This window comes from Vombatus ursinus, unplaced genomic scaffold (assembly GCF_900497805.2).
Source record: "Vombatus ursinus unplaced genomic scaffold, bare-nosed wombat genome assembly UNPS02014448.1, whole genome shotgun sequence".
Classification (NCBI taxonomy): Eukaryota; Metazoa; Chordata; class Mammalia; order Diprotodontia; family Vombatidae; genus Vombatus; species Vombatus ursinus.
In genome coordinates this window covers 135,766-207,854 of record NW_020954226.1, presented here as the reverse complement: position 1 = coordinate 207,854, position 72,089 = coordinate 135,766, and the positions used below count along the sequence as shown (strand labels likewise).

Genomic DNA, 72,089 nt, shown 5'->3' with positions numbered 1-72,089 from the left:
CTATTAGGAAATTTACCTTATTCTTATATATTTGAATCAATTCCCTATATATCTTGGATGTCAGATTTGGATATCAGGAATATTTTCTGAATTTTTCCCCTTGTTTAATAGTTTTCTTTACAGTTTGTTTTTATTGATTTTCCTTGTACAAATACTTGGACAAGTTGGTCAAGTAGAAGGAAGCAGTGCAACCCAACTTCCCCCATGACTACTCAAACAAAGACTTCAGAAGTCCATCAGACTAAGTAGTTACCAGAAAAATCTTATTCCCCTATTTTCCACTCTATCTCTTCCCCTCTCTCTCTACTGTTGTTTGACTAGTTCAAATGAAAGTGAGATTCCAGTGATGTCTTTGTTTACTTTTCTGAAAAACTGTGTAATGAGTACTAAATATCATTTTCATAGCTACTCTGCTTTCTATGCTTCCTTCTAAATTTTCTTTTATTCTCTGCTATGCACTTTTTGTATTTTTTCCCTCTCACCCCATACTGCCCTAGAGATGGCTACAATTAGATACAAATGTGTGTATATTTATATATAATACATATACATATATGTATATGTATGTGGAGCTATACTATACATACTTCTACTTATCAGTTCTTTCTCTGGAGGCAGATAGCATCTTCATTCATAGGTCCTTTGTAGTTGATTTGAGTATTTATAAGGTTCAAAAAGGGTTAGTCACTCAAAGTTGTTCTTAAAACAATACTGCTGTTACTATTTACAATGTTCTTTTGGTTCTAATCATTTCGCTCCATCATTTCAAATAAGTCTTTCCATGTTTTTCTAAAATTAATGAGCTCATCATTTCTTATAGCATAGTAATGTTCCATCACAACCACATACCACAACTTGTTTAGTCATTCCTTAATTGATGGGCATTCCTGCGATTTCTTTGCTACCACAGAGAGAGATACTATAAATATTAAAGAACATATAGGTTCTTTTCTTTTTTCCTTAATTTTCTGGGGAAACAGACCTAATAGTGATATTGCTAGATCAAAGTGTATAGATGGTATAATAACTTGTTGAGCATAATTCCATATTGCTCTCTATGATGGTTTGATTAGTTCACAGTTCCACCAACAGTGAATTAGTGTCCCAATTTTTCTACATCCTCTCCAACATTTGTCAGTTTCCCCTTCAATCATTTTAGCCAATCTGATGGGTGTAAAATGATATTCAAGGTTGTTTTAATTTGCATTTCTCTAATCAATAATGATTTAGAGCATTTTTTCATATGACTATAAATTATTTTGATTTCTTCATTGAAAAACTGCCTATTCATATCCTTTGACCATTTATCAAATGGAAAAAGATTTGTATTTTTATAGATTTGACAAAGTTATTTATATATTTGAGATATCAGACATCTGAGAAATTGTCTATAAAATCCCCCTCCACCCCAATTTTCTGCTTTCCTTCTGATCTTGCCTACACTGGTTTTATTTGTACAAAACCTTTTTAGTTTAATGTCATCATAATTATCCATTTTACACCTCATGATACTCTCTGTTTCTTGTTTAATCATAAATTATTCACCTATCCATAAGTCTGACAAGTATGACGTACCATGTTCTCATTTTCTACCATACTACTTTCCATCCTTCTCAAGAATTTTTTCCCCAAATAATGAATTTTTATTCCAAAATTTCAGTCTTTACACTTGTCGAACCCAAGGTTACTGTAATCATTTGCTGCTGTGTATTGTATATCAACTCTGTCCCACTGATCTACTTTCTGTTTCTTAGCCAGTAACAGATAATTTTAATAATTATTGACTTATAATATAGTTTAAGATATGGCATTCCTAAACCTCCTTCCTTTATAGTTTTTTTTCATTAATTCCTTTGATATTCTTGACATTTTGTTCTTCCAAATGAATTTTGTTATTATTTTTTTCTAACTCAATAAAATCATTTTTGGTAATTTAATTGGGATAGCAACAAAAAAATGGATTGGTTTAGGTAAAATCACCATTTTCATCCTTTTGGAATATTGTGTCCTATATAGTTCTTTCATGGAGGTAGTAGTTGAATTTTGTGTGATCCTGACTGTGGTTCGTAGGAACATGAACACTTTTTTTCTGCTTGTTTGCAATATTTTTTCTTTGGCTGGATTTTGGCCATAGCATTCATGACAGTTTTCATTTTTTATTTTCTTTCAGGAGTTAATTGGTGGATTCTATTTTTACTTTCCCCATGTTTTCTTTTATGATTACTCAAAATATGATATCTAAGCACTTTTTTTGGTAGTGACTTTCAGATAGTCCAGACATTCTTAAGTTATGTCTCCTTAATCTGTTTTCCAGGTAAATTATTTTTGTGTGAGATACCTTATATTTTATTTTATCAAAAATATTTATTAAATATCTACTGTTTGCCAGGTATTGTGAAAGGTACTCAGGGTACAAGTTTAAAGAAAAAAACAATCTCTACTCATAATGAACTACTATGCTTACTCTGTTCATTTGCTTCTATGTCTTGTATTGCTAAATTGTGTCAATGAACAACTTACTTAAATCAAGGTTTTAGTGATTATTCCTTTGTAATTTGAGATCTGGTCCTGAAAAGCCTACTTCCCTTCATATTTACTTAAATCATCTGATCTTTTGTTCCTCCAGATACATTTTGTTATTGTCTTTTGTAGCCCTATGAAGTAACCCTTTGTTATATTCATTCATATGAAACTTATTGAGTAAATTAGTTTAAGTGATACTGTCATATTCATAATGTTGGCACAGCCTAAAAATGAACAATTAATGTCTTTCTAATTATCTAGACCTATTTTTATTTCTGTAATGAGTGTTTTGTAGTTATTTTTATATACTTCCTATGTATGTCTTGGTAGGTGTGTGCCCAAATGCTTTTGGATATTTCATAACAATTTTGAATGGCATTTCTCTTTCCATCTCTTCCTGTTAGGGTTTGTTGTTAATATACAGAAAAGCTGATGATTTTGTGGGTTTGTTTTATATCTTGCAACTTTGCTGAAGTTATTAACATTTTAACTTTAGTTCAATATCTAGAGCTCTCTAGGTCAACCATAGTACTATCTGCAAAAAGCAGTAATTTTATTTCCTCTTTGCCTTTCCTTATTGCCTTAATTTATTTTTTCTTATCTTATTGTAATAGCTAGCATTTCTAGAACTATAGAAAAATAGTGTTGATAATGGATACTGTTGCTTTTTCCTTGACCTTATTGGAAAAACCTCTAGATTTACTTCATTATAGATAATGCTAGTTCTAAGTTTCAGATAGGACTTGTTTATCATAGTATAATATTGCAGTTATTCTATACAGTATTGTACTGGTTCTGCTTATTTCACTTTCATCAGTTCATGTAAATCTTCCCCAGTTTTTCTGAAAGCATCTGGCTTGTCATTTCTCATACACAATAGTATCCCATCACAACCATACAGCACATTTTGTTCAGCCATTCCCCAATTAATAAGAATCTCTTCAATTTCCAATTTTTTTGCTACCACAAAAGAGCTACTATAAATATTTTTGTACATATAGGTCCTTTTCCCTTTTGTTTGATCTCTTGGAGATATAGACTTGGTAGTGATATTGCCAGATCAAATGGCATACACAGCTTGGGTATAGTTTCAAATTCCTCTCCAGAATTGTTGGATCAGGTCAGTACTCTATCAACAACGCATTTTTTGTTAAGTTGTTTCAGTGGTGTCTACCTATTTTGACTCATTTGTAGTTTTCTTGGCAAAGATACTGGAGTGGTTTGCCATTTTCTTCTCTGGCTCATTTTATAGATGAGGAAATGAGATAAACAGGGTTAAGTGACTTTCCCAAGGTCACACAGTAAATTTCTGAGGTAAGTTTTGAACTCAGGAAGGTAAGTCTTCCTGACTTCAGGCCTAGCATCTAGCTATTATGCCACCGAGTTGCCCAATATTGTATTAGTGTAACTATTTTTTCCATATCCCCTCCAACATTTGTCATTTTCCTTTTCTTTAATACTAGCCAGTCTGAAGGTGAGAGGTATCAGTTGCTGTAGTTTACATTTACCTAATCAATAGTGATTCAGAGCATTTTAAAGATGTGACTATAGATAGCTTTTGTTTTTTTCTGAGAACTATATTCATATCCTTTTAACATTTATTAATTGGGGTATGATTCATATTTTTATAAATTTGACTAAATTCTCTGTAGATTTGAGAAATGAGGCCTTTATCAGAGAAACTTGCTGTAAAATTTCCCCCTAATTTCTTGCTTTCCTTCTAATCTTGGCTGCATTGGTTTTGTTTGTGGAAAACCTTTTTAATTTGACGTAATAAAATTATCCATTTTATATCTTGTAATGCCCTTTATCTCTTGTTTGATCATAAATTCTCCCCTTATCCATAAATCTGACAGGCTAAATATTCTGTTTTCTCTTTATTTGTTTATGATCCTGCCTATTATGTTTAAATCATGTATCCATTTTGACCTTATCTCAGTATACAATGTAAGATATTGATCTATACCTAGTTTCTGCCAAACTGCTTCCCAGGTTTCCCAGTAATTTTTGTTAAATAATGAATTCTCTGAAAATCTTGAATCTTTGGGTTTGTTAAACATTAAATAATTAAGGTCATTTACTACTGTGCATTGTGTACCTAATCTATTCCACTGATCCACAACTCTTTCCTAGTCAATGCTAGATTGTTTTGATGATTATCATTTTGTAATACAGTTTGAGATTTGGTACTGCTAAGCCATGTTCCTTCAAATTTTTTATATTCGTTCCCTTGACATTCTTGACCTTTTTGTTCTTCCAGATGAATATTACTTTTATTATTTCTAGATCTATAAAATATTTTTGGGGTAATTTGATTGGTGTGGCACTGAATAAGTAAATTAATTTAGGTAGAATTGTCATTTTTATTATGTTGGTTTGACCTACCCATTAACAATTAATATTTTCCCAATTGTTTAGGTTAAATGTACTACTTTTAATAATAGTAAAATGCCAATTTATTCTAAAAAACAAAAGCAGTGTTATCAAGAAAGGGTTCTGTAATATACATTTTTTCCCAATATTTCTCTTGAGGTTCATGATCATTTGTTTCACTAAATTATTTTTTAAATTAATTTGTGTAGTTCTATGAAGTCATTAATTGATAGTTTGGTGTAGTATGAAATCTATAAATTAATTTATGTAATCTTGCTATTTTCAGTATATTGTCATGTATCAAGCATAATTCAAATAACTAATCATTTCTTTTTTTCTTTTGATTTTATTTTTATCGCTATAAATATTCTCTAGCAAAAACATTTGAATAAGAATGAGAACATGTGAAATCCTGAACTGCTGTTACATGGCTTTTTAAATTTTTAGTAAGTGCATACTGATTTTAACATATTAGTAACAAAATTGCCATTCCTGCCCTTTCTGAACTTTTTTCTGTTATACATTTTGCCATGTTTTATTGGTGATATTTTCTTTATTTCCTTTTTTTGAGCAATTCTTTTACTTCTCCTCAACTTCTTACAAACAAAAAAGAAACCCTCTATAACAAAAGTTAAGAAAAACATCAACAGATTGGTCATTTTTCATTTGCATCTCTAGAAGTAGTAGGCATGTTTTATGGTTTATCAGTTATAACCTTTATAAATTCTAAAAACAGACACATGCAAATTAGCTGAGGGTCCACAATTCACTGCAGCTATATTTACTACGGGTAATCTGCTTTCAAACAGGTCTCAGTACATTTGTTTCAAGGATAATTTTGTCTCAAGTCCTCATGGTAGTCCGTGTAGCTTCTCAGCACTGTATCTGACAGGTTATGTTTCTTCTTATGCTGATTTTAAAAATCAATTTTTGTTACAAAATTGTTCTTTTCCCCACTCTTTTAGCTGTTATTGTTGTTGTTTATCCTTTGTTTTCAAAGATTAGTGACATCACAGGTGATTTCTTGACTTGTGCATGTGAATTAGATTTAAGTGAGGCAGCATTGCACAGTCATCAGCCTCACTCTCTCTTCCTGGGCTGGACCATGCTCCTCTCTCACCCGGGTCCAGTAGACCTTTCCCACTGACTTTCTAGGTTGTCTTTGGCATTTGAGGGTTGAGAAGTCTGGAAACCACCACAGCTGTCTGTGATTCAATCTCTGAGGCCTGCTTCAGGTTTGCTGGGGCCCCTGTCTTTGCCTATGGGACCCACATTGAATTTCGCTCTGCTCCCAGCCCAATGCAACAGAACCTTTCCTTTCAACCATCCAGGTTGTCTTGGGCTGGAAATTTTTTTCACTCTGTCTTTTTGTGGGTTATGCTGCTCTAGAATTTGTTTTTTAGTAATTTTTTACAGGTATTTGGATGGGTTTGGGGGACAGTTCAAGCAAGTCACTACTTTTACTCTGCCATCTTGGCTCCACCTTCTAATTTCTTTTTCTAAGATGGGGTTATTTAAGCATTTTATTTCCTGATCTGTTAATCAAGGTAATTTATATTTTTATAAGTAGTCATAATTTTTGCTCAGATGGTCAGATTTATTGGCATATAATTGAGCAAAATATTTCCTAATAATTGATTTAATTTCTTCTTCATTGGTGGTGATTTCATCCTTTTCATTTTTGATATTGGATATCTGGTTTTCTTCTTTCTTTTTTTTAAATCAAATTAACCAATTATTTATTTATCTTTTTTTTGTTATAAAATCAACTCCTAGTTTTACTTATTAGCTCAACAGTTTTTTTTTCTTTCAATTTTATTAATCTCACCTTTGATATTTCAGGATTTCTAATTTGGTGCTCAATTGGCGATTTTCAATTTGTTCTTTTTCTAATTTTTTTAATTGCAAGCCCAATTCATTGATCTTTCTCTATTTTGTTGATGTAAGAATTTAGAGAAATAAAATTTCCCCTAAATACTTTTTCTACATCCCATAAATTTTGGGATGTTTTCTCATTGTTGTGGTTCTCTTTAATGAAATTATTGGTTGTTTGTACAGTTTGTTCTTTGATCCATTCATTCTTTAGGATTAGATTAATTAATTTCCAATTAACTTTTAGTCTATTTTCCCATGGCCCTTTATTGAATATAATTTTTATTGAATTATGATCCAAAAAGAATATATTTAATATTTCTACCATTCTACATTTGATTTTGAGGTTTATATGCCATAATACATGGTCAGTTTTTGTGTAGGTGCCATGTGCTGCTGAGAAAAAGGTATATTCCTTTCTGTTCACATTCAGATTTCTCCAAATGTCTGTCATATCTAACTTTTCTAATATTCTATTCACCTCCTTAGTTTCTTTCTTGTTTATTTTTTGGTTGAATTTATCAAGTTATGAGAGGGTACAGTTGAGGTCCCTCACTAGTATAATTTTGCTGTCTATTTCTTCCTTTAATTCATTTAACTTCTTTAAGAATTTGGATGTTAAAACCACTTGGTGCATATATGTTTAGGATTGGTATTACTTCATTGTCTATGGTACCTTTGAACAAGATGTAGCTTCCTTCCTTACCTATTTTAATTAGGGCTATTTATAATTTTACTGTGTCCAAGATCAGGATTACTACTTCTTTTTCTTTTTATTTCTTTTTTAATTCAGCTGAAGCATAAAATATTCTGCTCCAGCCCTTTACCTTTCATCTGTGTGCGTCTCTCTGCTTCAAGTGTGTTTCTTGTAAACAACATATTATAGAATTCTAGTTTTTGATCCACTATGTTATCTGCTTCCTTTTATGAGAAAGTTCATCCCATTCACATCCACAGTTATGATTACTAACTATGTATTTCCCTCCATTCTGTTTTTCCTCCTGTTCATCCTCTCTCTCTCCTTTCACCTTTTCCCTCCTCACCAGTGTTTTTCTTCTATCTACAGCCTTCCCTGGTCTGTGTACTCTTCTGTCAGTTCCCTCCTCCCCCCACACCCCCTGTCATACTACTTTCCTGTCAGGTAAGGTAGATTTTCTATTTAATTGATTATGTACAGTATGGCCTCTTTGGGCCAATTCTGATGAGAGTAAAGTTCAAACAATGCCCATCACCCACCCCACTGTCTTTCCCTCCACTGTAATAGATTTTTTGTGCCTCTTCATGTGAAATAATTTAATCTATTCTACCTCTCCCTTCCTCCTGCACCCAGTGTACTCCTCTTTCTCATCTCTCATTTTTTTATGTCATTCCCTCAAATTCAGCTTTTGCACATACCCTCTGTCTATGTGTATTCCTTCTAGCTATACTATCAGTGGTACATTTTTTTTAAGAATAACAAGTATCATCTTCTCATATAGGGATGTAAACAGTTCAGCTCCATTGAATCTCTTATGTTTTCTTTTCCCTTTTTAGGCTTCTCTTGGGTCTTGATATTGGAGGTCTTTTTTTTTTGTTCAATTTTGGTTTTCTTATGAAAGCTTAAAATCCTTCTATTTCATTGAATGACCATTTTTTCCCTTGAAGTATTATACTTAATTTCACTTGGTAGGTGACTCTTGGTTGTGGTTTTAGCTCCTTTGCTTTCTGGAATGTCATGTTACATGCCCTCTGATCCTTGTGGCTCCCTGATATCTGAATTGTTTCTTTCTGGCCACTTGTAGCATTTTTTCCTTGACCTAATAGTTCTGAAATTTGTCTATAATGTTCCTTGGGGTTTTTATTTTGGGATCTCTTTCCTGAAATGATTGGTGGATTCTTCTGATGCCTATTTGGCACTCTGGTTCCAGGCTATCAAGGCTGTTTTCCTTGATAATTTCTTGAAAGATGCTTTTCAGGTCCTCCTTTTGATTATAGCTTTTAGGTAGTCCAATGATTCTGACACTGTCTCTCCTGGATCTATGTTTCAGATCAGTTGTTTTTTGCATGAGGTAGTTTATACTTTCTTCTATTTTTTCATTCTTTTGAATTTGATTAATTCTTGATGTCTCCTAGAGTCATTAGCTCCCACTTGCCCAAACTTTTAAGGAATTGTTTTCCTCAGGTAGCTTTTGTACTTCCTTTTCCATTTGGCTAATCATACTCTTTAAGGAGTTTTCTTTTTCCAGGCTGTTGAGTTTTTTTGTTTTTTGTTTTGTAATTCTTTTGCATCATTTTCATTTCTTTTCACAACTTTTCTTATATGACTTTTAAGCTCCTTTTTGAGCTCTTCCATGAGTTTTTTTCTAGGCTACAGAACAGTTACCATTTTTCTTTGTAGTTTTGCCCATACTTGTTTTGACATTGTTGTCTTCTTCTGAGTTTGTGTCTTGATCTTCCTTGGCACTATAATAATGTTCTATGGTCAGATTCTTTTTTTTGTTTGTTTTTTTGCTCATCTTTTTTGGCCCTTTTCTTTTCTTTTAAATTTGATCTTTACTCCTGGGGTGGAAAGGGCACTGCCTCAAGCTTTTTGTGCTAGTGGCTACAGGCACTGGCTATTTACCTGGTGTTGCACTAGTGTTGGCCTGAGGCCCATAAGGGATCCTCATGTTTATGCTGTGCTGAGGGGGTGGGGTGGGAGGTAGCTGGAGCTGCTGGAGGCCACAGGGGTCTGGCAGCTTACCTGATGCTGAGTTTGTGTCCTAGTGCAGGTGTCTGGCATATGCTGAGGCCAGGGGGGTTTTTCCACATTTCCCTGGGGCTACACTGAAGCCCATAACAGTCTGTCCACTGGAGGCTGCCTGTTTGCCCAGGGCTGTGCTAAAGCATGTGGAGGGGCCTGGCACTGGTGGCTCCCTATTTGCTTAGGCATCCACAGGGTTGGCATCTACTTGTTTGCCTGGGCCTTTGCTGAAACACATAGAGGTATGACCCCTGGAGGTTGCTTGTTTGCCTAGGGTTATGCCGAAGCACATGGCAATACTAGGAGCTGGAGTCTGCCAGTTCCCCTGGCTTTGCTGAGGCATGTGGAGGGTCCTGGTGTTGGTTTTGGCCTGCTCCACCACACTGGGGTTCAGGATCTCTTACTGGTTTACTGAGGTGGAGCTTGCTGAGATACTTCTTGCCCTGGACTATGCTTCTTTTTTACCTGAGTGAGACAGACCTTTCCTGCTGATCTACCAAGTTGCTTGGGCTAAAAGATTGTTTCACCTCATCTTTTTGCTGGTTCTGCTGTTCCAGGATTTGTTTTGGGGTGCTATTTTATAGTTGTTTGTAGGTGAATATGGGAGAGTTATATCTATTTACTGCTTACTCCACCATCTTGGCTCCTTGAAGTTCCCCATTATGTTTAAATGGAACTACTAGACTCACATTTCTTTTTCCTGTTTTTGCTCTTCTTGGTTTAGGTATCACTATCATATTTGTGTCATAAAAGGAATTTGGTAGGACTCCTTCATCTATTTTTCCAAATAATTTATGTAACATTGGGATTAATTATTCTTTAAATGTTTGGTAGAATTCACTTGTAAATCCATCTGGCCTCTGGGATGTTTTCTTATGGAGTTCAATGATTATTTGTTCAATTTATTTTTCTAAGAGTGGGCTATTTAAGTATTCTTGTATGTTGTAAATTCTCATAAATTTTGTGAATATTAATCCATTTCACTTAGATTGTCAGCTTTATTTTTATATAACTGGGAAAAATAACTCCTAACAATTGCTTCTATTTCCTCTTCATTTGTTGTGAATTCACCCTTTTCATTTTTGATACTGGTAATTTGATTTTCTTCTTTCCTTGTAAAACTCAAATTAACCAGTAGTTTATCTATTTTATTGTTTTTTTTCTGTCAAACCAGCTTCTAGTTTTATTTATTAATTCAATGTTTAAATTTTTTTATTAATAGCTCTTAATTTTCAACTTGGTGTTATTTGGGAATTTTTAATGTGTTCTTTCTTTAAGTTCTCTTTTTAGTTACATGCCCAATTCATTGATCTCCTCTTTCTCCATTTTGTTGATATTAGCATTTAGAGCAATAAATTTGTCCCTAAGTACTGCTTTGGCTGCATGAATTTTGTATGTTGTCTCATTGTTGCCATTCTCTTTAATGAAATTATTGATTTTTTTCTATGATGTGTTCTTTGACTCACTTATTCTTTAGGATTAGATTAGATTATTTAGCTTCCAATTAATTTTGAATCTATCTTTCCACTGCCTTTTATTGAATGTAATTTTTATTGCATTATTATCTGAAAAGGAATCATTAAATGCTATTTCTGCTTTTCTGCATTTGAATGTGAGGATTTTATGCCCTAATACATGGTCAGCTTTTGTGTAGTTGTCATGTACTGCTGAGAAAAACGTATATTCCTTTCTATTCCCATTCAATCAATTTTCTCCAGATGTCTATAAACCTATCTTTTCCAAGATTCTATTTACTTCCTTAATATCTTTTTTGTTTATTTTTGGTTAGATTTATTTAGTTCATAGAAGGGAAAGTTGGGGTCCCCCACTAAAATAGTTTTAGTGTTTATTTACTCCTGTAACTCATTTAACTTCCCTTTAAAAATTTGGATGCTATACCAGTTGGTCCATATGCTTTGTATTGCTATTACATCATTGTTTGTGGTACCATTTAGTAAGGTGCAATTTCCAGCCTTATCTATTTTAATTAGAGCTATTTTTGCTTTTGCTTTTTCTGAGATCTGAATGCTACTCCTGCTTTTTTTTTAAACTTCAGCTGAAGGATAATATAGTCTGCTCTAGCTTCTTACTTTTACTCTGTGCGTGTCTCTCTGCTTCAATTATGTTTCTTGTAAACATATTGTAAGACTCTGGTTTTTAATCCACTCTGCTATACACTTCAGTTTTATGGGACAGTTCATCCCATTCACATTCACAGTTATCATTACTGTGTATTTCCCTCTATCCTATTTCTCCCCTGTTTCTCTCTGTCTCTCTCTCTGTTTCTCACTCTCTCTCTCCCACATGCATTTTGTATCTCCTCACCACTATTTTGCTTCTGACCACTGCCTCCTGAATTTCCCCTCACTTCTGTCTGTTTCCTGTCTCCCTTTTCTCTTGTTTCCTTCTTCTCCTACTTACCTATAGGCTAAGATAGATTTCTATCCCCAGCTGAATGTCTATGTTATTCCTTCTTTGAGCCAATTCCAATGAGAGTAAGGTTCAAGTGATGCAACCCCCCCATCTTTCCCTCCACAGTAATAGGTTTTTTGTGCCTCTTCATGTGAGATAATTTACTCCATTCTGCCTCTCCCTTCTCTCTTCTCCCAATGCAGTCCTCTTTCTGATTCCTTGTGTTTTTTAATATCCTCTCATCAAAGTCAACTTATATCCACACCCTCTATCTATGTATACTAATTCTAATTGTCTGATAGTGATAACATTCTTAAGAGTTACAAGTAATATCCTCCCCTCTAGGGGAACAGTTTAATCTTATTGAGTCCCTCATGTTTTCTCTTTCCTGTTTACCTTTTTATGCTTCTCTTGAATCTTGTATTTGAAAATGAAATTTTCTGTTCAGCTCTGGTCTTTTCATCAGGACTGTTTGAAAATACTCTATTTCATTGTGTATCCATTTTCCTCCCAATGGATAATAATAAATTTTGCTGAGTACATGATTTTTCTTTATTTTATGTTTAACTTAATTGCAAAGTAAGAAAAGAAAAAAAGTGTCATGTGCATCACATAACATAGGAGAGCATTCAAAATATGTAACATAAATTTTCATTTCAAGAAAGCCTGAATGACAAATACTACACATTGTGTTGAGAGCTGTCCATCTTTTCTTTGCTTCCTTGTAAGTTTTCTTTTGTTCATTGCTGTGCATTTTTTTTACTTTGTTCTTTTTGTCCCCTCTCCACCCCAGAAGGCTACAATTGAATGAGGATATATTTCTCTATAGCTATAGATATAAACATATACATATACAGGTATACACATATATACTTACATATATGAACATATACTTTCCCAAACAAATTCTATTCCTGATCTTTCTTTTTATGTTTGTGCACATCTTTTCTTTCCTATCCCTCCTGACTCTTCTACTTTACTTCTTTACTTTTACCCACTACCTTGCCCTTCTATTACTTAGTCTACCCTGCTCCAAGGATCCCTCCCCTATCCTCCCATACCCATAAATCTAAGCACTCTTCTATTGCCCCTTTTAACCTATTTCCTCACCCTCCCCTCTAGAGATCCCTCCCTTGTCATCTCCCCTCTCCCTATCCCCTTACTGTTTTATTTCTTCTAAATTTAGAAGACTTATACTCTTCTAAATATATCTGTATTGTTCCCTTTTAAACCCATTCCTGATGAAAGTAAGTTACCAAAACTAGCAATCTCCCTCCCCCATCTAATTCCCCTCCATCAATTCTTCCTCTTGCACCTCATTTGTATAAAATAATTACTCTTTTTAGCTATTTCTAAATGGTTTTACTTTTGAAAGTCATATCATAGTCAGATATACCCCAATCTTTCATATGAGCTACTCAATTATTAATAAGAATCTTAGATATACATTTTACATTTTACATATGTAAAAAGTAAATGATCTGTCCTTATTGAATCCCTTGTAATCAGTCTTTGGTATGTACCTTATGTTTCTTTTGGCTCTTATTTGTCAAATCTTCTATTAAGTTCAGGTTTTTTTTTTTAACAAAATCTTGAAAGTCTGACAGTTGATCAAATGTCCATTTTTTTTTCATTTAGGATTATGTTTAAATTTGCTGGATATGATATTTTCAGCCAGAGCCCCAGTTCTTTTGCTCTTCAATATAAAGTGTTCCAAGACCTGCAGTCCTTTAATGTCTCTGCTGTTAGGTCTTGTGTGATTCTAATTTTGGTACCATCATATTTAAATTGTTTTTTTTTTCTTGTTCCTTTTAACATTTTATCTTTGAGCTGGGGTTTTTGGAATTTGACTGTAATATTCCTGTAAGTTTTCCTCACAGGATCTCTTTTAAGTGGTGATCAATGGATTTTTTTCTATTTCTACTTTCCGCACTTGTTCTAATGCTTCAGAACAATTTTATTTAATTATTTCTTGGATTATTGTATAAAGATTCATTTTTTTAATCATAGCTTTCAGTTAATTTGATTATTTTTATGTTTTCTCTTCTTGATGTATTCTCTAGATCTGTTGTTTTTCTTATATTTCATTTTCTCTTTTATTTTTTCATTATTCATATTTTGTTCAATTATTTCTTGATCTCTGATAATTTTGCTGGCTTCACCTTGCCCAATTCCAATTTTCAAGGTGTTATTTTCTTCCTTAAGATTCTAGATCTTCTTTTCTAATTGGTTAACTTTCCTTTCATAGTTTTCTTGTTTTTCTTGGGTTCTTCTTATTTTTATTTATTTGTTTTTCTTCCATCTCTCTCATTTGATTTTTAAAGTCTTTTTTAAGTTCTTCTATGAATTCTTTTTGGTTAGGCGACCATTTGACATTCCTCTTTAGGGTAGAAGGGGGTTTCTTTGCTTCAATATCCTCTGAAGATGAACTCAGTCTTCTCTATTCCCATAATAGCTTTCTATGGTTGGATTCTTTCTCCTTTGCCTGTGCGTTTTTTGTAGTAATAGCTTAATTTTTGTAATCACTTCTAGCCCTGGGGTATGGTGGATGGTGCCTCTTGCCCCAGATCTTTAGTTCTTCTCTCTACCCTGGAACCAAAGCCAAACCTCCAGCCTCCTGTAGTTGCTCAGAGCCAGGGGTCTTCTGCTTCACTGCTTCTGCACTCACTGGGTGTGTGCTGGTTTTTTTCTTGCACCTGCTGCTCCCTGCAACACAGCTGGATCTGAAGTTCCTTATCAGCAAAGTCTCCTTACATCTTCCCGGGCTTAGACTCCCAACTCCCCTCACTATCCCCAGGGTAAAAGTTCCTGTAGATAGGCTGAGGCAGCCTCCCAAACCAGCTAACCCCAGGGCTTGCTGCTTGTTGTTAACTCCGGTCCCTAGCCTGGAGGCGTTTACTCTTCACAAGGACTAAACCTCTTCCTGGGATTTTTCTTCTGATCATCTTGAATTGTCCCAGTAAGACCCTTGTTGTGCCCCTATTCTTATTTATTTTTACACCCCCCCAAGTTTATTTGCCAAGGTGCTATTTTGTCTCTTTTGTGGGGGAAAATCTTGAGAGCTTGGAATTTTCTGACCTACTATGCCGTCTTTCCAGAATCCTCTCCCTTGGGTACATGATTCTTTGGTTGTAATTCTAGCTCCTTTGCTTTCTGTAATATCATATTCCAAGCCCTGTTATCCATTAATGTAGAAACTGGTAAATCCTGTGTAATCCTGACTATGGCTCCACAATATTTGAATTGTTTCTTTCTGGATGCATGCCTCTGAACTGTGCAAGGGTTCAGGGACTCTGGTTGGCTTGCTGGGTGTGGCCTACTGCTGACTTGCCCAGATGCTGCCTCTGGGCTGCACTCTCCTTTTATAAGAGTAAGGCAGACTTTTCCTGATTGTGTTTTAAGTTGTCTTGGGCTGGAAATTTGTTTTACCCCATCTTTTTGTTAGTTCTGCCACTTTAGAATTCATTTTGAGGCATTATTTTATAGTTATTCCAAAGCGAATTTGGGAGAGTTCAGATGAGTTCCTGCCTTATTCCACCATCTTGGCTTATCCCAATCTAAGGAGACACTTTTTAGCTAAATTTCCTTAATATTGTACAGCCACCCTAGACAGAGCTTTCCCTAAAGAAACAGACATTTTATGCCCACATTAATTGCCATTTTATGGGAAAATACTATGTAGAAATACATTTATCTTTTCTTCATATTCTTTCACTTTGAAATTAAAATTTTGCTCTCAGACCAGATACACAATGTGGATCATCTGTTCTGTAGATATAGCCAGAAGACAAGCTTGATAGTTACTTTATTAAAAACAGTGTTGCACTCATATAGTATCACTATTTGACAAGGAGAATGTGGTGTTCTCTGTGGAAACAATAACACCAATGATATTTAAAAAAAATCTTTATTTGAATACAAAGTGCCAAACAAAATGGTATGTCTCCTGGCAGAATTTAGTAATAGCTATTTAATGCCTAGTCAGTGTGTATATTGGGGGGTGGTAGACATATTGACACATTCTCAAAGTGTGCCAGCTCTTGGAGGATATAATATAAAAGACCTTGACCTTATCAATGCCTTCATTCCTATCAACCTTCCTTTCTACTCTCTTTCAGAGAAAAAAGCAAACTACCCTTATAAGAATGAAACTCCTACTGCAGGCCAATGGTCTCTGTCTGGTTAATGAAGAAGACTTAATCATCCACCTAATGATTAACTTCAGAGCTGACAAGGTACCATTTATGGGATAAAAAACTGTAATAATTGTATCTTCATTTTTTTCTTTATACTATAACTTTCTTTTTCTTTTATTTCTACTTCCTTTGTCCTTCTTTCTTCTATTCCCTCCATTTCATTCTTTTCTCTTTTTCTTTCTCTCCTCTCTGTATCTCTCTGTCTCTATCTCTTAATCTCTTTCTCTGTGTCTCTTTGTCAGTCTGACATCGGGCTTCATCAACAGATAACTCTGACATTATGAATATGAATCTGGGACTCAATCTATATTTGTTACTATAGAAACTCATTCTATTGTTATTCACAGAGTTGGGTCCCTGACTTCTTGCCTAGCCAATCAGAATGTTATTCACCACTGAAATCCTGAGGGTTTTTTTCTTTTGTCCCTGTTGTTAAAGCTGTCTTAAGCATTTTGTATTAGAAAAAAAGCATTTGTGATCATCATAAGCAAAATCCAGTTCCTATGTTATATGGAATAAGCATCAGGTATCCAAAGACCTAAGCAAATTTTTTTAATATTATACCACCAATGAAAGATGATATTCTATTGCAATAGCATCTGAAAAAGCAGAGAAGACAAATTCAGGTGGAATAAGTAGGTTTCAAATCTATTCTTTCACTCTTCAAGAGAATGGAGAGATTTCTACAATTACATACATAATGTGAGTACAGCATGTGGATTTTTCCAATGATATATATTGAGGAAGCATTGATATATTGTTATTTATCTCTGAAATAATTATTCCCCAAGTTTCAAAGGATTTACATCTAGAAGAGCTCTTAAATAGTTTAAGCCCCATAGAAATTGTCACTTACCAAAGTTAATACAAATATGTAGTAGGTTCTTCAACTCTAAACATATAGCTCTTTCATAATAGCTCTTAGTAGTATAGAGGGTTATAAATCAACCAATCAGTCAATAGACCTGCATATCTTTAGCAAAATCTATGTATCAAGTACTGTGCTAGGTGCCAGAGCTGCAAAGATAAACATTACATGGTTCTTCCTTTCAAGGACTTTACATTCTTTTTAAAAATTTTATTTAGTATTTTATTTTTCCCCAATTACATGTGAAAACAATTTTTGACATTTGTTTTTAAAACTTTGAGTTCCAAATTCTCTCCTTTCGTCCTTCCCCGTCCCCCTCATTGAGAAGGCAAACAATTTGATATAGGCTGTATATGTGTAGTCATGCAAAACATATTTCCATATTAGTAATGTTGTGAAAGTAACATAACCCCCAAAAAAATCTACTCAAGAAAAATGAAGTAAGGAAAGTATGTTTCAATTTTTATTCAGACATCATCAGTTCTTTGTCTGGGGATGGATAGCATTTTTCATCATCAGTCCTTCAGAGTTGTCTTGGATCATTGTATTGCTGAGAATAACTAAATCATTCACATCACGTCATCTTAAAATATTGCTGTTACTTTGTACATAATACATTTCACTTTGCGTCAGCTCATGTAAGTCTTTTCAGGTTTTTCTGAGATCATCCTGCCATCACTTCTTACAGCACAATAGTATTCTATCATAATCACCTGCCATAATTTGTTCAGCAATTCCCCAATTGATGGACATCTTCCCAATTTCCAGCTCTCTGCCTCTAGGAAAGAACTACTATAAATATTTCTGAACATATAGGTCCTTTTCCCTTTTGTTTTTTTATCTCTTTTTTGTATACAGACCTAGTGGTGGCACTCTTTGGTCAAAAGGTATGCATGGTTTTATAGCTCTTTCAGCATAGTTCCAAATTGCTCTACCAAATTGTTGATTCAGTTTACAACTCCACCAACACTGTATTAATGTTTCATTTCCCCCACATCCTCTCCAACATTTGTCATTCTCCTTTTCTGTCCTATTAGCCAATCTAATAGGTATGAGGTAGTACCTCAGAATTGTTTCAATTTGCATTCCTCCAATCAATAGTGATTTAGAGCACCTTCTTGTATGCCTATAGATAGTTTTGATTACTTTATCTGAAAATCATTCATATCTCTGGATCATTTATCAATTGGGGAATGGCTCCTATTTTTATAAATTTGTCTCAGTTTTCTATATGTTTGAGAAATGAAGCCTTTATCAGAGAAACTTGCTTAAAATTTTTTTTCTCAGTTATGATTGTGAAATATATTGCCACCCATTCTATTTCTCCCCATTTATTCTTTTCTCTCTCTCCTTTCACCCTGTCCCTCCTCAATGGTGTTTTGACTGACTACCACCTCCTTCCATCTGCCCTCCCTTCTATCACTCTGCCCTATTTTCTTGTCCCTTTCTCCTCCTACTTTCCTGTAGGGTAAGATAGATTTCTATACCCAATTGAGTGTGTATATTATTCCCTCTCTGAGCCAATTCTGATGAGAGTAAGGTTCCCTCATTCCCCCCCCACCTCCTCCATGTTCCCCTCCACCGTAAAAGCTTTATCTTACCTCTTTTATGTGAGATAATTTACTCCATTCTATCCCTCCCTTTCCCTTTCTCCCAATTCATTCCTCTTTCTCACCCCTTAATTTTATTTTTTAGATACCATCCCTTCATATTCAAATTACACCTGTGCTCTCTGTCTATGTATACTCCTAACTGCCCTAATAATGAGAAAATGTTTATGAGTTACAAGTGTCATCTTCCCATGTGGAATGTAAACAATTTAAACTTACTAAGTCCCTTATGATTTTCCTTTCCTGTTTACCTTTTTATGCTTCTCCTGAGTCTTGTCTTTAGAAGGCAAATTTTCTCTTCACCTCTGTTCTTTTCATCAAGAATGCTTGAGGCTTAGATTCTTAAAATCTAGCCACTGCTCAGATTCTTAAAATATAGCCAATAGCTTATTAATGTTCAGACTCCTTAAGAATCTGCCCAATATGACAGATGTTCTAATAAACCTTGTCTTTGGCTGAAAGAAGGCTTGGGTCGAATTCTTTTGGGCAGGACCTGCGCGTTGTGATTTTTTGGTTCTGGCACCCCTAAACCTCTTAACCTTATCATTTTGGAGGCCTGTATAGGGAAACTGCCTAACCCCAAGTTCTCCTCCAGCCAAAACTGGAAGATATGTAAGCCTTCCCTTCTCCTCCCCCTCCTTTCTTGCTCTGCACTTGGGGTTGCTCTCCAAGCACCAAGGCTTAGAGGTGCTTTTCAGGCAGATAGTTACAAGGCTGCCTTGCACTTGGCCTGACACTCTCAAGCTCTTGGTTCACTGGGTCAGTTTGTGGTCATGGACCTGGGTACACCTTCTGCAGCATAGAGAATAAGGACGGACACCATATCTGGAAGTGTATGCCCAATTCTGTCAGTTCTCTTGGTGCTATGGAATTGGGAAAAACTGAAGTTGCTTTTTAGTTCCCTGAGGCTTACTTACTCCCTTCTCTCTACACCCCTGAATTCTCCTTCATGGAGGTTACAGGAAAAAGTTAGAAGAGCTAAAAACACCTTGGCAGATTCTGGAGGTTTTGTGATTGATCATTAATGAGTTTTGAAACACCTCCTTACAATCCTGGTCATTCTCTTCCTTTGAGTCAAGAGGATATCTGTTAACCCCTCTCATAGGAGAAAAGAGTTTCACCCTTTACCCCTCACCTTTGATTTTGCCCTCCCCCACCTGGGAAAGGAAGGAATGGGGGGGCAGCAGCTACAATGTGGGTCCCAATGGCAATTGCCTTGGGCCCTGGGACAGCCTTTGTCTGAAAGCATCACCCAGGTTCAGCACATCTTGCTCAAGGTAAAGAAACTGGTCTCTGAACTTGGACTACAGGCCATTCACCTCCAGTTGGTAGGAAACAGCAGGTACCAGACAATGTACCCTCATTATTCCCTGGATGCAGCCTGTGCTTCATTCCAGTTAACCTCCTCTTGGGGACCCCTTTGAGGCAAGGAGAGCTCTACATTCCTTGCCAGCAGGAAGCAGACCTTCACCCCTTACCCTAAAAGAGTTTGGGCCCCATCTGTTTGAGGAGAGAATGATAAGGATGGGAGCTAAACCCCAAAAAGGAAAAACCCTGGACTTTCCCACATGACCAAATCTCTGGCTTTTGCCTGAGACTATAACCCCATAAACACCTATAAAAATTATGGCCCCTGGTCATTTCCCACCCTTAATCCTAGCTAGGTTCCATTCTCCCTTGGCCATATGGTCCAGGTCCCAGGAGTTCTTTTCACTCCACTTTACTGGCCACTCCCATCCAGATCCTCCTTAGACCCCTCCTCCAGTCACCCCAAACTACTTGGCCACTCCTAGATCCCTCCCATAGTCTTTCTGTATATAAGGTCCATCTTGTCTTCATTAAAGTGCTTAGATTCTTAAAATTTATCCACTGCTCAGATTCTTATAATCTAGCCACTGCTTAGATTCTTAAAATCTAGCCAATAGCTTATTAATGTTCAAACTCCTTAAGAATCTGCCCAATATGTCAGATGTTCTAATAAACCTTGTCTTTGGCTGAAAAAAAAAAGAATGCTTGAAAGTTCTCTATTTCATTGAATGCCCATTTTCCCCCTGGAGAGTTACATGTTTTTTTGCTGGGTTAGTGATTCTTCATTGTAATCCTAATTCCTTTGCCTTCTAGAATAGCATATTCCAAGACCTCTTATCCTTTAATGTAGAAGCTGCTAAATCTTGTATTATCCTGACTGTAGCTCCACAATACTTGAATTGTTTCTTTCTGACTGCTTACAATATTTTCTCCTCGACCTGGGAGCTCTGGAATTTGCCTATAATATTCCTGGGAGTTTTCATTTTGGGATCTCTTTCGGGAGGATTCTTTCAATTTTTATTTTACTCTCTGATTGTACCATATCAGGACAGTTTTTTTGGATAATTTCTTAAAAGATGGTATGTAGGCTCTTTTTTGATCATGACTTTCAAATAGTCTAATAATTTTTAAATGACCTCTCCTGGATCTTTTTTTTTTCCAAGTCGGTTGTTTTTTTAGTGAGATATTTCATGTTGTCTTCTATTTTTTTATTCTTTTGGTTTTGTTTTATTGTTTCTTGATTTCTCATTAAGGCATTAGCTTCCATTTGCCCAATTCTACTTTTTAAGGAGTTTTTTTTTCAGTGAGCTTTTGTGCCTCTTTTTCCATTTGTCCAATTCTGCTTTTCAAGGCATTCTTCACTTCATTGTCTATTTGTTCCTCTTTTACCATTTGGCCTATTCTGTTTTTATAGGTGTTATTTTCTTCCATAATTTTTTGTGCCTCCTTTACCAAACTGTTGACTCTTTCTCCTCTAATTTTATTTTATCATTCTTGTTTCTCTTCCCAATTTTTCTTCTACCTCTCTTACTTGATTTTCAAAATCCCTTTTGAGCTCTTCCATTACCTGAGACCAATTCATATTTTTCTTGGAGGCTTTGGATGTAGGAGCTTTGACTTTGTTTTCTTCTTGTGAGTTTGTGTTTTTATCTTCCTTGTCACCATATTAACTTTCTATGGTCAGAATTTTTTTCTGTTATTTGCTCATTTCTTTAGTCTATTTCTTGACTTTTAACTTTTTGTTGAAGTGGGGTTAAATGGTGGAGGGTATACTGTCCCATATCCCAGAGATTTTGTGCAGCTGTTTTCAGAGATAACCTGTATTCAGAGATAGAGACCTGTAAGTTTTCAATTCCTCCAAGGTGGTATGATCTTTTTTACTAATTGCTTGGCCTGTGCTTTGGTCTGTGAGTGACCACAAGTATTGTTTTTTTGCCCTACAACTGTGACAAACATCCCTGTTCCATTGTGGCTACAAGCTCTGGTGTGCTAGTGCTCCTCCTCAGCCTGGGACTGCCACCCAGGACTGTGACCCAGATCTGAGTATGGGAAAAGCAACAGAGTCCTGCCTTCAGTTCAAGATTCTTGTAATCTTTTTCTGATCAGGTGTTCATACCCCTTACCATCTGTGGACTGAGAGCTCTGGAAGCAACCACTGACATTGCAGTGGCTGACTCAATGTCTCCTGAGGCCTTCTGCTGGTTTGCTGAGGGAGCTGACTCAGCCTGAGTTGGACTGTGCTCCACTCTTATCCAACTGTTACAGATCTTTTCTGCTGAACTTCTAAGTTGTTTTTGGCTGGAAAATTATTTTACCCCCTCTTTTTGTAGGTTCTGCCTCTTTAGGAATTGTTTTATGGCATTATTTAAAGGTGTTCAGAGAGGTTTTGGGGAGAGCCCAAACTGTCCTTGTTGTCTTTTCTCTGCCATCTTGGTTCCACCTCCAGGACTTTACATTCTTTTGGAGGAAACAACATGGACAATATCTACTTAGATATGAAGTATTTACAAATTAAAACAATGTAAATAAAAGGTAATTGGGGGAGGGGGAAAGAAGATGCATTGATAGCTGAGTGTAATATGTGATAAGGCAGGGAAGGTTCATTGGTATTAGGTTGTGAAGAGCTTTAAATGTAAACTTGGGCAACTGAAAGGGTAGTTCTTCTTGTGGCAGAAGTAAGAAAGGTAGAAAAGGAATGAATTCTTTTTTTAATGGGGAAGATTTTGGTTTCGGACATATTGAAATTAAGAAGCACATGGGACATTCAGTTGAAAATGTTGAATAGGCAGTTGGTAATGAGGGACTGGAGCTTGAAATAAAGGCTTGAAATGACTATCTAGACATGGGAGACATCTTCATCATGAATCAGAGGTAGCAGTGAATAGATCAGAATATTGTATTTTCTAAGTCTTTATTCTTTAGGATCAGAGAGGGGTGTTAGCAGAGCTGTGAATAATTTTTAATCACCTGAAAGTGCACAGCTGATCATCTCTGGGACTCAGTTGCTCCAACTATAACTCATGAAATAGGACACATGACTTGCAAGTGCAGCCCTTTACTCCCTTTGAGGAAGTCTGTATGGGCAAATGAAGTCATGGATTCCAATCTAGATTCTAAACAGAGGATCCATAAAACTTCTTTATAATCTGTTACTTACAAAAAATGATCTGCTACTTAGTAGTTGTGTGACCATGGACAAATCACTTGAAATTTCTGGGCCTAAGTTTCCTTATCTGTGCAATGGAAAGTATAGGACAAGATGTCTGAAGGACCCTCTAGCTCTAAGTCATATAATTCTATAATCTTTCTTCTTTCTACATCATATGATGTTCAATATGCATGAAGCACAATCATTTCAAAGGAGTGACACAAAGGAACATCAGAAATTTTAATAAGTTACATTTTTACTTATTTTCCAGTTTGAGTTAGACATGTCAAGAAGTTGATTTCCTGCTAACTAAAATGAGTACCATATATCAACTGAATCTTAAGTGTGATGTAGAAAATTTTTTAAAAATCACAAATTAGGAAAAAACAGTGGGCATATTGAGTGGTACCTGACTGGAATAATTAGAAAAAAAAACCATATATCAATATATAATATTCTTAAAATTATCAAAGTCTAATTAACAAAATAAGGAATAAAATCATTACTAAAGCCATCAGCTCTAAACTGTTACTAGTTTGCTAAAATAAAAATGAACTACCATGAAATAATAACAATAATATTTTATTTGCCTCTAATCCATTTCTGATTTTTCTTTTTAAAAATTTTAGATCTCCTTGCTTAGGGGATATTTTTTTTAAATTACAAAGCTTAGTCAGTGTGTCAATGTATTTATATTTATACAGTCAAGTGTATGTGGTTACAATAGTTCATATGTCTTTACCTTGAATTATTTCATGTAAATCTTTCTGATATTTTTTTCCTACTCTCTACATTTCTTTTTTTGGGGACACAATAATATTCCATTAATGGGCTAGAGTTCAGATCCTGGTTCTACTACTTATTACTTGCGTGTCTTGTGCATCTCTCTGGGTCTTAGTATCTTTGTCTTTAAATGAGAGTTGAGCTAGTTGATTTCTCAGGTATTTTTCAGCTCTAAATTATATGTTCTTTCATTAACACCACAATTTGTTCATACATTGTCCAACTACTGGACCTGGAGGCTAATTTGTTTTTTTTTTCAACTTTAATTTTTAACATTCATTAAAAGTTTTTTTTGAGTTCTGAATTCTTTCCCTCCTTCCCTCACCCCTTCCCACTGAGAAGGCAAGAAATATGTTATCAAATGCGGGTAAAGGAATAAGGTGGAGTCGCTTTGTCCTTTCAGGATGGGCTGGAAACTGAAAAGTGAAGGGCTCTTGCTAGATGTGTGAACCAAGTAACCAAGGAGAGATCTCTCAGGCACATCAAAACTTTGGAGTGAATGGCCCCTCCCTGGAATAGTAACCAACATACCCAAGCAAAGGTTATGGTGTTATATCTGACCCCTGAGGCACAGCAACATAGAGTAGTGAAGGACCTTTCCCCCAGTTTGGTGTATCACCTGAGCAGAGCAATAAGGAAGGCATTATTTGAGTTTTGTCACCTCTTAAAATTCGCCTATGATTAGAATAATAAATAGCACTTATATAATGATGAAAGGTTTGCAAAGTACTTTAGAGATGCTATCTCACATGATGCAATAACCTTGCAAAGTAGGTGCTCTTACTCTTCTCATTTTGCTGAGAGGTTAAGCAACTTACTCAGAGTCCCATGTCTAGTAAGTATCTGAGGCAGGATTAGAACTCAGGTCTTCTTGATCCCGAATCTGGTGCTCTATTTTCTAGGTCACCTAGCTCTCTCACTATGAATAATTAGGAAACAGAAAATCATCAATTGCTTTTGACAAAAATATAAATATTGCACTTATGTAAATCACTGTAGAATTTCTCCTACTTTCCATATTAAATAAAATTTTCAGAAAAAAATAACTACTTGTGGGTGTTCACCTTGCAACCCTAAAGACTTTAAATTATCATCTCTTCCTTTCTGCAATCTCACTGATTCCACAGTCACTCTCTATATCCTTTTCCATTTTCACTAACTTCTAGTTTCATCAAATTTTCCCACTTATCAATCTACTCTAAATCTCTAATTATTGTACTTGCCTTTTTTTCATACTTTGCTTTGTCTTGTCAACAACCTTCTCTTTTTTTCTTCTGAAGTCTTCCTTTTCAGGTCTTGTTGCACAATCTTCTTTAGTTAAGAATCCTAGTTTCTACTTCTTTTTCAATGATAAATAGAATTTAAACCAGTGTCAGAGATTGGAGATTGTTCTTGAAATTTTCCTCAATTTCTCCCCAGATTACCTCAAATTTCTCATCACCAGATTCAACTTCTGGTCTATTTCAGTAATCCAAACCCCTCCAAATTCCCTACATTATTTCTTTCTCCTTATTAAATTCAAGTCCTTCTCTCTTTTCAACTTCTTCTTGTACAACTTTCTCCTACAGAGTCTAGAAGTGCATTTGTCCCTCTACTTAATGTCTCCACAAAATGTAATGATCACACTCTCTATTTTTCCAACCAGGAAATGGATTCATATAAGCATTATAGGACCCAAAACTAACCACCAGATATATATTTATTGCCTCTTTGTACCACCAGGGGGATCCAAACCCACTGATATCCATCTAACACCATTGTTCTGTTCACAGCAAAGGGTTTACACCCTCAGGTACTCCAACAAAGCATGGATTTAGAGTTAGAAGACATAGGTTTAAATATTTGATCTGTCATTACTTGTGCAACCTTGGGAAAATGATCTCTAACTATAACTTAACTCATCTGTAAAATAGTGGAGATGAAGAAAGTAGGTTCTTACTAGATAATCCATAATCTCTCTTACAGTTCTAATTCCTATAAATGAATAGCTAGAAATTCTAGTTCCATCTTCCTCCCAAGACAACAAACCACTCCCAGGGAGTGATAGAGTCTCAGAAGGTCCCACCCAGTTTATTATTTTGTGTTTTTTTGGGTCACAGAAAGAAGGCCATGTAAGGATAATTTCTATACATTGCTCTTTAAGAGGACAGCTATGAGAGATGGATTTTCAGAAATGGATTTCCCCTACTTGGTGGAATCTTATAACTCTCTAATTTTGTCTTTAGTCCAAGTTTCTTCTTTGTCAATACAGATGAAAGCTGAAACTCAATTGATTACCTTAAGTTGATGTAATTTGATAAATTCAATTTTCTATCTTTTATTTTGCAAATATTTTCTAATGGTCCCTTCCCTACCCGCCAATCGGGAATTATTTTTCTTGAAAAATGAAACAAAGAAATGTTTCTTATCCCCATCTTTGCTGCCAGAATCATTGAATTAACTTACACTTTTGTCTTCCCCTTTCCTAGAGAGATGTTCCTAAAACATTACTTAGGTGAGTGAACATATTGCTGTTTCTACCTTTCTCTCTAACATGGGCCTGGGGAGGTGGAACTCTCAGAACACTGGTGGACAATGTTTTTCAATAAAAAAAATACTAGGGACCTGGGGTAGTAGAGGTGTTTATGGGATCAGAAATCACTTGATGGCCATCCATCATTGGAGACTGCCTCCTTTATTTGAAATCTTTAAGCAAAGTTTTGGTGGCTACCTGTTGGATATTTTATAATAGTCATTGCTTTGTTGATTAGTTTGGACTAGAATGCCACTCAAATCCTTTCGCTAAAATGTTGTGATTTTGGGATCTCTGTTCTTCCTGAGGGAAAATATTATTATTATTATTTTATATTTTGAGAGTATTACACTTCTCTTTCAGACTTTAGAGTGTACATATCCCTGATACTGAAACCTTCTTCCATTTTTTTACTTTTGGGTAGCTTTTCTCTTCCTTGGTTACTAGAGGGAGAAGTGAAAACTTATTGATAGATTTAGTAACCTGATTTCAAGGATGCATCAAATAGGACAAGTGAAAGGTTCTTCTGGCCACTGGCCAGTCTTGGAAATGACAGACTTGATACAACTGTATGCCCTGGGACAGATCAAATAGTGTTGAGTTCATTTCATGTAGACAAAGGATGACAACACAGGCCTATAACCTATTAATACTTTATCTTTTATAAGACAAATGTGGTATTGTACAATGACCATGAAATTTGGAGTCGGTAGAGATGAGTTCTAATCCTGGCTGGTATCAGCTGCTGTATGACCTTGGTCAATTTTTTTTTTTACCACTCTGGGCTTCAGTTTTCTTTTCTGTAAAATGAGAAGTTTGACTGGATGATCCCTAAGTTCCCTTTTAGCTCTAGGCTTATGTGATTTAAAGTTATTTGCTTAGTAAAGCAGTGTGGTGTAGTTCAAAGATCAATGGTTCAAGGTTCTAATTAGGACACCTCAATTATAGTCTTAATTCTGATAACTAACTCACTGTGTAACCTAAGGTAAGTTATTTCCTCTCTTGACCTCAGTTCCTCATATGTAAAATGAAACTATTAGATTGCATGTCATCTATGATCCTTTCTAACTCTTAAAAATTCTATGATTCTCATTTTTTTTGAGCCTAAGGAAAGTATAGCATGAATCATTTGTAGTCCTTTGCTCAACTAGTTAACAGCATGCTATCCAGAGACTCATATTAAATAATGCATGAGATACAAAGATAATAGGGTAAAATCTCTGCCTTCAAGGCATTTATGATCTAGTTGGAAAGACAGAACACTTAGAGATGATAAGGTGGTAATCAAACCATAGACAGTTCCTAGAGAAAACCAGAATGCTTATCCATGACTGTTTCCCAGACTACCAGTTCTCAACTTCTGTACTTACTCCTCATTTCCTACTCCTAACTATGTAATGGGGTTCCTTTCATTTCTTGTAGGGTCTTTGAGAACTGACCTTTCCTTGGATCCCTTCAAGATTAACCTCAAGATCATGTGGGCTCTCTTGAGCCTGAGCATATTGCTCCCATTATTCATATGTCTTGGGAGGGAGATATTGATTCCTTTGGTTGAGGGATGGAAAGACTCTGATCAATTGTTATAAAAATAAATTCAGCAGTAACAACTCTGTGTTCCTTCCAGGTCCTGATGTCTTGAGTTGTAGGGGCATGAATACATTTCAGGGAGAGAGAATCAGTCATGATAAGTATGGTCATTGAGCTAGAACACATCCTGGAAAGAATGATTTTTCAGAGGACCCACATATGCAAAAATATTTATAGCAGCTATTTTTGTGGTGACAAAGAATTGGAAATTGAGGAGATGCCCATCAATTGGGGAATAGCTGAACAAGTTGTGGTAGGAGAATGTAATGGAATATTATTGTTCCATAAGAAATGATGAGCAGGTGGACTAAAGAAAAACCTGTAAAGACTTACATGAACTGATGCTAAGTGAAGTGAGCAGAACCTGAAGAACATTATACACAGTAAAAGCAACATTATGCAATGACTAATTTTGATTGACTTAGCTCTTCTCAGCAATGCAAGGATCTAAGATAACTCCAAAAGACTCAAGATAAAAAATGCTGTTCACATCCAGAAAAAGAACTATGGAGTCTAAATGCAGATTGAAGCATACTATTTGCTCTCTCTCTCCTTCTTTCTTATGGTTTTTCCCATTGGTTCTAATTCTTCTTTACAACATCACTAATGTGAAAATATATTTAATATGAATGTATATATATAGCCTAGATCATATTACATGCCATCTTAGTGAGGGGGGAATGGGAGAGAAAGGAGGGAGGAGGAGAAAATTTAGAACTCAAAATCTTGTGGAAGTGAATGTTGAAAACAAAAAATAAATGAATAAATTTAAAAATAGAATGATTTTTCAAGTTAAGTCATTTCTTTCAGATTCATTTGCTCAAGTTTAGAGCTTATTTTGGGGACAATTTGAAGGATATTTTGGAAGACTAGTTCATTTTCCATTACCCCATTGAATAATCCTATGCACATCCAGACTGTAAACAAACATAGCTACAGTAACATTCAGAAGCAAGCTTAGACAAATATTTCCTATTTTGTGCCATAGTTGTCTGTCAAAGGGGAAAGTAGCCCCTAGTTTATATAATTCTTCACCCACTGGAGCTGCTTGGGGACTTAGGAGTTTTCACAAAGGAATCAAACGTGTTACTGGTTATCGCCAGTCATCTTATCTTTTGTCTTGTCATTGGACTCTGATGACTCTGGAGGAGAAAGTGAGACTGATGACTTTATGCAGCTCTGCTTCACTTAAATCCAATTCATGTGCAAGTTAAGACATCACCTTCCTGATGTCATTTGTCTTCTTCAAGAATGAAGGATGAATGAGGCAGTTAGTTGGCGCTGTGGATAGAGCTCTGGCCTTGGAGTCAGGAGGATCTGAGTTAAAATCTAGACTCAGACACTTGACAATTACTAGTTGTGTGACCCTGGGCAAGTCACTTAACCCTGATTGCCTCACCAAAACAAACAAACAAAAAAAGAAGAATGAAGGACGAACAACAACAAGCAATAACAAACATGTTAGTAATGGACCTTTAGTAGAAGTGTACTCTAACTCATAAGAAGATAGAAGGCCTAATTGGATGACTCACCTTCCTCTAAATCTTGTTTCTTGGGGGAGTGTGTGTGTGTGTGGGGGGGGAGGAGCTATGACATTGAATTAAGGCAAAAATACCACTGGATTTCAGTTTCCATACTGAAATTACCAGGTGTCATAAGCAATGATCTTCAGGTCCCAACCAGAAGAAAAAGCAGGTGATCATGACTCAATGAGAATCCAACCTTTGGTTCTGGCATATTTAGGTCACACCTGTAACTCCCCTTAATTTGATGGACAGGATTTTGTTTTCTTTACCAAGGTAGCTCAGTGAAGAAGATGAGGACTATGACTTTTAAAGGAGGGTTGGGTTCCTGCTCAAATACAACTAATTTGTTTTCCATTTTTTATGCCACAGGCAGACTAAAATTGGAATTGGTCAGTCAGACCCCTACTCTAGAGGCACAAGGAATGCAAGGTTATGGCATGGCATTCGCCAAACATAAAGATAATAGAAAGGTCTGTGTTTGTTAGGTTAGAGGTAGACTAGCTCAAGGAAGCCTTATGAATGTCAGACATCCCAAAGCAGAGTTTTTGCCTTATTTGACCCACCCAGGTCTGTGGATTTGCAGAAAATATGTACTTGGGAAGCTAGTAGAAGCATGAGCTTTATTACTATGTGGTACATCAAGCAGGAAAAACAACAGCACACATACACAATATGGCGACACAGACAGAAAAATTCTATCACACAAGGCTAGGGTCATTCATATGAGGGAGTAAAGTGGTAAAGATTTCAGTGGAAATACATGTGGACTGTAAAGAGAAAGTTTTATACCTCAAAGGTGATTGGTTGAGAACAGGTAAAATCTGAACTGGATTCGGATTTTGGAGTACTAGTGGAAATTCTCTAGCTCACTTACTGATACCAAATTCCAGTGGGGGAATTTTCTAATTGGAACCAGAAATTTGGAAAGGGTCTGCATCCACAATTGGGGGTCCCAGAAATGGGCGTTGGCAGCAGCTGCTGCAGTTGTCCAGGAGATATGTCCAATCAAAAGTTATACTTGTTTACACATTTGACATAGGGTCAGAATGAGTGGGGACAGTGGACAAGTATAGGTTGCCTGTCATTGCTTATTTGTATTTAGTCATTAGAGCCACTTAAGTGACTCCATATTGAAATCTTATCACACAGAATTACAACATCAAACAATATAATTCCAAAAAATCACAATGGTCACAGGTTTATTTTACAACCATATAGACATAATAAAATTTCAAGTTTGCATGATAATTAAAAGTCAAATGTACACATTTTCTCAAATACATACAGTGGGTCATTGTGAAATTTAGATATGGTCAGCTGTTTTTAGTTTTATTATTTTACCTAGCTTTAGTGTTAGAATTTTGGACTTTATTACATGAAATTCATATCCGTTTTAATTCAACTTTCCTTCAGAAATAACTCTGAAGATATTTTTGAAGGTACTCCAACTCCCTAAAGAAAGAGAGTGAAACTTTATTAGGTATAGGCAGTTAAGGGATGCAATGCATAGACAGCTGGACATGGAGTCAGGAAGTCTCAAGTTAAATTCTAACTTCAAACACTTCCTAGCTGTGTGACTTTGGTCAAATCACTATACTTCTGTCTGCCTCAGTTTTCCCAACTTTAAAGTGGCTATAATAAAAGCATCTACCTCCCAGGGTTGTTGTGATGTTAAAATGAGATAATTTTTGTAAAGCACTTTGCAAAAATGAAAGTGCTATATAAATACATGCTAGCTGTTAGTACAACTAGATTCTAGGGAACAGTAGTTGAATTAAACATTTTATTAAAACACTAATATAAAGAAATGCTTTGATACTTTGAAGTTTTGAAAATTTTTAAAAATTTCTTAAGAGATTTAAGTTTAAAGAAAAAAGATAAGTTAGAGAAGAATAGTTTATTCTAAAAAAAGATTAACCCCAATTTTCCTTTAATTATCAAGTAACCAAGAACAATATTTATATTTAGTAATAGTTCACTAACTATTAGGAAGGTGAAAGACAGGCAAAATAGAAAAATGCCCTTTGAACAGATTAATCATTGAGAAGCATTGACAACAGATTTTAAAAGTTAATACTTAAAAATAACAAAAGAAGTTTATGTAAAATGTGATTAAATGTGCTCCTCTTTTAAAAATGCATTGGTGATAGGTGTAGGAAAATCACTGAGATTTAAGGCTGGACAAAACACCCAGTAATTGAGTTACTGGAAGATATGTATAACTGGAATGTGAGCCACAGGGTGGAAGGAGATGGTCTTGACTGTTTCACCTAGCTCTCCTTATCTTACATCCTCTTTCCCCACTGGTCTTAGCTTCATCTTCCTGGCTATCAAGAAGAATCTTGGGAGTGTGGCTGACCTCAGCATCCCAGAATCCTCACAGCTCTGGTGGATTTCTTTTTCTGTGTGCAAAGCAGAGTCTCCAAAATCAGGCCTCACATGGTAACAATCCAGAACTCTTCTGGGATACCTCAAACTCACCTTGGAGGCAGAGGTGTCAAGAGAGAAATTCCTTAGACCTTATAGAGAATGGGCCCAAGGGATACACTTGATTGTGAAATATCCATCCATCCATTCATACAACAACAACAACAATTAGCAATTATGTAGTCTCTTAAGGTTTGCAAAACACTTTAAAAAGTTATTTCATTTGGTTCTAAAGGAGGTAGATGATCTTAACATTCCCATTTTTTGTTTAAATTTGTTTAGTATTTTATTTTTCCCCAGTTACATGTAAAAACAACTTTTAACATTCATTTTTAAAACTTTAAGTTCCAAATTCTCTCCCTCCCTCCCTCCCTGTCCCCCGTCCCATCATTGAGAAGACAAGCAATTCAGTATAAGTTATACATGTGTAGTACTTCAAAGAGTTTCCATAATAGCCACTAATAACCCCATTTTAATAGATAAGGAAACTGAGGTTGACAGAGGTTAAGTGACTGGCCGAGGACCATACAACTAGTTAAGTATCTGAAGCAGTATTATTTAAACTAAGGTTTTGTAGACTCCAAGTCTAGAACTCTATTCCCTGTACCAACCAGCTGTTTCTTCAAAAATATTTGTCAAGTATATATAGACTGACTTTCATTTGTAGGGAATGGGCTTTTTTATGCACTTCTAGACTAGATTTGCAAGAAAGTTTAATTCACATTTGAAGGAATTCCCTCTCCCTCCCTCATACTGATACCCACCATCTAAACATTTAATTGAAACAATCACTGATGATAAATGCAAGTCAATGAAGAGCACCAGCTTTTCCTCTTCCTCAGTTACTCCACTTCTCTTTTCATCTTATATCTATCACATTCAGTTTCTCTCATTTTCCTTCATTCCTTCATCAAGCCCTGAAACTATTTATGATGTATCAAACATGAACTTATATTGAAATTGCAAGAATTCTCACTAAGTCCCACCCTGTGTAGTGACCTTAATAATTCCCCAATCCCACCATAGGATTTGTGTATAAACATCATTGGGTTTTGCCTTATTTATCACTTGTCCAAGATTCCTTGAGTTCTCCTTTTGACTTTTTTTCACTGCTTCTGTACAGAGACCAAGGAGAGGGACAGAGTCTTCATAGATTTCTATTTCACTCAGCTATCTATTACCTCTTTTGCCTCTAGTCAGCAATCATAGACCAGCAAGTGAAAAGTCAAGTACAGATATCAAAGATATACTTTGTTAGTGACCTAATGTAATTGAAAAAACTTATTTTCACAATGGTAAACATCTTGTTTTAGCTTTATTGAAGCTCTTTTTGACATTACCAATAAAAGGGAAATTTATTCTATCTCTAACTCTATCTATCCATCCATCCATCCATCCATCCATCTATCTATCTATCTATCTATCTATCTATCTATCTATCTATCTATCTATCTATCTATCTAAAATTTATAATAAGATGGCCCAGAAGCTCATTTTACCAGCCTCAAAATACCTTCTGAGGAATTTACCTTCCCAAATTGTAATCATGGAATGAACATTAGATTAGGAATTAGGAAAACCAGGTTACTTTCAAGGTTCTTCAATAAATAGCTATGTGATTGTGGGCAGGTGCTCTCACCTTTCTTGACCTTTGATTCCTCAGCCATCAAACTGCAATGATAATATCTGTGATTTCACCTTTATATAGAATTATAGAATCAGTTTGCAAGTACTGGAAGGGAATCTTGAAATCATATAGTATGACACTTTCATTTGGCTTTTAAGACTTTTCCCTCCTTTGTTTACTATTTTTTTTTTGTGGTTTCTCCCACATTCACTCTTCAATATATCCCCAAATGAACTGATCAATCTTCTTAAAAATTTGCTTTCATTTAAACTCCTTATGTCCTTTGATGGCACCACTAGCCTACTGGTGACCAATACTTGAAATCTAAGAATTATTTTTTCACTTTTCTGTCTTCTTCACCCTCAGATGTCCAGTTGTCAAGTACTGTCAACTTTACCAATATATCTTATATATCCATTGTCTTCTCTTTACTCACATGACCCCTGGCCTACTTTGGGCTCTTTTCATTGCATATATGTTTTTTAATTAGGAAGCTGGTGTGTGACCAGCCTCTTGACTGGTCTCTATATCTCCAATTTCTCCTCTTTTCAATCCTACCTTCATAATATTGTCACATTCATTTTCCTGATGCATAGACTTGAGCATGTTAATCCACTACTCAGAAACTTTCCATGGTTCCCTATTCAATCCATTGAACAAAGATCTGTTAAGTACCCATTATGAGCAAGACACAGTGCTAGGCAAAGGGACATCTGGTCTCTGCCCTCAGGGCCTTACATTCCTCTGGAGGAACATAACATTTATACAGATAGGTATATTACAGGGTAATTGCTTATATAATAAAACACAAACTCCTTAGTCTGATATTTAAGTATATTGAAAATTCATCTCATAAAAGGAATTTTAGCTGTTAACTTTTATTTTTGAGCTCTATTTAGGTAGTAATAGGGATTAATTGCTCTTTAAATGTTTGATAGAATTCACCTTTAAAGCTTTTTCCCTTTAGAAGTTCATTTGTGATTCACTTGAGTTCCCTTTTTGAGAAGGGACTGTTTACATTTTACAATTTCAATTTCTTATTTTGTTCATTTGTGTATTTCATATTTTGGTAGGCATTTAGCCATTTCCTTACAATTCTTGGCTTGCTGGTATGTAATTGGGTATAGTAAACTCTGTTAATTTTCTCTATTTTCTTGCTGTCTCCCATGCTTATTTTTAAGTTGGTGAATTCTACTTTCCTTTCTGCCTTTTCTTCAAATGAAATGATTATTTATTGATTCTGTGGGCTTTTTAAAGAGCCAATTATGCTTTCTTTATCAGTTCAATAGTTTTTTGGTCTTCAATTTTATCTCTTTCTCCAGTGATTTTCAAAAATTCTTCTTTTGTACTTATTTTGGAATTGATAAATTATCCATTTAGTAATTATTAAAATTGTATTTGTGTTACATTTGGCTACATTTATTTTGGGACATAGTTTTTCTTAGAAGGAAACTAGCTAGAGATGCTAAAAACAGTAGGATTTATTGTAGACCTATTTTTATTCATGTGAAAGAGTACAGATCTGCTTAAGACACTAGGGACATAAAAGAAAGAGTTGTAAGAACAGAAGGGTTCTAGGAAAAGAGCAATTTCAGCTCTCATTGACAGGAGATACATGGATACTACTGTGTCTCATTTAGTGAAGAGGAATCCTTTACTGTGTAATAATGTCAGAACTGGAGCAGTTAAGTGGCACAGTGGATAGAGTATCTGACCTGAAGTCAGGAGGACTCATCTTCCTGAGTTCAAATTTGGCCTCAGACACTTACTAGCTGCATGACTTTGGGCAAATCACTTAACCCTGTCTGCTTCAGTTCCTCATCTATAAAATGAGCTGGAGAAGGAAATGGCAGACTACCCTTTGCCAAGAAAACCCCAAATGGGGTCACATACTTAAAGAATCACACATGACCTAAACAACTGAACAACAACATTAAGACCACAGCTTGAAGATCATAAAAATCACAGAATTTGAGAATTGGAAAAATGAGGCAATCCATGCTGTACAAAAATTGAAACCACTAATATTATATACTTAACAATTAGGTATCAAATATGTTTAATAAGAATAGCCTATATCAGATTGTGTGCTGTCTTGGGGAGGGTGGTGGGGAGGAAGGGGGAGAAAAATTTTAAACTCAAAAGCATATGAAATTGATTGTTGATAAATCAAAATAAATTAATAAAAAAGTAAAAAAGAAAAAGAAAAAAGAAAAAAACCAATTAGTTATCCAGCCTCTCCTTGATGACCCCTAATAAAGGGGAATCTACTTCTTCTTTAGGAAGTCTCTTCCACTTTTGGAAATTCATTAGGAAGTTCTTTCCTGACATCTAGCCTAAATTCACAACATCTACCCATTTCTCTTGGTTTTGCCCTATGGAGTCAAACAGAACATGTCTGATTCACTTTCCATATGACAGTCTTTCAAATACTTAAGCATAGTTTTCATTTCTTCCCTGAGAGTTCTCTTCTTTAGCTAAACATTCTCAGTACCTTCAAATGATACAAGTATAATATAGACTCCACATCATTCACCATTCTGGCTGCCCTTCTTTGGATACTCCCTTGCTGTACAGCACCTATTTAAACTACCTTCTAAACTTGAACATGATGTTACTGTTGTATTCTGACCTGGATTCAATGGATTCTATTTTCACTTTATTCCTGTAAGCTATTGCACAAGGTCATATTAGTTTTTTGGTTGGCACATTACATTCATTACTCATTTTGAGCTTGCAGTGCAGTTAAAATCCCTAGATTTATAATATATATATATAATGTATATATATATTTTAAAGAGAAATTGAATCTCCCTCTCTTATTGAAGCTTAAAGTGCAGGGGTTAGTTATGGTCCTGATTCAACTAGTCATTAGCAGGGGAACTTTGACTTGCTCCATTTCTGACCTGGGCTGTTTTGCTTCTTCTTAGGTACTCTGGTGATCATTAAATCCTTAGCGCAGATACCTAATCAGCTTAGCACCTAGTAGCTTGAAATTCCCAAGCCAAGAGGTCCAACAATCTCAGCCTCCCTGGTATCTGGGATTACAGGTATATGACACTATTCTTGGCAACTCTAGATCTTTATCAAATGAACTGCTAACAATGCCTTCCCCATCTTGTATTTGTGAAGTTGATTTTTTTTAAAGCCACATATGTAAGACTTTAATTTATTCCTATTTATTTAATTCAATTAGATAGGGCTCAATGTTCTAGCATGTCAAAATCTTTTTAAAGGGAAAATATAAGCTTTTATTTTATTCTGTATTCTGGGCAATGTGCTAAGTTTTAGACTTACAAATACAAGCAAAAGGAAAGACAGTCCCTGTCTTCAAGGAGCTTACATTTTTGTAGGGAAAGATAACACATAAACCAGAGATAAAATGTGTGGGGTATATGAAGGAAACATAGTTTTAATTCTGGAAGGTCAGGATCAGAACCAGGAATGGGTTCTTATTTCTAAAAATTTGACTCAGTTCTCTATATATTTGAGAAATGAGGTCTTTATCAGAGAAAATTGGTCTAAATTTTTTTTCACAGTTATGATTACTACCTATATTGTCCTCAATCCTATTTCCCTCCTGTTTATCCTACTCTCTCTTTCATTCCACCCTGTCCATTCTCAAAAGTGTTTTGCTTCAATATGGCAGTAACTATGTACAGATCAACATCTCACACTGTATACAAATGGGTCAAAATGGGTACATGATTTACACATAAAGGGTGATACCTTGAGCAAATTAAGAGAACATGGAATAGTTTATCTGACAAATTTATAGATAAGGGAAGAATTTAGTAAAAAAAAAAGAAGGTATTGCTAGATTGATTATATAAAATTAAAAAGTTTTTGCACAAACAAAAACAAGACAACCAAAATTATAAGGAAAGCAGAAAACTGGGGGAAAATTTTGCAACAAGTTCCTCTGATAAAGGCCTCATTTCTCAAATATATAGAGAACTGAATGCAAATTAAAACAACTGTGAGGTACCACTTCACACCTAACAGAGTGATTAATATGACAAAAAAGGAAAATGTTGGATGTTGGAGGGGATGTGGGAAAACTAAGACATTAATACACTGTTGGTGGATCCAATCATTCTAAAGAACAATTTAGAACTATGCCCAAAGGGCTATAAAACTGTGCATACCCTTTGATCCTGCAATACTGCTAGGTCTATATTTGAAAGACATCCAAAAAAGAGAAAAGGGGGCAGCTAGGTGGTGCAGTGGATAGAGCACTGGCCCTGAAGACAGGAGGGCCTGAGTTCAAATCCAGCCTCAGACCAAACACTTGACACTTACTAGCTGTGTGACCCTGGACAAGTCACTTAACCCCAATTGCCTAAAAATAAAAAAAAAGAAAGAAACAAAAAAGAGAAAAGGACCTATTTGTACAAAAAATTTATAGCAACTATTTTTGTGGTAGCTAAGAACTGGAAATTAAAGGGTTGCCAATGAATTGGGGAATGGCTAAATAAGCTGCAGTATATAATTGTAATGGAATATTATTGTGCCATAAGAAATGACAAGCAAGATGATTTTCGAAAAACCTGGGAAGACTTACACCATAATGAAATGAATAGACCAGAAGAATGTTGTACACAGTAACAGTAATATTGCTTGATGGAGGACTATGAATGACTTAACTATTTTCAGCAATACAATGATCCAATATAATCCCAAAGGATTAATAATGAAGCATACTATCTACCTCTAGAGAAAGAACTTATATTGATTGAATACAGATGAAACATACTGTTTTTTTCATTTTCTTTCATTTTTTTTCTTTTATTCTAGTCTTTTTGTGCAAAATGACAAATTTGGAAATATTTTACATGATTATACATATGTAACCTATATCTGTTTACTTTCTCAGAGAGGGTGGAGGAGACATAGATAGGTAGGGATAGAATTTGCACCTCAAAACTTTAAATAAATGTTAAAAAATTGGAAAAAAAAGTTTTGCTTCTGACTTTTAACTCCCCCATTCCACTCTTCCTTCTATCAGTACCCCTTTCTCTTGTCCCCTTCCTCTCCTATTTACTGTATGGTAAGATAGATTTCTATACCATATTGAGTGTATATTATTCCCTCTTTGACTAGTTCTGATGAGAATAAGGTTCATTCACTCTTCTCCACCTCCCACATTTTTCCTTCTATTGTAAAAGCTCTTTCTCACCTCTGTTATGTGAGATAATTTACTCCTTTCTACATCTCCTTTCCCCTTCTCCCAGTGCATTCCTCTTTTTCACCTCTTAATTTTATTTTTTAGATAATTATCCTAATATATTCAACTCACACCTGTGCCCACTGTCTATGTATACTCCTTCTAACTGCTCTAGTAATGAGAAAAATTTTAGGAGTTTCATGTATCATTTTGCCATGTAGAAATGTAAACAGTTTAATCTTACTGAAATCCTTATGATTTTTCTTTCCTGTTTACCTTTTTATTTTTCTCTTGAATTTGTATTTAAAAGTCAAATTTCTATTCAGCTCTTTTTTATCAGGAATCCTTGAAAATTTTTTATTTATTGAATGCTCATTCTGCACTCACCCAAAGATTATACTCAGTTTTGCTGGGTTTCTTGGTTGTAATCCTAGTTCTTTTGCCCTCTGGAATATCATATTCCAGGCCCTCTGATCCTTTATTGTAGAAAATGCTATATCTTATGTGATCCTGACTGCGACTTCATGATATTTGAATTATTTCTTTTTGACTGTATGAAAATTTTTTTCCTTGACTTGAGAGCTCTGGAATTTGGTTATAAAAATTTGAAATATTTTTCAGGAGGTGATCAGCAGATTCTTTCAATTTCTATTTTGCTTTCTGGTTCTAGAATATCAGAGCAGTTTTCCTTGATAATTTCTTGAAAGATGATGTCTAAGTTTTTTTTTTTTAATCATGGCTTTCCCATAGTCTAATAATTCTTAAATTATCTCTCCTGGATCTATTTTCCAGGTCAGTTGTTTTTTCAGTATTTCACATTTTTTTCTATTTTTTCATTCTTTTGATTTTGTTTTCTTGATGTCTCATAAAGTCATTACCTTCCACTTCCCCAATTCTAATTTTTAAGGAATTACTATCTCTGGTGAGCTTTTTTATCTCCTTGTCCATTTGGCCAATTTCACTTTTTAAGGAGTTATTTTCTTCAGTGAAGTTTTGTACCTCTTTTCCCATTTGGCCAGCTCTGCTTTTTAAGGAGTTCTTCTCTTCAGTAGATTTTTGCATATTTCTTTTTCCATTTGGCCAATTCTGCATTTCAAGCCAATTTTCTCTTCATTGGATTTTTATACCTCTTTTACCATTTAGCCTATTCTGTTTTTTAAGGTATATTTTTTCTTCAGTGTTCTTTTATGCTTCCTTTACCAAGCTGATGACTCTTTTTTCATGATTTTCTTGCATCCCTCTTATTTTTCTTCTCAATTTTTTTCTTCTACCTCTCTTACTTGATTGTAAAAATCCTTTTTAAGTTCTTCCCTGGCCTGAGACCAATTCATTTTTTTCTTGGAGACTTTGAATGTAGCAGTTTTGACTTTATTGCCTTCTTTTGAGTTTGTGTTTTAATCTTCTCTGTCACTTTTGAATAGTTAAGATGTTTTTCTTTTATTTTCTCATTCTCCAGACTATTTCTTGACTGCTAATTCTATGCTAAAGTGGGGTTCTCCTTCTGGAGGGGGCACTGTCTCAAGCTTCAGGTTTTTCATGCAGCTATTTCAGAAGTAATTCTGGGGACCTATCAATTTTTGGTTCTTCAAAGGTGGTATGATCTAGGGAGAGCTGCATTTACTACTCTTCTGGCCTGTGCTCTGGTCTGTGAGCTACCACAAGTACTCTTTTCCACTCTGGAACTGTGACCAAAGTCTCAGCTGCCCTGGGGCCAAAAGCTCTGGTGTGCTAGTATTCCTCCTTGCTCTGGACTAAGACCCAGGCTTGCAATCCACATGTAAATATAAGCAATGCAACAGAGTTCTGTCCCTGGTGCCAGCAAAGCTCTCAAGACCCTAGGGAATGTCCTTGCTAATTACTATTAATTTCCATGATGCCTGAGTTTTACCTGCTTTTATTTTCTTGTGGACTACTTTTTATTGTCTTATGGATTACTTTGAATTGAGAACTGTTGGATTTTTTTTAAATTAAAGAAATTATTTAATGGGAGGTAAGCCTTCATGGTTGGGGGAAGGTGTTAAAAGTTCTTTCAGGGGCAGCTAGGTGGCACAGTGGCTAGAGCACTGTGCCTGAATTCAGGAGGACCTGAGTTCAAATCTGGCCTCAGACACATAACACTTACTAGCTGTGTGACCCTGGGCAAGTCACTTAACCCTATTGCCTAACCAAAAAAAAAAAGTTCTTTCATGGGGGCATGGTATCAAAGTCCAGAAATTCTGAAGCAAAGATAAGAGGAAAATGAAAATTGGCCTGCCTGTGCTCCTTCCAAAAAGAGAGGCCTCAGGAAGAACTTACAAATGGAAGAAAGGGCCTGACATAGCAGAGGGATTTTCTAATATAAGAAGGCTACAGGGGCTAATGGATGTTCCAGGGTGAGAAGGTCATAGGCACTGGGCAGGATTCCAGAATGAGACTGCAGCTAGGCCATGATGTTGAGGTCCAGAAAGTCAGAAGCACAGCTTAGAGAGCAATAAAGATTGGCTGGCCTGGGTGTCTCCTTAAATAGGGGCAATGAAAGGAACTCATCAATAAAAGAAGGGGGACAGTATGGCAGAGGGATATTCAAGTATGAGGAAGCCCTAAGTACTGAAGGAGATTCTAGGGTGAGATGGCAGTTGAAGCATGGGATGAGGTCCAAACAATCAGAATACAAGTCTCATGCCATATGTTGTGATATATAATACAATTATATACAGTAATCATATGTGTAGGTTGCATGCAGAAACACAACACATGCACACATCATAATAGTATATGCAAAATAATAATGTTCTATTTTAAGGGTACTCATTGAAGAAGTGTTTCCTTAGTTGCTTCTGATGTTTAGAAAGTTATACAAAGATACAATGTCTACCATAGACTCTGGAGACAGAGGACTCTGGAGGTAGTGGTCATGGTATATATTACAGGGAGACTATAGCCCCCCAAAAGGACTCATTTGTTGCTACCTGAGTTAATTTCTACTTCATGGTACAGTAAAAGCAAATATGGGCACTGATTTCTCATTCTCCTCCTCATGTTTAGTCATTTTAAGTTGAGCATTTTGTACTTAGATAAGAAACATTAAGTGTTTAATCTGATCTAACAGCCCAGTCAACAGATAAGACCAACAGTTCTAAAATTTATTCTTGCTCTTATATAACATCACTGAGTGCCAAAGATAATGTCTTTTATTGAAATGATGGTACGCATGATAATTTTTAAAAAAAATCCCTACATGAGCACAAAGTTCTAAGGAGAATAGTCTATCACTTGGCAGAATTAAGTAATAGCTGGGAAATGTTGAGTCAGTGTGTGTGTGTGTGTGTGTGTGTGTATGTGTGCACATGCAGGAGAAGTGGGGAAATGGATTTGGGGGAAGGGATAGATGCACTGCCAAGTCCTCTGAGTAAGCCAGCCCTATGAGGCTATTATATAAAGGAACCTGACCTGGTCAGCGTCTTTCTTCATTCATATTAACGCCCCTATCTACTCCCCATCAGAGAAGAAGAAATTTTTCTTACACGGATGAAACTTCTACTTCTGACCATTGGCCTGTGTGTGGTCAATGCAGTTACCCCTAATAATTGGCCCCGTTTAAGCTCTGAGTTCAAACCTGAACAGGTACCATCACGCCAAGCTCTGTTGGTGTTCATTTGTGAGATGGAGGGTTTAAGTATGGAATAGAAGACTATGGTAATTGTATCCTTACCCTTTCTTTCTGGTACACTTTCTGTTTCTCTTTTCTCCATTTCTTTCACCTTTCTGTCTTCCGTTCCTTCAAATTCATTCTCCTTCCTTTACTTCACTGCAGAAAGTGGCTGTATTACTGAGAAGTTGGTAGGCAGGTGAAGTAGTTGGTGTATCCATGACATCAGCCTTTATCAACTGATGGCTCTCATATTCTATGGATCTGGTGACCCAACCCTTAGCTGCTACTACAGATCATTCTTGGTCATTGCTGGCCATAGGCAAAGTTAGGTCTTTGCCTTCCTGCCAAGCCAGTCTTTTTCCTTATTGACTCCTAGAATGTTTTGGCACCTGCTTTATCCATTCTTGGAATTTTGTCTTTAAAAAATTGAAAGACAATTTAAATAATTATTATAGACAAATAAATGCCTGTCTCTATGCCTGTATCAGAATGACAACCAGTGTTAAAGGAGATGGACAACTTTTTAATATCATCTCGCTGATGTGTCCTTCATGTCTCTCTTTAGATCAATGGGAAGTGGTTCTCCATTGCAGTGGTATCTAACAAACGAGAAGAGACAACTCCAAGTGGACCAAGAAGGTTTCAAATTGACTCCTTCCAAGCCAAAAAGAATGGAGAGATTAAGGCAATTACTTACACCAAGTGAGTAATTTGTACATTTTAACAGAATCATGTGTTATTGTTCCATCTTTGAACTAATTATTTACTAATTTTAACAGCATTTAGACTTGAGAGAGACCTTAAAGATTATATAATCCTACCTACTCATTTTCAAAATAAAAACTTGAGGCCCATAGAGGTTAAATCAGTTTGGGAAGATTATTAAGACAATAAGTAGCAGAAATAAGATTTTCTGATCCCCCAACTTTTTAAGTTCAAAACTCTTTCACAATGCCACACTGAAGCACAGATAGCTATCAATCAATCAGTCATTTTCTTGTGGTCTACTTTTTATTGTCTTATGGATTACTTTGAATTGAGAACTGTTGGATTTTTTTTAAATTAAAGAAATTATTTAATGGGAGGTAAGCCTTCATGGTCAACAATCAGTCAACAAACTTTTATTAAGTGCCTACTTCATGCCAAGTACTATGCAAAGTGATTGGATTTAAAGACTCAATGATTAAGGCCTGACCTCAAGATGTTTACATTTTCATGAAGTGAACATGTATACATGTAAGTACATACAAAATGGACAAAATAAATTCAAGGTAAATATCAAGTAGTTGAGGAGGGTGAGGCACTAACACCTGGGGAGTAGGACAATGAGGAAAGACTTCATCTAGGAAGTGGCACTTGAATTAAGTTGTGAAGGAAATTAGAGATTTGTAAAGGTGGAGAGGAGGAAGGGAGTGTATTCCGAACATGAGTGACAAACTGGAAGAAGGAAAAGAGCTGGGGAATGGAACTATTCTGTAGAAGGCACCCTCAAGTAAACTAGTTTAGATAATCTGTAGAATTAACAAAGGAGAATAATTTGTAATAAGTCTAGAAAGGTAGACTAGTTGCAGATCGTGAAAGGCTTTAAATGTCAAGCAGTGGTGTTTTTAGTTTATATTACAGGCAATAGAGAGCCACTGAAGCTTCTTGAATATGACAGTGACATGGCCAAACCCGTGCTTTAAGAATTTTACTTTGGCAGCTGCGTGGAGTATGTATTAGAGAGGGTAAAGGCTAGAGACAGGTAACCCAATCAATAGGGTATTGCATTAGATTAGGAGAAGTGATAAATGTTTGAAATCAGATGGTGGTTGTGTGAGTGGATAGAAGGGAAGGGATGTTGCAGAGGGAGAATCAAGTCTTGGAAACTGATAGGATAAGGAACATTGGGCTTGGATATTGGAAAATTGAATGGTTATAAAGAATAACAACTTAGTTAAACATTAGGTGAGCCAATACAAAATAAGACTAATCCTAAGGGATATCACATCCCACTCCTCAAAACCACACCGTCAAGTCCTACTGCATCTGCCTTTGCCATATGCCATTCTTTCCTATTAAGGCAAAGGGATTCTAAGTCACTGAATGCTGGACCTATCTCAAGCTTCTAGAGCCATCTGTATACACTCTAGTTACCTAAGACTTCTTTCTGTTACTCTTCTCTTCCAAAGGAGAGAAGCTGATCATTTTCAAGGAAAGTTATAAAAAATGAATTCATGTTGCTGCTTATGGATTAGTTGGAGGGAGACTGAAGGCAGAGATGTAGAGTAGGAGGCTATTACAATGGTACAGGTAAGAAGTGTGGAGGGCCGGAAGTAGGGCAGAGACTATGTAAGTGGTGAAAAGGATATTATGGAGATAGAAACAATGACATTTGATAAATATTTGGATAGGTGGATGAATCAGAGTGAAGGCTCAAGGATGACACAAGTTGTTAATCTAAGTGACTCAAGTAATGCTTGATATTAATAGGGAAGTTTGGAAGAGGTTCAGAGAAAAAAAACCAATTGAGTTCTTTTTGGAAATGTTGAATTTGAGAGGTTTATTGGACGTTCAGTTCTAGATGTCCATGATTACGCATTATATTATGCTGTCTATGATCCAGGATTTAAGACTTCAGGAAAGCTGAATATATAGATCTCTAAGTGATCTTCACAGAGATGATCATTAAACCCATGAGAGCTGATGAAGTTAGCAATGGAAAGAAGATAGAGAGAGAAGAGAAGATGACCTAGCACAGACTCATGATTAGCACGTGTGACAGGTTCAGCTAAACAGACTGAGAAGGAGTGATTGGAAACATTGAAGGACGACCAATAAATAGCAGGGTTAGAAAAATCCAGAGAAGAGAAGGAAATCAGGAGAAAGTGTTTAATAAAGTCAAATGCTGCAGAGAAATAAAAAAGAATGAGCATTGAGAAAAGGCTATCAGATTTGGCAATTAGGAGCTCATTGGTAAGATGTGAATTGTAATTTTATTGAATAGGCTATAATACATATGAATCACTTAAAGTTCATGGACCAAAACACAAAAAAAATATTAATTTTATTTTCCAGTTGGAATAATATATGTGAACAAGCTAATATCACACTCACTGAAACCAAGATCCCTTGCCAATACAAAGTTAATGGTAAGTATCATTTAGGTATATTGTTGTTTTTCACCATGGAATAAAAAAAAATCAAATATGCTGAATGGCTCCTGCCTTACATGATTATAATAGCAATAATATAAGCTCATTTTACTTTTACACACACACACACACACACACACACAGAGTCAGTTATAAACTTTTTAACTATTTAAATAAATAGACAAAATAAAGAATCAAATCATGCATGGTCTATCAACTCCAAACTATAAAGAGTTAGCTAAAAGGAAAACCCAACAAAATAATAACATTTTATTTGTATCTCTGTTCCTTTCTAATATCTTCTTCTTTTTTTCTTTTTGTTTTTTGTTTTTTTTTTGCTTAGGCAGTTGGGGTTAAGTGCCTTGCCTGTGGTCACACTGCTAGTAAATGTCAAGTGTTTGGTCTGAGGCCGGATTTGAACTCAGGTCCTCCTGACTTCAGGGCCAGTGCTCTATCCACTGCGCCACCTAACTGGTCCCCTAATATCTTCTTAATGTTTATTTACCAGATACTGTTACTATCATTTTCTTTAGAAAACTATAGTAATTATATTTATATACTCAGTATATGTATAATTTTTCTGTCTCAGATTACTTTGCATCATTTCTTATAAGTCCTTCCATTTTTTTTTTTTTTGCATTCTGCATATTTGTCTTTTTAAAGGACAGTATTTCATTAAAAGACTGGAGTTCACATCCTAGTTTTACTACTTATTACCTGTATTTCTTAAGCAAATACATCTATCTGGGCCTTAGTTTCTTCATTTGTCAAATGAGGGGGTTAGACTAGCTGTTTTCTAAGGTCCCTTTCATTCCTAAGTGCCATGGTCCTTCACTGACATGCCACAATTTGTTCAACTGTTTACAAACTATCAGACTTACAGGCTGATTCTTGTTTTCCTGAACTCATGTTTCTAGAGGTATCCTTCAAAATGATCAGCTTCCTTTTGGAGTATTAAGTAGCCATGGCTAAAGATTTGGATTTTTTCCAATCCTGGAGTCTGTATGTGTTGAAACAGGACAAGACTAGAGTCCTATTATACTAAGGAATGAATCATATGAAAAAATGGCCTTTCACCACCCCCACCTTGGATTCCTTGCTCTTGCTGCTCCCTTATTTGAGGAAGCAGATTCATATCCTGCCTACCTTCACAGGCTGAAAAAGATGTAGGGAACTGTTTCTGGTATATATTGCAGAAGCATATATCATGCAATTTTTTAATTATTCAAAAATATTTTAAAATTGATGTTGAAAATTAGAAAGATTGTAGAGCAATGTCAAGAGTTGGTCTTATTGGGGGCCTTGGATATACACAAAGGAAAATCAAGCCAATAAAATTTTGATATCATTTATAGCTAGAAAGATTGCCACAGACCAATAAGTCCAACTATTTTACTTTACTCTTACTTTTCCTCAGGTGGAAAGTATGATCCAGAGAGGTCAGGTGATTTGAAGTTGATATAAAAGCTGGAACTCACATCTGTGTTTCTTGGCTACCAGTCCAGTGCTTTTTCTACTTTACTATGATCTGGACATTAAGTGCCCATAATGACCTCTATGAAGCAAGCTTCTTTATATTGATGATAGCAGAGATTACCATGAATCATCTGTTTAGATACTTTGCAATGACAGCTAGGTTAGCATACCTGGGCACAGCAGGCATGTAGCTAGGCTCTTTCTATACCCTTAATGGGAATGACTAGTTGGAGAAAATGCGAAGAACATGGTATCATCCGTGCATACACAAGAGAATCCTTGATAACAAGTTGAGCATTCATTCGTTCATTTTTTTCATAAATGCGTACATGCATTGATGCAGTAAGCATCCATTAAATTACTATGTGTCTAGACCTGTACTAGAAATTGCATGAAATACAAAGCAGTATAAGATAGAGTTCCTGTTCTCATGAAACCATTCTCAAAGGGACATTCAGTTAAGGGAAGTATAGCAGAGAAGGGATAGGTCTGGGATGACCTTAATGAATAGTATTCCTTTTCTTTGGACTCATGAAGATAATGTTGACTGGGGTCCTCTCTTAAGGTGTGAGTGAAACTGAATAGTCTCACAGTTTCTCTAATGGAGGTTCCATTTTTCCTTCATCTCCATGTGGAACCAACTGTTAAGTGTAAGTTGTTACTTATAGAAGTCACATGGACCCTGGTTCTTTACCGAGCGCTTCCTCACCTGTATGGGTATGATGTGAGTGTCTGTTCCTGTCTCTCCTTAGTGGGTCTGTCTCCTTTTAAAAGCTAAATGCAAGGGTCAATTCAAATATGGGAACTCAATTTTCAATTTGATATCAGCTTGCCATTCCTTTCTGTTACTGTCCAAGTATAGGCCACATGAGTAGAGGAAATGAAGAAAAAAGACAAGAAAAATCACACTCTCTTGAGCGATTTCAACACAAGATGGGTGAAAGGTGATTCCTTAGAGTTCATGTGAGGGCATGCTTCTGATATTATTATTAAAGCAAAGTGATTGATGCTTATGCTCTTGGCTAGGACATTAATATTCATTCAACAAACATGTCTTAATCATCTACTGTGTGCAAAAGACTGAAGGACACATAGTCATGTCTCTTGCCTTGAATAGGAAGGAGAAGCTTCACATTGCCACCACTTTCCTTTCACAGATCTTGAAGATAACTACTTTCTCATGGAAGATACTGACTATACAAACTTCTTAATTGTGTATTGTCAAATTGGGAAGAATGGGATATGGGAACTATTTGGTAAGTGTTTTGTCAACCTCAAAAGCAATACTTGCTGCTCTCTTCATTTATTTCTATGTATCACTTCTTAATAATCTAAATGTTTTCTTTTTTATGAAAGTCATAAAAGGCAGACCCTCTAATACTATAATTTGAGGCCAATTATTACTAGATAATGTCTTTTGGTAAGAACCCTAAATTCCTACTCTTACCTCAAATGCTATTTCTGTGTAATGTGGTTTTCCTCTTTAAAACCTTTAGCCTACATTTGTTCCTATGAAATCTTTTGTCTGCCTAATAACCTCACTATATTCAGTGAGCATGGTCTTTATTCTTTTACATAGGGCATGAACACAAATAGAAAATATAATATAACTCATGGCTGATACCATGTGGTACATTTATGAACTTCACTCATCCTAAGGAATTATTCAATCTCATTGATACTTATCTAAGATAACTGTCATGTCATCAATTGAATATTACTAACTTTCTCTACTCTCTGGAAGTCACTGGATTTGGAGTTAGAAAATATAGTCTAAAATACCCAAACTCTTACTTAATGCCCATGCAACCTTGAATAAATCATTTTACTTCTCTGAGGGGTCAATTTTCTCTTCTGTAAATGGTGAATATGGAAGGAGTAACTGGCATTGAACTAGATAATTTCTAATCTTTCTTCTAGCTCTTAATTCCTAGGAATCTATAAATAGAAGTCATGGGGCAACCTTCTCTAAGGCAATGAGCCAACCACAGAGAATGATAAAGCCTCACAGATTCCCAGCCAACTCATTCATTTGTCTATCTTCTTGGTTTCAGGAAGAAACAAATATATATCCAGAGTATTTAAAAAGAAGTTTGAGAATAAAATCATGTCTCGTGGTTTGCAAAAACAGGATATTTCTTACTTCAGGGAAAAAGGTAACCCTTTAATTTTTCTTCAGTCCAAATTTCCCCCTTGACATTAAAAATGAAATTAAGCTTAATTAATTTTTTACCTTCTCTTTTTAATTACTTCCTGATGATGCTCCTTGAATTGAAAATCATTTTTTTCTTGAAAAAAAATGAGCCCCTCAAATCCCTGTACCTACTCCACTCCATTTTCAGACTCATTGGATTAACTTAAATCTTTTTATACCCCTCTTTAGAGAGATGCCCCAACGGAGTCATAAAGTGAGTGAGCATATTGCTATTTTTGCATTTCTGTCTAACATTGCTGGAGAATGGGGAGCATTAAAATTTCATCAGGTTACTGGTCAGAATTTGACATGATTAGTTTGGGTGTACTATTTTGCTATAGAACAGATCACATAGATTTATATTTATTTCATGAATACAAAGGATGACACAAGCTCATAAACTTTTATTAATAATTTGGCTATTACAGTGCAACAGTAATAGTTTAGAAAGACATTAAGACTTATAATATGCAGACCTGAGCTCTAATCCTGATATCAACTGTTGTGTGACCTTGGACAAGTAATAATAATAACAGTAACTAACATTTATATAGCACTTACTATTTGCTAGACACTGTGCTAATCACTTTACAAATATTATCTTATTTGATCTTAACAACAGCCTTGGGAGGTAGGTGCTATTATTATCCCCATTTTACAGTTGAGGAAACTGAGGTAAACAAAGGTGAAGTGACTTGCCCAGGATCATACAGGTAGAATTATTTCTAAGGTTCCCCTCCTCTAAACTCATATGATTAAGTTATTTATAGAAGCAATGTGGTATAGTTGGGGTAAAAAAAACAAACAAAAAAACCCCATCAAAAGTGCTAGACAGATTCTAGTCAGAACACATTGATTCTAGTCCTATTTCTGCTAACTAAATCACTGTGTTAACTTGGGTAAATTATTTCCTCTCTTGGGCCTTCAGGTCCACATCTGTAAAATGAAAGCTTTACAGACTAGATTTCCTCTAAGGTCTTTTCTAACTTTAAAAATCCTATTATTCTAATGGAGGAGGGAAGAAAGGGATTCATATGCCAATTTTATTCCCTTGAGATGTTAATCAACAGCATGGACTGATTCCCACTTTATCTACAGCCCTGTATTAGGCACTAGGTTTGATTAAAGACAATAGGACAAAGTCCCAGCCTTTATGAAATTTGCAATCTAGTTAGAGAGACAACATGGAGATGATAAAGTAAAATCAAAGCACAAATATTTCTCAGAAAGTGTAGGAGAATATCTATAGCTTGGACTTTCATTTCCCATTCCTTGTCTTATTCCTCATTTCCAAGTCCTAACTTTGAGATTCATATTTTATAGGGACTCTAAGAACTGACCTTTCAGCAGATTCCCTCCACTTGACTTCAAGTTCATTGATTCACTCAAGCCCAGTTATACTTCTCCCATTCTTTTTTTTTTTTATCACATTTGTGCTTTTGGTTCAGGGGCTACAAGGTTTTGAGCAATGTTTAATTAATAAATTTTGCAAAAACAGCTCTGTGTGTCTTTCAATCTCTCAAGTTTTTGTGGGATAAACAAGGTGCAAAAGTAAGAAAATTAATTGTGGTAATTTTGGTCACCAGGCTAGAAAACTCACTTTTCTTTCTAAGTTGGGACATCTATTTCAGATTTATTTGTTGGAGTTTAGACATAATTGTGGGGGCAGTCTAAAGAACATTTTGGAAGACTGATCTATTTTCCATAATCCAAACAGACTATTCTACTCACATGTGGATTGTAAAGAAAATTAGCTCCACATTCATATTTTGGTGTGAGGTCAGACAGATCTTTGTTATTTAAAGTCATAATCAACCCTAAAGAAGGAGGGCTACTTCAACTTGAAGTATCCTAGTCTGTTGCAGCAAATTTGGAGCTTAGAAACAAAGCAATGCCAAAAGCAATAGGTCTTTATCACAGATGCACTTTAGCTCTTACAAGGGAAGGCAGAAGGCTGAACTTGCAAAATCTAAGGACCGTAATATGTCGGAATACAGACAAGAATGAAGGATTTGGGGCAAAGCTAATGCTGGATTTAATTTTTCAAGAGGTTATCATCAGATGTCAGAAACAACATTCCTCAGGTCATAGCAAGAGAAGGAAAGGAGTCAAGGAGAACCTGTGAGAACCCATCCTCAGGACCTGGCAATTCAGTTCATATATGTGACTCTTCTTAGTTTGGTGAATGGATCTCTATCTTCTATGTCAGGGTAGCTCAATTATGAAGGTGAAGACCAGGATTTTTATAGAAAGGGATAAGATCTTGCTCAGGTACATCTGATTTGTTTTCCATTTCTCATGTCATAGGCAGACAGATATTGGGATTGATCAGTCAGGTCCCCACCCTTGAAGCATGGTAAGTGGAATGTATTAGCATGGTATTTTCTAATTACCAAAGATTCGAGTAAATGGAAGGAGGTAAGCATTAGACAGGAAGAAAGCTGAGTCTAGAGTAGAGATGTTGTAAAGAAACCATAAAGATCTCAGAAACTAGATGACTTCTATTCTACCAGTACAAATCTTCATATGAATTGATAATTAAAACCATTTTGCAAGACTATATACTTAAATGCACCTGGGCTTTTATTCACCTATAGCATATCCTTTTAACTCAAATCCAAAGAATTTTTTTTCCTGAGGGCTTTTCAAAGTGAGAATATACTTGTGTCAAGTACCTACTGTATTCTATTAAACAAATTCAATTAAACAAACATTTATTAAGCACTTATCACACAGAAAATGAAAGATAAACACTCCCCCACCTCAACCTTTATTTTGCAGTTGATAATCTGTATTAATAAGATGGACTAACTGATCACTATTTAAGTATGTATTACAAGGTTCTGGAAATTGATATATGACATTAAGACTTAAGGTCAGGGGGCAGCTAGGTGGTGCAATGGATAGAGCACTGGCCCTGGAGTCAGGAGGACCTGAGTGCAAATCTGGCCTCAGACACATAATACTCACTAGCTGTGTGACTCTGGGCAAGTCACTTAACCCCAATTGCCTCACAAAAAAAATTTAAACAAAAGAGACTTAAGATCATAAGGTTAGAGATGTTTATTGAAAGATATATAAGCACAAAAGAAAATCAACATCCTCAAGATCTATTCCTTCCATCTCTGAGGTAGCAACTATATTCAACAAGGTTGGTTCCCAGTCCTAGCTTCTTGCACTCTGGAGTTTACTGTAGGTCCCACTAATCAAATAAATGCTTCAGCAGGTCATTTCCTCAATGTTAAACCAAACTCAATATTCAGTCCCCTCTAGAACACAGGGTACTTTATACTCCTTATGAACTAGGTAGAAAAATACTGACAGTTGGAATTTTTAACTTCAATTTCATTATGTTGTCCTCCCAAAATAGACTTGTAGGATATTTCTGGGAGATATTAGAACTCAAGGAAATAGATACCCAAGAAGCAGAAATTTAGAGAGAGATGTGGAGAGAGAGCAGAAGCCCACAATGAATAGCCTGCTGGTGATTATGTAAGTCTCAATTCAGAGAGACAGGACGTAGTTATTAAATATATACCTGAGAAAGCATCCCTAGGATAGACATATGAAGAAACCATCAGAGCTATACATATAAGTACATATTCACAGATGTACATACGCATAAAATCCAAATACTATCTAATTAAATTGACCCTCTCAACTCTACCTTCCATCACATCTCTCCAAATACTTCTCAAACATAAAAGTCAGAGCTTACCTTGCCTGTGCCTGTCTTCTGAGCAGCCATTTCATCACACTCCAGGCACTCCGGACATTTTCTCTGTTCACCTATAGCTCCATAGGACTTGCCTTGCCCTCTCCTGGGAACTCTTCCTGCTCTCCTCCCCCCTCTACTTTCCAGCCACACACAACTACCTTACCCTGGGATAGCTCCACCAGAGGCATATTTCTACGGACAATGATAGCCAATCTGAACTCATCCGTCAGCAATTAACATACTTCAACCCCATCATGCTCATTTCATTCTAGTAATTCTGAGCCTCCCATTACCACCATCCCCTGTTATCTATCCCCCAACTTATTCAACAGATCCTCCCCATGCCCCATCAAGAGCAGTTTCTATATTAAAGCACTGGAGGGAATGGAATATGATATTCTGGAAGGCAAAGGAGTTGGAATTAAAACCAAGAATCACCTACCCAACAGAACTTAATATAATCTTTCAGGAAAAAAATGGATATTCAATGAAATAGAAGACTTTCAAGCATTCCTAGTGAAAAAACTAGAGCTGAATAGAAATGTTGACTTTCAAATACAAAACTCAAGAGATGCATTAAAAGGTAAACAGAAAGAGAAATCATAAGGATTTCAATAAAGCTAAATTGCATATATTCCTACATGGGAAAATGATACTGGAATTCCTAAAAACATTCTCATTACTAGGGCAGTTGGAATGAGTATACATAGACAGAGGGCATAGATGTGAATTGAATATGATCAGATGATTATCTAAAAAAATAAAATTAAGGGGTGAGAAAGAGGAATGCACTAGAAGGAGAAAGAGAGAGGTAGGATAGGGTAGAATTTTTACAATGGATGGGAAGATTTGGGAAGTGGCTGGGGTGTAAGAACCTTACTCTCATTGGAATTGGCTCAAAGAGGGAATAACCTACACACTCAGTTGGTATAACAATCTATCTTACACTACAGCAGAGTAGGAGGGGAAGAGGAAAAGAGAAGGCGGGGTGGTTGTAGAAGGGAGGGTAGATTGGGGTAGGTAAAAGACAGAAACAAAACACTTTTGAGGATGGTCAGGGTGAAAAGAAATTTAGAGTAGGAAAAACAGGGGTGGGGGAATATAATGGAGGTATGGTGTTTAAAAAGTTGTAGAGACATAGTTTCTCAGTAATTTAATGATTTTATTAATAATGTCAGCATTTTAAATAAAAGGTCAGTGGCACTCTCAAATGCCAAAGACTATCATGGCTGTGGGCTCACAACTTCTATTTCCTTGGAAGAGGGGTGTTCCTGAGGGTTGTAATCAATTCTGTTTAACAATTAGTGAGAAAATGAATATTACAATGAGGAGCTGGACTTATTCTAATGAACTTTGATTATGTCATTTACTTCTAAGTTGCCCCCAGCCTTGAGCAATCTAAACAAAGAATCTATATTTCCCACCCAAGAGTGAACAGAAGGGAGTTTCACCTCAGATTAGAAGTCTGATCTAGTTGGGTGAAGTAGCAATACCCAGAATGAGGAGAATGTTAATCCTGTCTTCCATCAGCCCTGTTGTGGAGAGATTGGACAAGGAAATAGGACAGGGGAAAAAAGCTTAGGTCTCCCCAATTTTAATAATCGGCTATTAATATGTGAGAGAAATAATTATTTCTCTCAGAGGGAAGTACACAGTAATCATAACTATGAAAAAATTTTGTGGCAAATTTCTTTAACAAAGACCTCACTTCTCAAATATATAAAGAATGGAGTCAAATTTATAGAAATAAGAGTCATTTCTCAATTGATAAATAGTCAAAGGATATGAACAGGTGGTTTTCAGACAAAGAAATCAAAGTTATCTATAATCATATAAAAATACTCTTAATCACTCTAGATTAAAGAAATGCAAATTAAACCACTCTGAACTACCATCCCACACCTATCAAATTGGCTAATATGACATAAAAGGAAAATGACATATGTTGAAGTGGATGCAGTGGATGCAGATGTGACATTAATACACTGTTGGTGAGCTGTTTACTGATTCAACCATTCCGTAGAGCAATTTGGAGCTATACTCAAAGGGTTATGAAACCATGCATACCCTTTGACCAAATAATACCACTATTAGAAATGCATCCCAAAGAGATAAAAAAACAAAAAGAAAAAGAAAAAAAGTCCTATACATACAAAATATTTACAACAGTCCTTTTAATGGTGGCAAAGAATTGGAAATTGAGGGGATGACCATCATTTGGGGAATGACCAAATAAGATGTTGTATGTGATCGTGATGGAATACTATTGTACTATAAGAAATGGCGAGTGGGAAGCTCTTATAAAAACCTAGAAAGACATACAGAAACTGATGCAAACCTTGTACATGGTAACAGCAATATTGTATGATGACCAACTATAAATGATTTAACTATTCTCAGCAATGCAATGATCCATGACAATTCCAAAGGACTTATGATGAAAAAAATGCTATCCATCTCCAGAGAAAGAATTGGAGTCTGAATGCAGATTGAAGCATACATTTTTTTTTGCTTTCTTTGTCTTTCTTTTTTTTTATCTGTGTTTTCCTTTACAACATGAATGACATGGAAAAATGTTTTTCATGACTGCACATGTAATGCCTATATCAATTTGCTTGCCTTCTCAATGGGGGAGGTGGTGGCAGGGAGGAAAGGAGAGATTTTGGAACCCAAGATTTTGAAAAAAATGAATGTTATATATTATTTTGCATGTAATTGAGGGAAAATAAAGTATTAAATCATTTTTAAAAATGATCATAAGAAAAAAAGAAGTTAAATATATCCTTGAAATACTATAATGGAAACACTAATTTTGATCTCTAAAAATCAAGAATAAAGATGGAATTCAATGAAAAACCTATACTTCTGTGAAAAAAAAACAACCCCCCAAAACAAAAATGTATGCAATGCATAACACTTGTGGAGCTCTCATCTCCATGAAGGGGTTGGTTGGAGGTGTCGTCTCACATTTCTTCATTTCAGTTCCACTTGATTTTTGTAATTTTGTTATATTTAATTTTGATTTTCTTTTGGTGTGTTGTTGTTCTTCCATTTAGATTGATGTAGTTGCTGTGTGTTGTGTAATTACTGTGGACAAGCAGTTAGGTGGCACAGTGGATAGAGTGCCAGGCCGGGGGTCAGGTAAGAATCATCTTGTGGAGTTCAAATCTGGCCTCAGACACTTAGTGGCTGTGTGAACTTGGGTAAGTCACTTAACCCTGTTTGCCTGAGTTTCTTTGCCTGTAAAATGAACTGGAAAGGAAATGGCAAGCTGTGAGGGACTGTCTGATGTTGGCAACTACCAGGTTGGGCGCTGTGGCAAGAGTAGGGTAAGATCTGGGTATTTTGGAAGTCGAGGCAGGGGCTGTGGTAGGCAGAGTCGTGGTGAACTGGGATGGGCTGGATACGGAGAAGCCCTGAGGCAGTGGGCAGTGCTATGTGAGATAAGCTGGGTGCAAGGAAGTAGCCGGAACTTGAGCTCCTGAGGCAAGGGGCGGTGCCACGTGGGAGTGAGACGGCAGAGGACTGAGTTCCCTTTGCTTGGTCCCCTCCCTATATGCAACATCATCCCCAGATGCCTCTTGTGACCTTCCTGACTTCCTGGGTCCCTTTGTGCAGCACTGACCCCAGTCCCCTCCTCCCAGTATTCTGAGTCTGACTTCCTAGGTCACGTACTCTGTCTATGCGCTAATCCCAGATGCCTCCTCCCTGTATCCGGTCCTAGCCTCCTACGTCACTCCCTCCCCCTTGGTGTGCTAAACTCAGACAGCCTCTTCCAGTATCTGACCCTACAATCATTGGCTAGTAAGCAGGCTGGGGAGGAGGGGCTAGGTAGGTATTTAGGAACAAGCGTGGTCAGATCACGCGCTCTCTCTCCTGGCTCCTGCTCTGTTGTTCTGGCCTTGCTGCTTGGGCTTCCTATGATGGCTTGCTGTGATGGCCTCTGAATAAAGCTCTGGTGTTGGCGCCTCCCGATGGCTCGTCTCTGTGTGTTTATCCGGCTGAGGACCGAAGACTCGGAAGTGAGTATGACTCTGGTAGCCTGCTCCTTATAGGAGGAGAGGGTATGGCGCGCGGCTGGCAGAAGGTCGGCACAGCCAGTACAAGTGGCACCCAACGTGGGGTGGAGGAAATAGGCCAGAGGCCCAGTGGATCAGCTGGTCTGGTCGCGGGAAGAGAGGCGAGACCCTTAGCCGATAGGGTGAAGGAAGGAGGATGGGGCAATTGTTTGTTAAGGTCCCGGATCGGGAGGTGCAAGGGAAAGAAGTGTATAAAAGAGTGAAAGAAGCAGAAATCAGTAGTGAGGAAGAGTCTAGGAGTGAGACAGACTCAGGGAGTGAGACAGAGGTCACTGGAAACAAGGAATGGGAAAATAAGCAAGAGAAAAGAAAGCAAGGCCGGGCAGGAGGGCGGGAGTGGGGGAGCAGGAGCCAAGAGAGAGCAGGAAACCGTAGCAAGGAAAGCCGCGGAGGGATGGCCCCCTCCCCCACACTTAACCGATGGAGGGAAGACCTGGGCCCCTTTAGAATGGAAGAAATTTAAGGAGTTAAAAGAGGCACTAAATACAGTGTTTGCAGCTGTTTCCCAATGTGCCCTACGGGCTTTTAGTAAGATTCAGGCTTTGGGGAAACAAAGGCCCTCCCTGACCAAGATTAAAAAAGGTCCTGATAAACCCTTCCAGGATTTCGTGGCCCGCCTACAGGCAGCTGAAAACAAAAGAGACTAAATTGTACTATTGTACTATCTATACGGAAAAGCTGGTCATTTCAAGGTGCAATGCAGCCAGAAACTGGTGGAGCCTGCCCCAAGGCAATTTGTTACAATTGTAACAAATCCGGCCATTATGCTAAAGAATGCTGCAAGCCAGTCGGGAGGCGGGGCAAGGAGGGCCCCTCAACAAGTTTACCAGATGGAAGCTCCACCCCCTCAGAATGCACCCTCGGGGCTGCATCAGGATTTTCCTCATACATAAATTTCACCATGTCACTCTCCTACGCAATAAATTCCAGTGACTTTCTTCAAACTTCTCTAGAATCAAATATAGACTCCTTCATTGGGCCTTTAAAACCTTTCACAACTTCATCTCAACTCTCCCCTCCCCTCATTCTTGTTGCACATTCCTCTGCTTCATGCACTCTGAGGTCCAACTAAACTGGCCTTTTTTGTCATCCCTTATATATTTTCTTGCCTCCATGCCTTTGCATTGACTGTCCCTCATGCCTAGAATGTTCTCCCTCTTACCTTGAATTTCCAATAATCTGATTTCCTTTAAGGTTCAAGTCAGGAGCCACCATGTAAATGCTATCTTTTCTATTGCTCCCAATTCCTAATGCCTTCTCTTTAGAAATAACATTGCATATATTTAAAATATATTTATGTGTGTATATGTTGTATTCCCTAGATAGAAGGTAAGATCCTTGAGATATGGATTTTTTAAAAAAAATTTATCTCAGTGTCCCAAGTGCCACAGTGCTTTAAGAAATCCTGCTTGATCGTAATCTAACCATAAAATCTCAGTGCTGAGATGAGCAATGTAGTCTGATCACTTCATAAGTGAGGATCCCCTCTTCAATAGTGACAAATGGTCACTCACCCTCCATTAGAATATCTATGTTGTTGTTCAGTTATTCCGTCATTTCTGGCTCTGTGACCCCATGGATCATGGTATGCCTGGCCCTTCTATCCTCCACTATCTCTTGAAATCTTCCCATGTTCATGTTCATTTTTTCCATGACACTATCTATCCATCTCACCTTCTGCCATCCCCTTTTCCTTTTGCCTTCAATCTTTCTCAGCATCAGGGTTTTTTTCAATGATTTCCTTCTTCTCATTATGTGACCAAAGCATTTAAGCTTCACCTTTAGTATTTGACTTTCTAGTGAATAACTTGAATTAATTTCTTTAAGTGTTGACTTATTTGATCTCCTTGCTGTCCAAGGGACTCTCAAAAGTCTTCTCTAGCACCACAATTCGAAAGTGTCATTTCAAGTATAGCAATAGGAAATTCACTACTTCCATAAAGAGTCTATTTCTCAAAATAGCTCTTACTGCAAATACTACAAAAATATGCATCTTATATTTATGAAATAAAGCATCATAGTATAAGCTCTGGAAAAAAAAGAAATCCTGGCTGATTGGTTACTCAAAGTCATATGTGTAGTAAGTAGCAGAGCTCTGTCTAATCTTCAATCTCTCCATATCTACCAGTTCCCTTTCCACTGCCAAAAAACATTCCTATATTTCCCTACTCTTAATTCCTCACCAGGTCTTACCATCCCCATCAGATATCATTTAAAAATCTTTCTTCTCCTTTGTAATTAAACACCTTGAGAAGGTTGTCTATAGTAGTTGCCTCCGCTTCTTTTCCTCTCATGCTCTTCTTCTTCAGTCAGTACCCACAGCTTTCATTTTGAGAAGTAACTCCTATGGGGATGCAGCCTGGCAATTGATCCTGTAGGTGCTACAGCCACAGCTGTTGAAGACCTAGAAAGGAAAGTTCTTGCTAACAAAGTCCTTGGCAAGAATTCTCTAATCTCTAATACTGATGATGATTCCCACATCTATATGTTCAACCCTAGTCTCTCTCCTGAGCTATATTTCCACATCATCAGCTGCCTTTTGGATATTTCAGACCAGATATATTGTAAGCCTCTCAAATTCAATGTGTACAAAAGAAAACTCATTATCTTTTACCCATCAAAAGTCTCCTATTATGGTCCAGGGTGCTACCATTCTCCCAGTCACCCAGGTTCACAAACTCAGTGTTGCCCTTGACTTCTCATTCTCATTTATCTCATATATCTAATCCTTTGCCAAATCTTTTCCTTTCAGTCTTTATAAACTCTATCTCTATTCATACAACTATCATCTTAGTTCAGGACCTTATTATCTCGCCTGTGGGTTAAATGTGAATAAAGAATCTCAGTAAGTGGTCACACTATTCAAATATGTACTGCATATTCCCACTGGATGGAGACCAAATTTCATATTTTATATATTATGACTTGCAGTGATATGAATTCTAATACATGTGAACATGTCATGGTATTCGTTATTCTCATTAACTGTGATCTAGTTCTTGAAGAGAGATGCTGGTCCTAGTGATGTATTAGGACTAGTTGTGATGCTCATAATGGTGGGATACTTACTAGGTCTCTGCCTGTGTGTACAACTGTTCCATTGACCAAAGTGAAGCTGAGAATGTAGATTTTTTTTGGGGTTAGGCAGTGGGGTTAAGTGACTTGCCCAGGGTCACACAGTAAGTGTCAAGTGTCTGAGGCCAGATTTGAACTCAGGTCCTCCTGACTCCAGGGCCGATGTTCTATCCACTGTGCCACCTAGCTGCCCCTGAGAATGTAGATATTAACAAGGGTATCTAAACCATTGCTAAGTTGATATTTCAGATCTTTCTAAGTTCTACACCTGGTGGGTTATGCAGGGATTGTACTTTGACTAGTTATTTAGTCATGACCCTGTGAGGCACATGGAATTTGCCGAACTACCTACCTTCCTGATTTTAGTGATGTAAGGTTAGTGCAATTGCTTATATTTGTCATGGGAAGCAAAATGGGGAAGGGGTTTATAGCACAAGGCAGTAGGCTGTGAGGCAAAGTTGAGTTAATATAGAATGAGCTGGAAAATGAGGATAACTAGAAGATGGTTGCTATAAATGGGGCTACTCACTACCAAAGGGTGGAACTACTTGTTGCTTCTTATCCCTTTCAATCCTATTTTAGAGACACCAGCAAAGAGCCGAACTTCCAAGAAGATAATTGAAAAATGAGGATAATGATTATTAAAGAATAAACAAATGAAGGAGAAAATGCTGTTAAACATCTATACATTGTTTCCAAAACACATCTATTATACAAAATGATGTAAACCTGTATAGACCCTGTGCCAATTCCTATACTAAATGTTGAGAGTACATTCAATAGAGTTATTTAAGCTGATCATACTTAATTTTACATTAAATAAGATGCCAAGTGCTACCTATTATCTCGTGAGAAATATTTCATTTGAGCCCCTACTCTATTATAATCAGTATTAATCAGTTTGGTATGATTCCATAGGGGTAGTGATTATAAGTTCTGTATATTAAACCTCAGAGCTGTGAATTATAGGTTGTAAATTTACTTGCTTAATCAAAGGAAGCTAACTAGGGGCCCTCCATCCCTGTTTTTCCTTGTCATGGGGACCAACCTCTGTGTGGTGGTGACTCAATTACATGGAAAGAACTCCAACTTATTTTTGTACCTCTGGACCTCTCTTGTCCAACATGAGCAAATGACCATCTATGACTACTTGGTGGAGATGCCCCATGCTACTTCAAACCTGTGACTCCCCTGCTAATATGTCATTTTTGCCCCTTAAGAGCAAGGTCTAGGACTTCTGCTTCTGGGAGCCAAGATGGTGGAGTAAAAATGTAGTTGCTCTCACCCTCCCCTATCAACCTCTGAAAACCCAGAAAATATCACCCCAGAAAAAACCCTGGAACAGCTGATCCAGAAAAAAGATGGGGTGCAGCAGTGCAGTAGCCCAGGTAGCTAGAGGGATTAACAGGAAAGACCCCTCTTACCCTCGGGGAAGGGGAGCAGTAGGGAACTGGGAGTCGCCCAGCCAGCTAGTGGAAAGACCCACTTTAGCACACCAGGAGGAGATTCTAGTGCCTTGGCATTCTATAGCAAATGGGTCTCCCACTGCCTCAGCAAAAATAAGGGAAGCAGCACTACAAAGGGCCCCAGGCAGATAAGCAACCTGCAGCATTCATGTGAAAGGAGCTGAAGAAAGCAACCTAGAGTTGCCCAAAAGTTCCAGCCTTGTTGATTCCAGCCCAACACCAGGTAAACTGTCAGAACCCTACAGCCTCCAACTGTCAACCAGGAGGAGATCCCAAAGCCCAGGTGGTCGAGTAGGCAAACACCAACAACTGGACCTCCAAGTGCCTCAGTGAGGGCAGGGGAACTGGTGGAAACCAGCTCAGAAAACCACCAGGTGCCTCGGCATTCTAGAGCAAAGGGGTCTCCCAGTGCCTCAACAGAACTAAGGGAGGCAGCACTGCAAGGGGCCCCAGGCAGATAAACACTGGGCAGCATCCATCTAAGAGGAGCTGAACAAAACTAAAGGAAAGGAAAAGAAAAGCAGGCAACCAAGATTTGCTTGAAAATCCCAGCCTTGCTGATTGCAGCCCAACACCGTGTAAGTTGCCAGAACACTTCAGCCTCCAATTGCCAACATAAGAGTCCCCAGCACACAGTCAGTGACCAAGACCTAGGCTCCCAACACAAGAAGCTTGGGTCAGTGCCCTCTGCTCCCCAGCAGGAGAGCATAATCTCTTTAAAGGCCAGGGAATAAAGAAACACCATGAGTAAAAAGAAATGTATGATAGATTAATATTATGGGAAGAGTGAAGATCAAGACAGAAACTCTGAAGAGGACAACATTGTCATCAATCCCACATCTACAACATCAAAAGGGAATATGAACTGTTCTGAAGCCCAAAAAGCCTTCTTAGAAGAGCTCAAGAAGGATTTTAAAAGTCAAATGAGAGAGGTAGAGGAGTCCTTAAAAAGTGCAATTGGCCAATTGGAAAAAAAGTACACTGAAGAAAACAAATCCCTTAAAAATATAATTGACCAATTAGACAAGAAAGTACAAAATCTAACAGAAGAAAACAATACGTTAAAAATTAGAATTGAACAAATGGAAACTAATGATTCTATGAGAGAGCAAGAATCAGTCAAACAGAAACAAAAAAATGAAAAATAGATGAAAACGTAAAATACCTCATGGGTAAAACAACTGACCTGGAAAATCGATCCAGGAGAGACAATTTAAAAATTGTTGATCTGCCTGAAAATCACAATGAAAAAAAAAAGCCTGAACAATGTCTTTCAGGAAATTATAAAGGAAAACTGCCCTGAGATCCTAGAACCAGATGGTAAAATAGCCATAGAAAGAATTCACCGATCACCTCCTGAAAGAAATCCCAAATTGAAAGCATCAAGGAATATAATAGCCAAATTCCAAAACAATCAGGTCAAAGAGAAAATGCTACAAGCAGCCAGAAAGAAACAATTTAAATATCATGGAATCACAGTCAGAATTACACAGGACCTTGCAGCTTCTACATTAAAAGACTGTAGGGTGTGGAACTTGATATTCCATAAGGCAAAGGAGCTTGGATTACAGCCAAGGATCAACTACCCAGTGAAAATGAGCATGATCTTTCAGGGGAGGAGATGGATATTCAATGAAATAGAGGACTTCCAAACCTTCCTGATAAAAAGACCAGAGCTCAACAAAAAATTTGATCTTCAAGTACAAGATTCAAGAGAGACATAAAAAGGTAAATGGGACAGAAAGATACAATATGTTGTTAATAAGGGCAAAATGTTTACAACCCTACAAGGGAAGATGACACTTGCAACTCTTGAAAACTGTATTGTTATTGTAACATGTTACAGGAGTATACATAAAGGGGGTGGATATAAATTGACTTTGATGTAATGATAAAAAAAATTAATCAAGTGGATTAAATGGATACAAATAAGTGGATTAGTCTTAGCTAAGACAAAGTACTGAGAAAGGAGGAGGCAGACAAGGGTAAATTACATTACAGGAAAAGACTCAAAAACCTATTAGAGCAGAGGTAAAGAAGGGAGAGGGATGAGTGTTGTTTGAACCTTACTCTCATCAGATTGGCTCAAGAAGGGAATAACAGTTAGGTATAGAAATCTAACTTGCACTATAGGCAGTAGGAAGGAAAAGGGGAAGGAAAAGGGAGCAGGAAGAGAATACAGAGGAGAAGCAGTAAGGATAAAGGGGAAGAAAAGGGAAAGGGATAATAGAAGGGAGGTGGGACTGAAGGAGGCGGTGGTCAAAAGCAAAACATTAGTGAGGGAGGGAAAGGAGAAAAGAGGAAAAAGCATAAACAGGGGAAAAAAGGATGGAGAAAAAGACACAGATAGTAATCATAACTGTGAATGTGAATGGGATGAGCTCTCCCATAAAATGGAAATGTATAGCAGAGTGGATTAAAAACCATAATCCTACAACATGTTGTTTACAGGAAACACATTTGAAAAAGAGTGACACATACAGGGTAAAAGTAAAAGGCTGGAGCAAAATATATTATGCTTCAGCTGAAGAAAAAAAAGCAGGGGGAGCAATCCTGATCTCAGACAAAGCAAAAGCAAAAATAGATCTTATCAAAAGGGATAAGGAAGGAAACTACATCCTGCTAAAAGACACCACAGACAATGAAGTAATATCATTACTAAACATATATGCACCAAATGGTATAGCATCCAAATTCTTAGAGGAGAAGTTCAGGGAGTTACAGGAAGAAATAGAAAGCAAAACTATACTAGTGGGGGACTTCAACCTCCCCCCTCTCTGAACTAGATAAATCTAACCACAAAATAAACAAGAAAGAAGTTAAGGATGTGAATAGAACATTAGAAAAGTTAGGTATGATAGACCTCTGGAGAAAACTGAATGGGGATAGAAAGGAATATATTTTTTTCTCAGTGGTACATGGCACATACACAAAAATTGACCATGTACTAGGGCATAAAAACCTCACAATTCAATGCAGAAAGGCAGAAATATTAAATACATCCTTTTCAGATCATGATGCAATAAAAATTGTATGTAATAAAGGGCCATGGAAAGATAGACTAAAAAATAATTGGAAACTAAATAATCTAATCCTAAAAAATGATTGGGTCAAAGAACAAATCATAGAAACAATCAATAATTTCATTTAAGAGAATGACAATAATGAGACAACATACCAAAACTTATGGGATGCAGCAAAAGCAGTTCTTAGGGGAAGTTTTATATCTCTAAATGCTTACATACATAAAATAGAAAAAGAGGAGATGAATGAATTGGGCATACAACTAAAAAAACTAGAAAAAGAACAAATTAAAAATTCCTAATTAAACACCAAATTAGAAACATTGATAAACAAAGGAAAAATTAATAAAATTGAAATTAAGAAAACTATTGAACTAATAAATAAAACTAAAAGCTGGTTTTATGAAAAAAACAATAAAATAGATAAACCTGTGGTTAATCTAATTAAAAAAAAGAAAGAAGGAAACCAAATTACTAGTATCAAGAATGAAAAGGATGAAACTACCACCAAGGAAGAGGAAATTAAAACAACAATTAGGAATTATTTTGCCCAACTATATGCCAACAAATTTGACAATCTTAGTAAAATGGATACATATTTACAAAAATATAAATTGCCCAAATTAACAGAAGAGGAAGTAAAATACTTAAATAACCCCATCTCAGAAAAAGAAATTGAACAAGCCATTGATGAACTCCCTAGGAAAAAATCTCCAGGGCCAGATGGATTTACATGTGAATTCTATCAAACATTTAAAGAACAATTAATTCCAATACTATATAGACTATTTGGGAAAAAAAGGTGAAGAAGGAGTCTAACCAAATTCTTTTTATGATACAAATATGGTGCTGATACCTAAACTAGGAAGAGTCAAAACAGAGAAAGAAAATTATAGACCAATTTCTTTAATGAATATAGATGCAAAAAATTTAAACAAAATATTAGCAAATAGATTACAGCAACTTATCACAAGAATAATACACTATGACAAGGTAGGATTTATACCAGGAATGCAGGGCTGGTTCAATATAAGGTAAACTATCAGCATAATTCATCATATCAACACCAAAACTAACAGAAACCACATGATCATCTCAATAGATGCAGAAAAAGCTTTTGACAAAATACAACACCCATTCCTATTAAAAACACTAGAGAGCATAGGTATACATGGACTCTTCCTTAAAATAATAAATAGCATCTATCTAAAACCTTCAGCAAGCATAACATGTAACGGGGACAAGCTAGAAGCATTTCTAATAAGATCGGGGGTGAGACAAGGATGTCCATTATCACCACTGTTGTTCAATATCGTACTGGAAACGTTAGCTTTAGCAATAAGAGAAGAAAAAGCATTGAAGGCATTAGAATAGGCAAAGAAGAAACAAAGCTATCACTCTTTGCAGATGGCATGATGTTATACTTAGAGAATCCCAGAGAATCAAGTAAAAAACTACTTGAAATAATAAACAACTTTAGCAAAACTTCAGGCTATAAAATAAACCCACATAAATCATTGGCATTTCTGTATATTACCAACAAAGCCCAACAACAAGAAAGAGAAAGAGAAATTCCATTTAAACTTACTGTAGACATTATAAAATATTCAGTAGTCTACCAACAAAACCCAACAACAAGAAAGAGAAAGAGAAATTCCATTTAAACTTACTGTAGACATTATAAAATATTTAGAAATCTACTTACCCAAGAACACAATTACACATGAACACAATTACAAAATACTTTTCATGCAAATAAAGTCAGATCTAAATAATTGGAAAAACATCAGTTACTCATAGGTAGGCCGAGCTAATATAATAAAAATGACAATTCTACCTAAGCTAATTTACTTATTCAGTGCCATACCAATCAAACTACCAAAAAACTTTTATAGAGTTAGAAAAAATAATAACAAGATTCATTTGAAAGAACAAAAGGTCCAGAATATCAAGAGAACTAATGAAAAGAAATGGAGGGGAAGGTGGCCTAGCCATTCCAGATCTTAAATTGTATTATAAAGTAGCAATCATCAAAACTGTTTGGTCCTGGCTAAGAAATAGAGCGGTGGATCAATGGAACAGGATAAATATGCAAGACACATTAGTCAACGAATATAGTAATCTATTATTTGATAAACCCAAAGACCTCAGCTTCTGGGACAAGAACCCACTCTTCAAAAAAAACTGCTGGGAAAACTGGAAAAGAGTATGGCAGAAACTAGGCATAGACCAAAATCTCATACCATATACCAAAATAAAGTCAAAATGGGTTCATGATTTAGATATAAAGGCTGATACTATAAGCAAACTGGGAGAGCAAGGAATAGTTTACCTGTCAGATCTATGGAGAACAGAAGAATTTGTAACTAAATAGGAGATAGAGAACATTACGAAAAGCAAAATAGGTAACTTTGATTACATTAAATTGAAAAGTTTTTGCACAAACAAAGCCAATGCAACTAAGATTAGAAGGAAGGTAGAAAATTGGGAAAGAATTTTTACAGCCAGTCTCTCTGATAAGGGCCTCATTTCTAAAATATATAGAGAATTAAGTCAAATTTATAAGAATACAAGCCATTCCCCAATTGATAAATGGTCAAAGTATATGAACAGACAGTTCTCAGATGAAGAAATTAAAGCCATCTATAGTAATATGAAAAAATGCTCTAAATCACTATTGATTAGAGAAATGCAAATCTAAACAACTCTGAAGTACCACATCACACCTATAAGAATAGCCAACATGACAAAACAGGAAAATGATAAATGTTAGAGAAGATGTGGGAAAATTGGAACACTAATGCATTGTTGGTGGAGTTGTGAAATGATCCAATCATTTTGGAGAGCAATTTGGAACTATGCCCAAAGGGCTATAAAAATGTGCATACCCTTTAACCCAGCAATAGCACTTCTAGGGCTATATCCCAAAGAGATCACACAAATGGGAAAAGGACCTATATGTAGAAAAATATTCATAGCAGCTGTTTTTGTAGTGGCAACAAATTGGAAATTGAGAGAATGCCCATCAATTGGGGAATGGCTGAGTAAGTTGTGGTATATGAATGTGATGGAATACTATTGTGCTATAAGAAATGATGAACAGGCTGACTTCAGAAAAACCTGGAAAGACTTGTATGGTCTGATGCTGAGTGAAGTGAGCAGAACCAAGAGAACATTGTACACAATAACAGCCACTCTGCATGACGACTAATATTGATAAACTTAACCCTTCCTGGCAATACAAGGATCTAAGACATCTCCTGAGGCCTTGTGATGGAAAATGCTATCCACACCCAAAGAAAGAACTATGGAAGCCGAATTGCTAATTTTTTTCTCTTCTGTTCAGGTTTGTTTCCCCTTTCTGATGGTTCTTCCTATTGGTTTTAATTTCTACTTACATCACTAATGTGAAAATATGTTTAATATGAATGTAAATGTGTAGCCTATATCAGATTATGCACTGTCTTGGGGAGGGTGGTGGGGAGGAAGTGGGAGAAAAATTTTAAACTCAAAAGCATATGGAAGTGATTATTGAGAAATCAAAATAAATTAATAAAAAAAAAAGAGCAAGGGCTATCAACCAATGAGATTCTGTATTTTGCCATGCCTCTTTTGCATATTTGGGTATCAAACTCTATAAAAACAAGGTTTTGGAAGTAGAAGGCATCTCAGACCATGAGGAAAATCTGGGATCCACTTCATTAGAATGGACCATGGACCCTTTAGTAAAGTACCATTGGCTCATAGATCTGCCTCAGCCTATTTTACTGTAGGTTGGACAATTTTATTCCCCACAATCTTCAAATTACACTTTTATAACCCCAGTTGTAAAGCCCAATAGTAGAGATCAATGAACTTTTTTGGTTCCTCTTTTTACATTTTTATTGATATCTTTCATTTTTACATAACCTATATTTCTCAAAATATCTTATACTCCATCTCTCCCAGAAAGTCTTGCTTTATAAAAAAAAATTTTAAAAGGAAAAAAATCAGTAAAACTAACCAAGTCTGACACTACATGCACAATCATATATCACAACTTGTTCAGCAATTCCTGAATTGATAAGCACCTCCTCAATTTCTAGTCCTTTGCCATCACAAAAAGAGCTGCTATAAATATTTTTGTATGTGAAGATCCTTTTCCTTTCCTTTTTATTTTTAAAATATCTTTGGGATACAGATATAGTAGTGGTGTTGTTGGATCAAAGGGTATGCACAATTTTATAGCCTTTTGGGCATAGTTCCAAATTTTTCTCCAGAATGGTCTGACCAGTTCACAACCTCACCAACAGTGCATGAGTGTCCCAATTATTCCAATCCCTTCTGACATTTGTCATTTTCCTTTTCTATCATGTTAACCAATCTGATAGGTATAACACCTTATACCTCAGAGTTGTTCTAATTTGCATTTCTCTAATCAATAGTTATTTAAAGCATTTTTTTCATATGTCTACAGATAGCTTTGATTTCTTCGTCTGAAAACTGGCTGTTCATATCTTTTGACCATTTATCAGTTGAGGAATTCCTTGTTTTCTTATAAATTTGACTCAGTTCTCTATATATTTGAGAAATGAGGCCTTTCTCAGAGACATTTGCTATAAAGAATTATTTCCCAGCTTTCTACTTTCCTTCTAATCTTGGTTGCATTGATTTTCTTTGTGCAAAATCTTTTTAATTTAACATAATCGAAATTATCCATTTTGCATCTTATAATACCCTCTAACTCCTGTTTGATCAAAAATTCTCCCTTCTCCAGAGATCTGACAAAGCAACTATTCTTTGTTCTCTTAATTTGTTTGTTGTATCATCCTTTATGTATAAACCATGTACCCATTTTGACCTTATCTTGGTATATGATGTAAGATTAGCCTATACCTAGTTTTTGCTATCGTGTTTTTTATGTTTTCTAGCAGTTTATGTCAAATAGTGAGTTCTTATCCCAGAAGCTGAGGTCTTTGGGTTTATCAGAAGCCCATCATCAGAAATGATCACTTAGTATACTATACTATACTGTACTATACTGTACTATACTATACTACCACACTTACTATGGTCATTTACTACAATGAATTATGTACCTAATCTATTCCACTGATCCATTATTCTATTTCTTAGCCAGTACCAGAGAGTTTTGATGATTGCCACTTTATATTGTAGTTTGAGATCTGTTATGGCTAGGCCACATTCTTTTGCATTTTTTTTTTCAAATGCAAAAGACCTATTGGTTCTTATAGATTAATTTTGTCATTATTTTTTCTAGCTCTATAGAATAGGTTTTTTTTTTGGTAGTTTAATTGGTATGGTACTTAATAAAGAGATTAATTTTAGATGGAATTGTAATTTTTATTATATTGACTGGAGGTCCTAGCCATGGCTTAGGAGTGGAGAGGAGTGTCAAATGCTGGGCCCCAGGACAAAACTCGGAAAATAACAGTAAGCAGGACCTGAGACCTTGAACATCAATTCTCATGCCTTGGGACTAGAATGTGATTATAATAATAAGCTGCTAAAATAAAATGAGATAAAATTAAAATTAAAATAATAAACAAAGGAGAAAGAACCCAACCACAGATAGTTACTATAGGTATAGGGAGGATCTGGGTTCATATTCAGAGGAAGATAATGGAGTGAAAAAAACCATTCCTTTTTCAAAGAGAAATGTCAAATGGTCTCAAGCCCAAAAAGAGTTTTTGCAAGTACTTAAAGAGGGCTTTAAAAATTAAATAAGAGAGATTGAGGAAAAATTAGGAAAAAATAAGAGCAAGCCAAGAAAATCAATTAAATTATGAAAAGAAAGTCAACCTACTAGAAATAGAGAATCAAAAACATAAGGAGAAAAATAATTCCTTGAAAACAAAAATTGAACAAGGGGAAGCTAATGACATCATAAGACACAAAGAAATAATAAAACAAAATCAAAAGAATGAGAAAAAGAAGAGAATGTGAAACATAAGAAAAACAACTGATCTAGAGAAAAGATTGAAGAAAGATAATATAAAAATAGTTGGCCTACCTGAAAGGTATTATAATTTAATAAATACTGTATGGCATGAATGGACTGAATGAATAGTCAACCTGTTAACAAATGTGCTTTTGTGTTTGTACAGGGGCCCCTATGTTATCTGAATCTTCAACAAAAAATAGCTTATTTTATAAGGAAGTAGTCCAGTTGTCTGGGTGCTGCACCCAGCCAATGAGAATCCCATTAGCACTGAAGGAATGTATAAATAGCTAGTAACATGTACTGCAGTTATGAAGAGGCATTATTACACTTGGGTAGCAACAGGGACACTTAACGTCAAGGGCTTGGTATAGAGAGAAGGACATGGAACTGGCCATAGGAAGACCTGGGTTCATGTCTCACCTCTGCCAATCACTAGTTTGTGACCATGGGTCAGTCACTTGACTTCTCTGGACCTTAATTTTTCTGCCTGTGAAGTGACAAAGTTGATTCAGATCAAAGGATCATAGATTTAAAGCTGAATATAACTTTAAAATTTAATCCAACAGATTCTAGTCTCTATTCCTCCTCTATGTACTATTCTGTTGACAATGATTTGACACTCATGTATATATGCCCCAAGCCTGGAGTGTTACAGTTCATGGCTTTGCTGTGCAAAGATTCCAGTTCTCAACCTAATAAAAGTTATTTTTGAATGATCAAGAATTACATAGGGTGTTCTTCTGCAATGTGTACTAGAACAATTCCCTTCACTCTTCTTAGACTATAAAATGTCATGGCATAAAAACATTTTCTCTGATCAAGAACAAAGCAGAAACCCCACAAGGGATCAATGAAAAGTAATTTATGTGTACAAGTCAATTTCAAGTCATTTTGACTTCTGGTCTGGAAAAACCAACACAAATTTTTATTGATCATTACTCCACTCTCCAAAAAGAAAATTGATTATTTTGAAGAATGTCATTAGAAACTTGAGCTCGACAAATTGGAAATAGCCTCTATATCCAGTAGTTGGAGAACAGGTGAATAAAATGTGGCCTACCAATGACAGATTGGGGAACTCATAGTGAAAAGGGAAAAAGCATGATGAAACAAAGATTAGAAGTTGACTTACATAGGCACACAGATAATTGGTTGTAAAACTGGAATTTGAACTCTAGTCCTGTAATAAAATATTATTGTACCATCAAAAAAAGATAAATAAGACAAATGCAAAGAAATTTGGAAGGACAAAAAGTGACAAAAAGTAAAGAAATCTGGTTTCAAACAACCAAATACGTGCTAACTATATAAACATAAAGGTACACTGACTGTGGCTCTATGAAAAAAAGTAGCATTGTAATTTGAGAAGCATATGGATTTTAAAAAGATAGTAAAGAGACAGAGGCAAAAAAGACCCCACTGTTATTTTCTTAGAATTCCCATTTTCTTGACAAAATATAAAATATTTGAGGTTTATTGTTTTATGTGTGATTTTATTTCTTCTTTTGTTTACTTGATAATATTGATAATTAATGAGTTTGTAATAAAAATATATTTAAAGAAACAGACATATTATTCCTATTGCACTAATTCAAGCCAAGTACCATTCCATATGCTCATTGTTCTACCTCTCCTATGGTAGAAAAGGTATCTGAATAATATTTACTTCTAGCCTGGTATTTAGTGGG

The 72,089-nt window shown here is 36.1% G+C and overlaps 1 protein-coding gene across 1 annotated transcript; it reads left to right on the top strand.

The window, feature by feature from the left end:
• The first annotated feature begins 42,150 nt into the window (after positions 1-42,150).
• LOC114042415 (trichosurin-like) lies at positions 42,151-50,460 on the top strand. Its single transcript, XM_027861104.1, has 7 exons — positions 42,151-42,264; positions 42,858-42,994; positions 45,350-45,423; positions 48,060-48,158; positions 48,957-49,058; positions 49,286-49,310; positions 50,420-50,460. Exons 1-7 carry the CDS (start codon positions 42,169-42,171, stop codon positions 50,433-50,435), a joined length of 549 nt encoding a protein of 182 aa, XP_027716905.1. The 5' UTR covers positions 42,151-42,168; the 3' UTR covers positions 50,436-50,460.
• The last annotated feature ends 21,629 nt before the right edge of the window (positions 50,461-72,089 follow it).

What these genes read in the sequence shown, in the direction of transcription:
- LOC114042415 (XM_027861104.1), top strand. Translation starts at nt 42,169, where the DNA reads ATGAAACTTCTACTTCTGACCATTGGCCTGTGTGTGGTCAATGCAGTT. An exon ending in CTGAGTTCAAACCTGAACAG is followed by an intron (nt 42,265 to 42,857) that starts GTACCATCACGC and finishes GTCTCTCTTTAG; the next exon opens with ATCAATGGGAAGTGGTTCTC. An exon ending in AAGGCAATTACTTACACCAA is followed by an intron (nt 42,995 to 45,349) that starts GTGAGTAATTTG and finishes TTTATTTTCCAG; the next exon opens with TTGGAATAATATATGTGAAC.